The sequence below is a fragment of the Benincasa hispida genome, unplaced genomic scaffold (assembly GCF_009727055.1).
Source record: "Benincasa hispida cultivar B227 unplaced genomic scaffold, ASM972705v1 Contig179, whole genome shotgun sequence".
Taxonomy (NCBI): domain Eukaryota; kingdom Viridiplantae; phylum Streptophyta; class Magnoliopsida; order Cucurbitales; family Cucurbitaceae; genus Benincasa; species Benincasa hispida.
Window position 1 is genome coordinate 119 of NW_024064356.1, and position 72,089 is coordinate 72,207.

At 31.9% G+C, this 72,089-nt stretch overlaps 6 protein-coding genes across 9 annotated transcripts in view; 3 read left to right on the top strand and 3 right to left on the bottom strand.

Annotated features, from left to right (window-relative positions):
* Nucleotides 1-820: 820 nt before the first annotated feature.
* LOC120069002 lies at nucleotides 821-5,844 on the top strand. Its single transcript, XM_039020653.1, has 5 exons — nucleotides 821-1,284; nucleotides 1,866-1,996; nucleotides 3,897-4,022; nucleotides 4,182-4,309; nucleotides 5,202-5,844. The coding sequence occupies exons 1-5, from the start codon at nucleotides 1,071-1,073 to the stop codon at nucleotides 5,512-5,514; spliced, it is 912 nt and encodes a 303-aa protein (XP_038876581.1). The 5' UTR covers nucleotides 821-1,070; the 3' UTR covers nucleotides 5,515-5,844.
* A 3,495-nt stretch (nucleotides 5,845-9,339) lies between these two features.
* Nucleotides 9,340-17,716, bottom strand: LOC120068998 (protein CYCLOPS-like). 3 transcript variants are annotated; one of them, XM_039020643.1, is made up of 12 exons: nucleotides 17,372-17,716; nucleotides 16,339-16,802; nucleotides 15,389-15,441; nucleotides 14,305-14,427; nucleotides 14,083-14,131; nucleotides 13,952-14,004; nucleotides 12,603-13,276; nucleotides 12,325-12,368; nucleotides 12,171-12,216; nucleotides 11,247-11,295; nucleotides 10,793-10,921; nucleotides 9,340-9,654 (listed from the first exon to the last, which is right to left on the bottom strand). In XM_039020643.1, exons 2-12 carry the CDS (start codon nucleotides 16,522-16,524, stop codon nucleotides 9,531-9,533), a joined length of 1,530 nt encoding a protein of 509 aa, XP_038876571.1. In that variant the 5' UTR covers nucleotides 16,525-16,802; nucleotides 17,372-17,716; the 3' UTR covers nucleotides 9,340-9,530. The 3 variants fall into 3 exon arrangements, 2 of the variants coding, with proteins under 2 accessions (XP_038876571.1, XP_038876570.1); XM_039020642.1 differs by having other exon boundaries at nucleotides 16,339-16,933; XR_005479415.1 differs by having other exon boundaries at nucleotides 9,522-9,654; nucleotides 11,216-11,295; nucleotides 16,339-16,933.
* Nucleotides 17,717-23,642: 5,926 nt separating this feature from the next.
* Nucleotides 23,643-27,819, bottom strand: LOC120069025 (ATP-dependent Clp protease proteolytic subunit 4, chloroplastic). Its single transcript, XM_039020683.1, has 2 exons — nucleotides 27,302-27,819; nucleotides 23,643-24,499 (listed from the first exon to the last, which is right to left on the bottom strand). The coding sequence occupies exons 1-2, from the start codon at nucleotides 27,700-27,702 to the stop codon at nucleotides 24,016-24,018; spliced, it is 885 nt and encodes a 294-aa protein (XP_038876611.1). The 5' UTR covers nucleotides 27,703-27,819; the 3' UTR covers nucleotides 23,643-24,015.
* Nucleotides 27,820-41,347: 13,528 nt separating this feature from the next.
* LOC120068991 lies at nucleotides 41,348-44,841 on the top strand. The gene is made up of 3 exons (XM_039020633.1): nucleotides 41,348-41,618; nucleotides 42,496-42,939; nucleotides 44,150-44,841. Exons 2-3 carry the CDS (start codon nucleotides 42,743-42,745, stop codon nucleotides 44,613-44,615), a joined length of 663 nt encoding a protein of 220 aa, XP_038876561.1. The 5' UTR covers nucleotides 41,348-41,618; nucleotides 42,496-42,742; the 3' UTR covers nucleotides 44,616-44,841.
* Nucleotides 44,842-69,996: 25,155 nt separating this feature from the next.
* On the top strand, nucleotides 69,997-71,839 carry LOC120069004 (acyl-CoA-binding protein). Its single transcript, XM_039020657.1, has 4 exons — nucleotides 69,997-70,140; nucleotides 71,082-71,199; nucleotides 71,300-71,362; nucleotides 71,628-71,839. The coding sequence occupies exons 1-4, from the start codon at nucleotides 70,129-70,131 to the stop codon at nucleotides 71,702-71,704; spliced, it is 270 nt and encodes an 89-aa protein (XP_038876585.1). The 5' UTR covers nucleotides 69,997-70,128; the 3' UTR covers nucleotides 71,705-71,839.
* Nucleotides 71,840-71,964: 125 nt separating this feature from the next.
* LOC120069003 (urea-proton symporter DUR3) overlaps nucleotides 71,965-72,089 on the bottom strand; it is a 4,776-nt gene continuing 4,651 nt past the window's right edge. For both annotated transcript variants that reach the window (XM_039020655.1, XM_039020656.1), the window contains one exon: nucleotides 71,965-72,089. This exon is cut by the window's right edge and continues 470 nt beyond it. The gene's annotated coding sequence lies outside the window, so the exon portion shown is untranslated.

Below are 72,089 nucleotides of genomic sequence, written 5' to 3' on the forward strand. Positions count from 1 at the left end.
AGAATTATAATTAATCAAGGTCACATTTACCAAACCATAATAAAAATTGGTGCAATCGTAATGAAATTTCATTGATGGATAAATTGTAATAAGTTTGAATCGCAAATATATTTGGATTGCCTTTGATTTCGTTTACTTAAAATTATGAATTTTATTACATTTACTGTTATTGTTATATACGAAGGTCAAACATTAATGGTAATAGAAACGGTAATAGTAAATATGTCAAAATTCATAATTTTTCCTATATAATAGTCACAATAATGATAATTATAACAGTCATGGTAATGATTGACATAATTTCTACATGCATTAGATTGAGCACACTCCACTCGTCAATCAATTTGCGTTTTTTATTATAGATTTTAAAGTGGGCCCATGTGTCATACGAATACCGAACACGAGTAAACAATACCAAAAGTAATCAAACGAGACCTACTTTTCACATTGCTATTGATTTATTACCTTTTCACTAAGTTAGATGTGACCTAAGTTTAACTATTTTTCATCACTATTAAAAGTAATTTTAAATTTTTACTTCATAATTATTTAAAATTAGTGAAAAAATCAGGTTAAAAATATAAATGATAAAATCTAGGGTCAAGTTAAAACAAAACTTAAATTTTAAAAATAAAATTGTAATATTTTGAAATATCCCAACTAAATTGAAATCAAACTCAAAATAGTTTGAAAAAATATAATTGGAAATGAAACTAAAATTTCATTTTATTTATTAACCATCGAAAAATTTTCGCTATAAATATGAAAAGGCCACGTGGCCTGTCGCCATGGAATTATAAATCTTTTTAAAGTTCTAATACATTGTCCAAACATTCATAAAGTCCAAAAAAGAAAAAGAAGAAAAAAGAAAAAAGAAAACAAGAAAAGAAAAGAGTCGATCGTCTCCCCTCTCTTCTGCAAAATAAAATCTAATCTTTCACCTGGTCAAAGGGACTCCGATCACCGGATAGATGTTTCCGGTGGCCGGAGCTATCGTCTCTTCACAACTTAGAACTTTGTGCCGTACATCACAGAAATCGGAGTGATTAGCTTTCAATTTCAGTACTCTGATGGATTCTGAGGACGATGAGGTCTCTACCTCTGAGAGGACGACGAAGGGAGGTTTTCTAGCTTTAACTATGCGATGGTGTGCCGCGCTTTTGCTTCCAGTAGTTTCATTTTTTTTTGTGACTCTATCGTTGAGTTTAGTTGCAATTTTTGTCGCCAATTCGTCAATTACAAGTCCCATTTCTTTGCGCTCTCAGTGCAAGATTGTTTCCAGCAGTGAGTTTTTCTTTTGCATCTTCTATTTTAGTTTGTTTTCAAATCAATTTTGATAGTTTTGGTTTTGGAAGTGACGAGGACGTCCTGCTGAATACTGAGTCTGAGACTATCTGACATTGAAATAGTAGGTTCTATCATCTAGGTGTTTATAATCACAGAATGATTTGTAGACTGTTCTAAGGTTGGTCTATATATCTTCTCGTGAATCTCGTGACTATGGATATAACTATTATTTTATTTTGTAAACAATGAATCTCGTTATCGAGTTAGCGGATGGAGTAATATATGTACAAACTTATCTTAGAATTGACTCCGTTTTCTGGATAATCTAAAAACTAAGTCAGATATCAATGACCATATAACAGAAACGACGGTATTCTGAAAGTGCAACATTATCTTCTCGATTAGGGGAAGTATTAGAAATTGTTTAGAGTTTAGATATTTTGATTCATAATAAACTTGGGGTTTTAACTGCTGTCAGCTCTCATTTCATATTCATGGTATTTCGTTATTCTTTTAGTCTTCTATGAAAAGAGGCAGTTGGCTTCACCACCTATTCTGAGTGATTTTTCTTTTGGCAGGTGTGGACCTTAGGTCATCTAAGGTTTGTGAACTTGGGCTACTGAATTATAAAGCCAAGAATGTTTTCTATCCCTATGAAAGAAATAAGTTTAGATGTCGTTATGATTACTACTGGGCGTCAGTGTTCAAGGTTAAAATGATTTATTCTCAGCTATATCTCTTTGGCATTTTTGCTTCAATACACAACTTAATACTTATCTTCTGGCAATAACCTTGTGCTATTATGAATTTGTTTATGAGACATCATACAATGACGTAAATTTCTAACCATGTTGAAGATTTGTGTTTCTTCTTTTCATGCCCACGACTCATCAATGAATTCTGATTTTTTTTTTTGATATATAGATTGCTAATTGATACCTTATTCTTTAATTATAGGGTTGCATTTGCTTTACATGTCATTTTACAATATTTATTGAGCAATATTATGGATTTAGTTCCTTTAGAAGTCTTTGAACATTTTTGGGAAGCAATGAATTATGGACACAACATGGGACTTAGATATGACACAACAATGACATGATTATGTCCCATTTTTAAGAAACTAGGACATGGACACCGCAAAGATACATCCAATAAATATAATTTTAAAAAATTATACACTTTACACATTATTGCTTTAATGATACTCAACTATGAAAGGCGTTTGCTTCTAGTAAAAACCTTTTTATTCAAGGGGGGGAGGATGATATTTATCCAAATTGTACTCAATGGGATGGGATACCGACTTACTTTCTGATTGTGTTAAACATTGTCTCTGTTTTCAACTTTGAGAAAACTATGAGCAATTTTCTATTGGAAAGAGTTGAATGAGGGAGGGGATGCTCGTCCAATTAGGTGGGAGGTAGTCTCATGGTTGATTGATCAAGATGGGTTGGGTCTAAGTAATCTGAGACTTTTTTACAAGGTTCTGCTAGCTAAATGGTTGTAATGATCGTTGTAATGATCCCATGTGGAATCAAACTTTCTGTGGCATGAGGTCAGTGCGATTAAGTATGGTCCTTGTCCTGTTTTAAGGCATTTTCAAAAAATTCTTGAGTCTCTTTCTTCAAGGAAGACTCGAGTTCACTTTTCTAGGAAAATTGTTGGGTGGCTAATGAATTGGTGTATTGCTTCTTCTTAATATGCCTATACTCTTAATATTTGGTGGAGGCTTGATACTTTTGGGATCAATACGATCATTTTATTTTTTACTTGATTAGGCCTACATCTGTTGTTTTTCTGTCAAAACCTAACTCAGAACGCAAAAGCGTTGGTTGAATGCAGTTAGTGCACCTTTTTTTTGGAGTTTTGGGTAGAAAGAAGGACTCTCCAAGGTGTCATAGGCGGTAAATTTGGGATATTATTGTCGTTGTTTCTTCTTCTTGAGCACTCTTTCCAAATGCTTGAGCACTCTTCTTCTTTTTTTTTTTTTTTTTTTAAACTTATGGGTTCCTTGGGTCTTCCATTTGTAGGTTCAGTAATTCAATCAATTCTTTGTTCCTTGCAAATTAAAAGAAAAGGAAATACAAAACCTCTGAATGTCTGATAGTGACCAACAAGCGTTTTTTTATTACTAATTCAATTCTCCATGCATATCCTCCACGCTCAAATCGTGTTATATGATAGTTAAAGTATACCAATGAAAAGTCTGAAGTAAGATCAGAAAGGAGACATCAGCGAGATGATCAGAATGGAGTTCCTAAAATTGCAAGTTTGATGTAAGCAAGATTAAGCCAGTGTTAGTCCTTGCATTCTTCTTTAGGAACCATGTGATCCAAAGTTGTTGACATGATGAGTGTTGAATGCTTGTATGTTGCTTCTCTCAGTTTTTGTCGCACCTAGTATCAAACACCTCTAAATTTGGTACTATATTACTGTTTATCCTGATTTGGTACTATTATAATTTTTTTCAATAATTTTTTTAATGTATTTGTCCCTGCCCTTCTTAGAATTCAAGAACACAGGTGTACAACCTATAGAATAGATCTTTTTTAAGTAAGCCCGTCCCCTACTCTTCTTTATTTATTCTTCTTCTTTCACAATTTTAGGTTGAAATGAAGGATCATTTTTCTGGCAAGTCTCGGGTTGCTTTGGCAGAGGCTCCAAATGAGGCTCTTCCTCATAAATGCAGGCCTAATTTTGGTGCTGCATGGTTGGCTAAATATAAATTCAAGGTGCACTAGCAATGGATCTCACCCATGATTGATTTTACTGCATAGATTGAAGTCCTTAGATTATTCTGTTTACAAAGGACGCAGATAAGGTATTCACCATCTTAACCAGTTTCTGTTTTATTTACTTCTAAGATACTTCTTATGTCGTTCTTTGACTAGGTGAATGAAACATATGACTGCTGGTACTCATCTGGCATTTCCAAAGTGAGCTTAGACTATGATGGCTTTTCCAGTTGTCAAGCTCAAGAACCTACAAAAATTGAGATGATTAAAAGATACTACTTCCTGTAAGTTCTTTTACCAACATTTTCCAGTCCGAATTATGTTACTTCTTGTGGCTTGGAAAAAAGGAATAACTTGTTAATTTTTGCAGATAGTAATGACTTCTTATATATATATATATATATATATATATTGTCTCTTTTCATCTTGGATATTAGGACGAGTTTGGGCTTGTTGGATCTTTCTAGTTGACTTGCTAGATTAACCACGATCACATCTCTATTAACATTTGGAAGAATATGCACCATTGAACTGAAGAACTCATGGTTTATCGCATCTCTTACCGTAGTTTTCACCCTTCATATAACGATTGACATCTAGTGTTAATAATCCTTTTCTTCCATGTCGAAATCTTGATACATTTAGAAACTCGGTAAAATGTGAAATTCTTGCTCCTATCCGGGGTGTTACATAATCTAACTGCTGATGATGTTTTCTTTTGGTATAATCAGCCGGAAGATTTAGCAATATATTAACTTACACTTATGTTTCTGTATCACGTACAATGACTTAGAGTTCCTAAGAAAAAGTTCCAGATGGTTTAGTAGCATGATGGGAATGAAATTGGGCTAGAAGCGGGAATATTATTAAGGGTACATTAGTATTTAACTAAGGAGTTGTTTGTGGAGACTAATTATAAATAGAGTGAGTGGGGAGGAATGGAGGCAGGCAATTGTTTTGTCGGATTAGGACCTAAGTTAGTATACTCGGAGGGAGGACTCCAAATACCTCAACTACTTGATTCCCTTATCTTTTATATTTGAACACATTTGTATTCTCTTGGTCTAGTAATGAAATACCAATAACTATAAAGTATATCATGTTTGAATCTAACTGGGATTTGCGGTGACATTCATTTATCTAAAAAGAAATGATTGTCTTTCTATTGGTTTACAGGTGCACAAAAATATTGCTATCTTGGTATTCTAACAAGGAAAGAGCTATATTTTGGAGGTGGGATATGTTGGCTGGACTCGTGACTGGTTTCTTGACTTCGTTGATCACCATTACTGTCTTAAGGATTCTACAGCCACTGATTCCTTGGATGCTAAGGTATTTCACAGTAAGATTTTTTAACCACCTGAATCGTGCTTGTTTTCTGGTAGCATACTTCTCCTTTGTAGGTTGGTTAATTATCCAATATGGAAAAAGGCTTAGCCTTCCTGAGATTTTCAATATTCTAAAAAGTAGACTGTGGTCCTCAAATTGATCAAATGAAAGTTTGGATCGTGGAGTGTCAAAATTTGAGACAACAGAAAGTAAATGTAGCCTTTTTCCAGTGGATCGATACGATACCGGGTAACTGGTTGGTTAGAAATTACCAAATTACGGCTGTTTGTAGAAATATGTATGATGTCCTTATTGATGAGATAACGTTGTAACTTCTTATATGTGAAAATTTGATACAAGAAGAAGAATATGGATTTACCTTACACACGATTACAGAAACTATTCTCAAGTTTTCTGGACTGGGTTTGCTATTATTTCATGAGTTCAAGGTAACAATCTCTTTCCAAAATGGAAAGTATGGATAACGGTTTTTACTAGGAGAGCAATAACTTTGTTTGAGGACCTAGTTCCTATTATATAATCATGTATGCCATAGGGATTTGTTTGTTTGGTTCATGGGCTGGTGTTCACTTTACATTAAATATAAATGCAAGGAATGAAGGTGGAAAGAAACTGCATTATTTATTTTATTTATTATATATATATTTTTTTATATTTATTCATTGGAAAGATTCCAATTAAACACATTTATACTCGATTTGAACTAATTAGCATAACTTTGTGAAAAGTAATCGAGTCTAAACACAAAAGTCCTCCAGATATTTTGTGAATCTCATGTGTGCGTCTTTCGTAAAGCCTCGGGACTTTTTCATTATTTTTAAAATATAGTTATAATTAGGAGTTTTCATTTTTCTTATTAAATAAAAACATAAAATTTACTAAGTGTAAATGCAAAAAATTTCTTGGTACTTAGGGGTCTTTATCTTTATATTTCACTTTCAACTATGCTCTCTTCTTTATCTAGCACTTTTATATATAGTGCGTCTCACGAAAAACAACCTGTACCTTGTACTTAAGCTCCAGAAGACTATTGCACTTTATCGTGCCTCGAGTTTTAAAAAACATTGATCCCAACGTAAAAGTGAGAGATTTAAATCTCTAAATGAAAAAAAAAAGGTCAAATCAATTGAACTTTACTAATTAACCAAAACCTTGGGTTGTCCACATGTGCACGTGCATTTGTAAGTAATGAGAGTAAGAAGTTATGAAGTTTAGGGAGTTTTGAACTTTTGGGATACACAGCGTTGGGAGTTGATAAGATATAAAATTAATGTTTTTTTAGTAATGAGACCCATCAACTCCTTGGACCAAATAAAGAATAGAGTTCACAAATCCTACTTTCCAACTCTTACATTTAAACTCCTTAAGTCAAACACACACTAAATGTTTCAAAATTACCATTGGTACAAAAATCTTTTGCAAACATAAATTATGTTATATGTTTTCAGGTTCACTGAATTCAACAAATATGTGTTCGATACACAATCCAAATTCTATTTCTGAAAATTGTTTTCGAATTTTACGATTTGAACAACGTAAATTTTGAAAGTAACATTTTTATGTTTTCATTGTATTTAGATTTTGAATTTTAAATTTTAAAATGTAGAATCGTATTAAGATAAAAATATATAGAAATACAATGTCACGTTATGAACTCAATTCATTTTTTAAAAGCTAAAATATATATTAAGTAATTAATTTTTAAATTATATAGGCCTCATTTGGTAATTATTTTGTTCTTGATTTTTGTTTTTGAAAATTAAGTCTATGAACACTACTTTTACGTCCAAATTTCTTTCTTCGTTATCTACTTTTCATCAATGGTTTAAAAAACCAAGCCAAATTTTGAGAACTAACAAAGTGGCTTTCAAAAAGTTGTTTTTAAGAAAAATGCAAATCACTATAAGAAATGTAGATGGTATAGAAACAAAAAAAACCAATATCAAACAAAGTCATAATATTACAAATTAATAATTGTACAATTTTTTTCAGTACTAAAAAAGAATTGTTGTCAATTAATATTTAGTGAGTAATTATAAGTACTAGTTTTATAATTAATAAATATAGTATCAAACACATCTTAAACAATTGTTTAAATTAAAATCAAATTTATGAATATGCTACCAAACATATATATGAAAACATAAATATAACTCTATTTTTATTGAATCTATTGACTTCAAATTTATGTTTTCATATTCCTAATAACTCGTAGAAATACAAATTATTTTGCCTTCTTATGCAAACAATCATATTTTGCAATATGTGTTTATAAAACCAATAATCCTTGAAAAGTATAAAATTTGTGACTTTTAGATGCATGATTCAAATGAAATGAAGAAGAAACCAATAAAAGAAATAAGTTACAGCCATGAGATGAGATGAAATACAACAAATAGAATACAATAAACGCGTGAGCAGTGGAAGTCAACTCAACCTAACAAGTTGGTAGTTAATATGAGACGTTCGTAGCAAAGTCAATGGATCTCTGATGCGAAGCAGACGGCAACAGGGTATGGAATTTAATGTGAGGTGTTAGCATAATCATTAGAGAGAGACTAGGAACCTTCCTTTCGACACCTATAAATAGCCCTTTGAAGATGGAAGAAAACACAGATTTTTCTACCATCGAAAGAGGTCGGAACTTTGTCAAACTTCCACTCTAAATCCACCATAACCACCACTTCTTCGAACTTTTCTTTGAAGAATTCTAGGTGAAAAGCTTGGAGTTCTTCTCTGAAAAAGGAGAGAGAGACCTTCACACCATTGCAACCTAAGTGAAGCAGCCACCACTTGAGGCCAAAGGGAGCAAGATATTGTGTCGGGCTTGACATTATCAATTCTAGTTTTCCTTACATTCTTTTCACCATCTTTATTTGTATTAAGTTTTTAGGGATTGAAAAACACTTCCATCTTAATATGAATGCACTTTCTTCCCTATTCTTTCCACCTTATCTCTTTTCATAAACATGAGAAGTTAATTCTTAATGGGTTGAGAAAGATAAACTAACATTTTTTACTAAATTATGCATAAGTAGACATTCATCTTGTTTAATGCATGCAAAATGAGCACTAAGATCAAATCAAGAGATTGGTCTAAGTAGGAAATTGAGATCAAATTGAAAGATTGGTCTAAATAGTTAATAATCACCTACTTGAGAAAGTATGAGATTATGGAACTCATTAAACAAGAATAGAGGTAACTTTAGAGACAAAGTTAACCAATTGCAATCAAAACTCATCCATCTTAGAAATAGGACACTGTGGCTCAAAACATTGAGAGGTGAAATTTATTATTTGGTGAGTTTATCGCATGAACGCATGACTTATGCACTGTTTAAGAAAATGTTAGTGAACCTTTCTTTAATCCTATTTAAACATTGATATTTATCCATTCTCAATGCATATTGCTTCATTTAGTACATGTAATTGTCATCATATCCATATCATCATCCATTCCACCATTAGTGTAAGTACTCTATTAATTAGTAAACATCACTTTCATCGCACACTTTCATCAACAACCTATTGCATCAAGATCAAACAATTAGTTCATCATCATTTAGTCGTATGTCCCTATGATCGACCTCATATCTCATTGAGAATGCTCTAATTAGGCTTCCATTTGAGTTTTGTTAGAGAAAACATTGCATTTAGAGCAACACATTCATCTGATTTAGGAATTAGGGCACAACACAACATTCATCGCATCTTTTAGAAACGCAACAATTCCCTACCAAACAAGTCCTTTTTTTAACCAATGATTTATGACATCTGCTCAACTGTTCAACGACTTTGGGAGTCGAACAATCCAATATAAGCCAAAACCACTGACTCAGAACACAATTCATAAATTATGAGCTTTACAATATGCTAGCCGATTGAAAAAAAATACACTCACCTGCCTGTACTTATCTTTGGTCATACAATGTTTTGGACAATCAAATATGTCTCAACACTCAAGTATCAAATAACCAATTTACTATGTTTGTGAAGTTTTTGAGAGTTACAAGTACAAGGAGTTGTTATGTCCCAAAACTACTAATGCAATTAATTGTTAGACCCTTCCTGAAGTTTTGCTTATAGTTAAGCGTAGCCTTAACATAATTTGATTAACATAAGGGTCTCAATCCCATAAAGTGTCGATATGAATTCTTACATTCTTCCAGATTCTGAAAGAATCCTCTCAATCTCTTCAAGTAGGCGTTCTTTTTCATCTGCCAAATCCTCATTCTGCTTCTGAAGATCCTCTATCTGCTTAGTCTGCTCAGAATCCTTCCTGTATTCAGTATCAAGAACTTGGTCCTTAAATCTTTATAATTCAGAAAAATCAAAAGCAAGAGATAAGATGAATGAAGTCAATTTCTTGAAAATGTTGTAGAAATCAGAATCACAGGAGAATTTCAACAGTTAGCTATTCCTTTCAGCAAACAGAATATCATCATGCTATATAAGCTTTTATAACAGTTGATACATCAGAACTCAAGTCTTCACCAAGTATAACCAAATTACTACATACTTCACGGAAAGAGTTGGTCTAGATTGAGTTTCTATGTGCTAAAAAACATTTTTTTTCCAAAAAAAATCATTCCAAACAAATTCAAGTGATGATATTACTCCATGCAAAATAAAAATTTTCAGATACATTTAAATATATATTCATTTGTAGTATGGTTCTGAGCTGTCTGTGGATGTAATTTATTACGGAAAAGTGTATCGTCCCAACTTTGACGTGTTATTGTCATAAAACATGAGATCCTTATCGGGCTTACAAAAGCTCGACAACATTATAAATGGAAAAATATATATATCTACTACAAAATTTTGATATTGTATTGATTAATGCTTCAATCTAATAATTGTATCAATTTAAGCCCTCAAAACTTTCATAAGGGAATTAATTTAGGTCCTCCTTTGGTAATTTATAACTATTTTCACTTGAGTTGAATTAAAATTAACTCAACCACCTAAATATAATCAATCTTCTCTCAATATCCTGAATAAGGAAAGAAAAATAGAGGAAGAAGAAAGGGAAAAAAAACAACTTATATTAACAAAAGCCGCTGCATATCATTTGATTCCAGCATTTCTCTATAATATTTCATTAATCTTTGCATTTAGAGGAGTCTTATACAGGTGTGAAAATTGTGTATTAGTGATTTTAAAATGGAACTTATCAAAAGGTCTAAATTGATTCACTAGTACAAGTTCTGAATTTTATTTAGAAAAAAAAAACAATTTCATTCATATAATGAAATGAATGAAATTTCAAGAATTTAACTCATACAATAATTAATTTGGAGTTTTGATTTACGGGATATAAATTGATTTTTTTTTCTTTTCAAATACAAAAGTAGAAGGGCTTAAATACCTCTAGTATTCTGTTGAAACCTAGTTAATATAATTGGTGTTGTTACCTATTCATAAAGGACAAATTGAGTTTTAATGATCGCACTTCCTTCTCAAGAGTCTCACACCGCTTCAGAACTGATTGCATATCTGACGGAATAGTTGGTGTCATATTTCTTTCCTTCGCCTCTGCCATTCTGCACTTCCAGTGTTTGAGAATGAGTTGAGTTAAGATTGGCACACAAATACGCAATAATAAAATAACCTATCACTTTCCCTAAATTGATGAGTACTAAACTAAATTTGCATCTAATCAATTTCGAGAATTGAACTTTGTCGTCATAAGCACAGCAAGTTTCTTGCTCTAGTCTCATGATAACACCCAAATCTAAGCATCATTTTGCCTAACTGCACTAACAATTTTCACACCCGTAGAAAACTAGCGACAGAGATTGAAATTCTATATTACAAAATAGGTAGAAAACGAATACCGTCCCCAATATGAAGAGATCTTTAACATACTTTCGTGATCGCTCCACCCGGCGTTTCTTTGTGGGATCCCCTTTGTCCACTGCCAGAATTTCAATGGTTATGGAAGGTATTTTGCTTACATTATTAATCAATTACAACCTTAGAACATTCAGTAAAATATTAAGCAACAATAAACTTAGAGAGAAATAAAGGTTAAGCATATTATCGTGAAGTAATCCATGTTTTCTACAAGTTGTTCCCAAGAAGGTGATTGTACTATGAACGTCTCTAGACATTACTAAACGGAAGACTACATCAGCCAGTAGATTATAATTAGTTTAGAATGTTACATTAGGACTCATTTGTAATCTTGTGCTGTGTTTGGCTGGAAAAAAATAGGATGTTTAGAGGGGGTGACCGTCTTGGACTCTTGGGACATTCTTTGGAAAAATATTAGGTTTAATACTTCCTGGTGAGCGGTGATCTATGGTCTTTTGTAATTATCAGTTAGGTGTTTTTTTTTTGGTCTGAAGTCTTTTTGTAGGTTGAGGCTCTTCTTGTGCTGTTATTCTGTATATCCAAGTATATCTTTTCATGCTTCTTAATCAAAGTTTGATTTTTTTAGAAAAGACAAGAAAAGAAAAAAGAAACTCCTTTGCCCATTATCTGAGGGGGCCTTTTTAAATATAAAAAAAATATATATTTAAAATTATTTACACTTTATAGAAAAATGTTCCAAAAGTGCTAGACTTTTGGAACTTTTTGTTATGAAGTATAAATATTTTTGGGATTTTTCTATTTATAAGAATTTTCCTTATCTTGAGGCCTATGATTGGAAATGCATAGGTTTATCCTTGTGCAAGGCTAGTCTTCTATGTATCATTCCAATTTTATTGGATTTCCAGTTTATTGGATGTCCCAGAGGATCAGAAATCAAAGGTATATTTCATTGTAGTTTAAAACATAAGTAATTACCTGAAGCAGCTGATGTTACGGACCCATAACGAACTAGACTCCCCCTCTGCAATAAATGACAAAATAGACAGCAAACGAAGCTTATTATGACTAAAAACTTGTAACAAAAATAGCTTAATTTGTAAAGTTTTAACCTGGTTGAAAGAGAGCGCACCTTTCTATCATCTTTTAGGTTGTCTATTATTCTCTCTCTGAAATCTGCAGTTCCATAGAATGAACTTGACTTGAAAATAAAAATAAAAAATAAAAACTCATTTCCTTGAGCAAGGAAAAATAGCTTTGCCAATCAAGAACCTTCCTAACCATTGGCATGAGCTAGGGAAAATCTAAAATTATCACCAGACATGCATCCATGTACAAGGCCAACGAGGTTAGAATAGAAATCGCCAACAACAGAAAAACACAACCTATATCATTGTACAGATTGGCTACCTTTAGATCGAGATCCATTTTCTAAACCTCGACTGCCTGCAACTTGTTTCCTTGAGCTCTCACCGTTGCTATGAGTTTGAGTTGAATTGCTAGGACCATCACATGGTTCAAATCCAGATGAAACTACTGCTGCTGCTGCAGAAGATTCACTTTGAGAAGGTTCTTGAGAAACTCTGCCTGACTGGATGGGATTTACAGGATTTACAAAAGCTTCAAAACCAAGATCTACTGATCTATTATCCTTGACTTGAACAGAAGAGAATTCATGAAGACAGTTTGGTATTTGATGTATATAATTGTCACTACTTCTATTGAAACTAGGGTTGCCAATAGTTTCTTGAGCACAAAAATGTGCGTTTGAACTATCCTCCAGCGCCTCTTTATCAATCTGGTTATTTAGCTTCTTCCGTTCTAATGTGCCCTTTAGCATATTCACAACAGAAGAAATTTTATCTACATCATACATGTTAGATGCATTGAATATTGATGACGATGAATTGGATGGGGATACAAATGTTGCAGGCTGGTTTGGAATCTCACAAGTAGAAAGGTCATTGAAGCTCAGCGAATTTGTAATATCTAGTTTCATGGCATTGACTCCATGCCCAGACAAGTCATACATGGACTCCATACCAAATAAGGTTTGATTGTTTTGCATTGCAGCATACCTCCTCCTAGACACCATTAAAAAATAAGGCAATGAAAAACAGACAAGTATAAGAGCTCACCCACATAATTGAAACTTAAAAACACGTTTATTTCATCATGAGCTTGCAATGACAAAATGTCCGGCACGACAAATTTTTATTCAAAAAATGGGTTCACATGAATGGAACATTCCCATTTCCATTGTGAAATCGTTGAATTTGAAAAGACTCAGGCAAATATCCTTTGGTCCACTGGTGTGTATGCCCTTCTTTGGAGATTATGATTTGAAAAAAGAAAAGAAAAAGAAATGCAAGAACTTTCATGATCAAGAAACTAATCGGGACAATTTTTTGGGGATTTAGTCGGTTTTGCTTCTACTTGGTCTTCATCTTCATTTTTTTTAGCCTAACTCAAATCTACACCAATTAGACTTCTTTTTTGTTACCAGTTGATGTGTGGGGCTATCTCATCTCTCCTTTCTCATATTCTCTCTCTTGAAAGTTATGTTTCTTAACCAAAAAAATAAATAAATTTACAATTTCAATTTGGATTTGGAAATCAAGTTCCGGTAATTTCTGTTAAGGGAAAAAACTTGAAATAATCTAAAAAAATTTATTCTCGAGTGCTTTAAAGATGACATATATATCTAAAAAAAACGTTCAATATCATCATGGTGAAAGATTAGTCCATACTGTGATTACCTTAGCTCAGATGATCGACTTCTTGTCATGGGTTGAGAACTATGGAACCATGCCTGCAAAAAAAAAAATACTGAGATATTAAAAGATTGTGATTTTTTATAACTTATGTTTTGAAGAGAAGATAAACAAACCTTAGCAAGATATAGGTTACTACCTTGCACTTCACTTTCCACAACATTCCTGGAAGAAGTTCAAAAAGTCAAAACATATAAATCATCCAACAGACAAAGGAGGGAGGCTGAAATATTTCATGGGAATTCATTTGTACCTCGACTAATTTGAGGTACAAACAAACTCCCATGAAATATTACCAATAGCACAAGAGCTGTGGTTCAGAAAATTGAAAAGCAAACCTGAACGCTTGTTGATGAACTCCTGGGACTTCATCAACCGTGGATGCACCTTCATTGCTTATTCTCTTCTGATGCTTTCCCACATACTGAGGACTAGACAGATCAACAATCTCAGATGAAATCCTGCAAATATAATAAAAATAATAATAAAAGAGATGGAAGTACTGATAAGATTTATTGAAGTTTATAGTTTGGGCAAAGATAATGGAAGATGATGAGAGCCACATCTCCAAGCAAGGACGCTCTTTTAAAACTTGAATGGTGCAACTTAATTATCATCATAATTGATAGACAATTACACTTGAAAAATGAAACATACCTTGATAACACAACCCCTTTCTCTAAGACAATAAACTATTGACATGTGCGTATACCCACTATGATCTTGGTGGAAATTTTTTAAAAAAATCGATCTTATAATGATTTTACCAAAAGGAAATATAAAAATTTACACACAACAATGTTAATTTGTACTATTTGGAACTCCCATTTTCTTTTCTGATTTTATATTTAGAACTTATACTTTAGTGAGTCTATCACATTTGATCCCAAAAAAAGTTCCATGTGCCAGAGTCTATTGAACTCCATACTTTTACGTCGACTAAGTAATAAGTTTGCACAGTACTGTGCCTGGGAAATCCAATCGTATCTATCAATTGATCCATAAAGGGGTTCATGAAGATCATTATGCAGATCAGCCCGGACCATAAAGAGAAAATAAGTTCTACTCATTGTCCAAAACAAACAGATGCTTCTGTTTTGACCTTATTTGCAACTATCAGTACCAAACATCCAATTAAAACTAATTACTATTTTTAAAAAAAAAAAAAAAAACATAACTTTTCATTGATAAAATGAAAAGACACTAATGTTCAAAGATATAATAATCTTCAAGATGATAGAGAAAATGCGAAAAAACAAAAGGAGAAAAAATATTGAGATACGAGGATAAAACAAATAAAACTAATAACTGCTGCTGATATTTGATTGGGCAATTGAGAACCGATCATGATCAAGACAAGGCATCTAACATATTCACCCTCATAAGCCTTTTGTTGTAGCTGTACTAATTTAACATACCAACCTTCTTGATGCCTGTCGAGTGCGATAAGGGGGGCCTGATAAGTTGTTGACATTCTGAAAAAAGAAATGTATCAACAAAAATATTCATACAAGTTCCCGGGATACGTGATGTAAGTTACAGTCAAGAAAAAGATCAATCAAGCATAATGAAAAGATATAGAAATGTTAGTGTGTTATACTAACAAAGTTGAATGGTTAATGTTAATGTTTCTTACTCAACGGTGGCAGATATTGTACCAGCTTATCAATATAATCCAAATAAATTTAACTGAATTGTCTGGAGACAGACAGCTACACTTCTTTGATTGAAGAAAAAAAAATATTACAACATAAGTATCATGTCTCCATAAATACTGATCTGTCCAGATTTCTTCTAACATCAGACTTATTTCCATTAGGCTAGGAAGCATGAACATGAAGTTGCATCAAGAGTCAATTATCCAACAGCTCATTTTGGTTTTTCTGACACATGAAATATCACAAATATGATCTTGAAAATCAAGAGTTGGGTCATTCATGAATTATGCCCACCAGAATATCTGATATTATCAATTTATCATTTGCTGATTTGTCTCTTTTCAACGAGGTTTCTTTTCTTTGCAAATTTGTTTAAAAGTGTGAACAGGGCAAACTACAACTGAGAGCCCTTCCATTATGAAATTTTTTCCAGAGGAAATATTATAATTGGAAGTACTAGACCATAGTTTAATAGGAAAAGACACTGCATTAAGATGACTACATACAAAAAATTCCATCCAGGGGGATGACCCAAACTTTTATCATTTCCATGCCATTCGTTGGACCCAGTAAAACTTAATAAACAGTAACTATAATATCAACAATTCTCAAGCAGATTAAATTTCTTGAAATGATAATTCTTGAACATATTAAGCTTTATCTTTACTTTCAACCACAAGTAAACAAAGACAAAAAGGTAATAGAGCTGCTTGCCTCTCCATTTGTTAGCCAGCTTTTGAAAAGTTCCTCACTATCTGTACGGAAGCTCTGAGAAAGATTTTTAAATCCCATCATCTCCATGGTTGGTGTTGACATTCCGATCGAGTTTTCCACCCATGATTTAAGAAATAGCTCCTCACTTGCGTTTCTATATAATTCTGATACACTCCTTCCTTCCATCTTTATGATAATATATTTACTCCAATGTTTGAATCTTTTTGAGACAGAAAGAAGCCTAAGTTCTACATATAAAAAAAGGGCTTAAAAAGGATCATTTGCGGAGGCTACCCTTTGAAATTTCATAAATTTGGGGTAGGGTATTCAGTTTGCTCTTCTGAGAACCCCAAAACTTTTCTTGAAGAGCACATATCGTAAGAAATAATCATCCTTTCCAAGATGCTTCAACTCTTTCTACCCAGAAGAATAATTGGAAACCCTTCAAGCCAGACTCTAATATCCTAAGAAGAATATCAGCACTTGAGACTACAAGTCGAATATCACAAACACAAAAAGGAGCAATTATTCAACCAAAAATTATGATTGAACATGTCTCCACAATAGTGACAAGGAGTTGAGAACTTCCCCAAGCCTGCCAAACCACAAAGATTGACTTCATATGAATCGAGAGTTGACAACCAAACTCCACAATACCGTCCAAGCAATATCACAACCAGCTAGGCCGGTAAGAACTAACAACAGACGTAATCAAAATGTGTGCATTTGGGGATGCTGAAAAAGCATATATTATTGCTCATTCAAATTTCTCCAGCAAATAGTAGGCACATAGATATGATTTAAAAAGATTTGAGGCGTCAATTAATATTAGGTTTTGTTGAAGATTCCAATGTCATTATTTGTCATTTTACATATATTATAAGACGCAATTTCTTCCCTATTGGGCGTAGTTGTAGTTGAAAAGCAATACCCACAATATTTAATCCCTCAATCAAACAAGCAGAAGCGGACTTATTCCATCAATACAATAATATAAGCAGAAAAGTATACTGAAGAAATTGAGAATACTCACGAGATAGAGCCAGATCGTGATGACGACATGAAAATGACCAATATCAAGGGTTTGTATATTCAAATATGAAGCTGTTGAAATGGCGCTTTCATGATAAAGCGTTTGTTTTAGAAGAAGGCAGTTCGAGGGCCAGAAAGAAGCCGATGCCTTCGATCAATGAGCGAATTACGCGGTTTCTCGTTCAGATTCTTCACATTGTCCTTCGATTGAGGTCTTGGATTTTCCATTGTTAATGAATTCTTTAAACAAATCTTCAACATCGCCTTTTGCTCCTCTGGATGAAGGAATTCTTGGTCTTCGTCTCCTCTCGAGTAAACAGTTGATGAGTTGAAGCATGGCGGCAAGTGAAGCTTTTGAATAAAAAAGAAAACAATAATGGATAATTTCTAGGGGGTTTTTAAAATATAGAAAAATTGAGAAAACTATTTATGCAAATAGCAAAATTTAATCATTTTTTTATAAAGACACGTAGACTATCAACTAATAGAAGTTTATCATTTATATTATGTGATAGACGTCAATAGAATTTATCAATGTTTGTCAGTATTTTTTTTTTAATTTATGTAAATAGTTTGACATTTTTTTTTAACATTTTTCTAATTTTTTCTAATAGCAATAACTAGAACTTTTAGATTAAGAATTAAGCATATAACAAGAATTTAAATAATGGTAAATTTATGAGTCACAGGTTCATCGCTAACGTCTATTAGACTCCAAAAATTAGATCGAAATTTTGCTATATCGGTAAAAAAAAAAAAAATAATAAATTATATTGTGTTGTATATACTAATATTTTGGGTCTATTTTATATATCTACAACTTCCTTTAATTTCTAATAGTACTCCTAACTTTAAAAAAAAAATCATTTTTAGTTCGTTGGTTGACTTTTAATTGTAAAGACTCTTATATAAACAATAATTTAGTTCGTAGATTTTAATGGTAAAGACTTATATAAACAATAATTTAGTTCGTAGATTTTAATTTGAAAAATACTACTAAGATAAAATTTCTTACATATATATAATTATATATTGATCAGCTAATTAAAGTTAAGTTTGTTTATAATCATGAAGATTAAGTCTAATGAAAATTGATGATGGAGTTTGAGGAGATTTGTTTTACTAAGAGTTGTTGCAAATTTTGGGATTAAATCGTTGAAGGACAAAATTATTACACGTTTGAAAGTAGACGATTAAATCAAAGTTTAGAGACTAAATCATTACTCCTATGAAAGTTTAGGGACAAAAATTAATTTACTTGAATTTTTAAGTTTCTAAATTTTAAAGGTGTCTAATAGATTATTTAGGCTTCGGCTAGTAACTATTTGATTTTTTAAATATTAAGCATATTTCCTCGCAATACATTATAATGTTTTGCATATTTTAAGTAGAAGAGTTGAATTCTTAGCCAAATTTCAAAAAACAAAAATACGTTCTCAATTTGTTTTAGTTAAAAATTTAGCTTGATTTTTAAAAACTTAAATAAAAAATAGATAACAAAGCAAAAAATTAGAGATTGAAGAAATATTTACTATTTATAGACTTAATTCTCATGTAAAAAAATGTAATATATGAATATATTTCAAAATTTATAATAAAAATGTAAATAAATGACAATTTTTTTTTAAAAAAAAAATATCAATAATAAACTAGTCGTGATGATTAAATTTAGTAAAAATACAAAGTCTAAAATTAGATAATTAAAATTTAAAAAAAAAATAAAATTGAACTAATTTTAAAATAGAAAACCAGAATGATATTTTAATGCGAATTTATATAAATCTAATAGTCAATATCAACAAATTTTTGATTAGGCCGTCGCCTCTCTTTCATCCTTATTATATATAAAATCATAAAGATTGACGTGATTGATTGACTAACTCCCTCTCACATCAAAATATATTAATTTGGAAAAGGTAAAATTTGTCATTTAATTTGAGATGATACGTTGGATTACGTTGGGATTATTGGGGTTCACTTGAATACATTTATCACATAGTATAAAAATTGAAAATTTGATCAATTGGATGGTTTGAAAACAATAAACTAGATTGTCAGAAAATAATAATAATAAATTAGAAAAAATGATATTGATAATTTTTATTCAGGAAATAATAACATTAAAGCTAATTCAGAAAAGAAAAAACAATGATATTGATAATTTTTATGAAATTTGAGAATGTTATTCCATATAAACTTTTAAATTGGTCAACTTTATTTATTGTAAAATTTATTTTATTTAAATTAATGAATTTAGGAAGAATTTTACATTTTTTGAGATTAAAATTACTGGTTGATATATGAAATGAACGAAGGATTAAAATTGCAATACTTATATAAGATAAGTCGAAATTGATTGAAATCTAAAGTAGTTCAATCTCATCACAAACAAAGCTAAAGAATGGAATAACGAAATACAAGTTCAAGGAGTATGAGTAATTGAGAATGAGGAGAGCGGTTGAAGAAAGGCTCGTGCTTCATAAATCGCCTCTAATTTCATTTCAGAAAGAAAAAGAGCCCGTGATAGCCTTCACCAAGAATGGAAGAATCAGACTCAACTACAAAATTCTGAATTCTAAGACTAGTTGTTGAGGATAAAATATGAGAAATAGCAACCTAAAGATTTAAAAAAATATATATTTTTTATTTATGGATTTTGAGTTTAGCTTGGTTCATAGATTTTAAAATGTTACACTTTTACTTTTGACCTTTGAATTTAATTTTTCATTAGTCCATATATTTCAAAAAGTCATCTAGGCCCAACACTTCGACGGAATACACAAACTTAACACCCATTTGCCCAAACTTTAAAATATAATACAAAAGAATAACAAACAATATCAACCAATTAAAAGGAGAGAATTTTGAGTTAGTCACACACAAAAGTACGAGAGATGTTGCTCTTGGTTTGTAAAAGATTGAATTGCTTTTATGTATACAACGAGTGAGTTGAATTAAGTTTTGGTATAATTTGTTTCATTCATGGAAGTTAGAGTGGGGATGGGTGATAGGAGTGCAACAAAAAACTGAAAAACCAAATCAATCCAAACTGATCCAATGATTTGGTTTGGTCTTTTAGTATGGAATTAGACATCTTGATTTGTATTTGGAGAACGCCAAAAAGTATCGGTTCGAATCGATTTTTTATTTGAAAAACCAATCAAAACGAAACCGATCCAATGGTATATATACCTTTACAAATAAACTATCTTTTAGTATTTTAATTCTTATGGTGAATGTATATTTGTTGTTTAGGAAAAAAGAAACAATTATTATGGATCTGGTATGTTTTTTATTTAGAAAAGTGTCAAGAAAAAAAGGCCAAATTTCAATTTATGAAAAAAGAAATAGACCCAATTTTAATTTTAAGTTAGCAAAAAGGACCAATTCAAAACAAATGGTAATAAAAAAAATGGAATAAAAAAGGAAAATGAAAACCAAACTGATAATAAACATATCAAAATAAAACTAATTCAATGGTTTTTTTTTTATTGGACATTGGTTTAGATCTTTCTTTGCAAAACTGATTGGTTTGATTTGATTCTTAGTTGACTTCAGAACCGACAAAATCGAACTGACTATCAATCTGAGTGGATGTGGGTTTAATATATATAAATATATATACACATTAAGTTTGAGGTAATTATTATGTTTGTGAGTGTTCATGAAGTTTGTATAAATTAAATATTGTGTTTAAGATTAGTTTATGTTAATGGAGTTTGAATAGGTTAAAGTTAGATGAGTTGAAAGTTATGTTTGAAATTAGTTTTAAAGAAAGTTTTTGGTAAGTTTAATCTTATTTATCGATAATTTTAATAATAATAGTGGTAATTACTCCACTTAACAAAATTTTAGGTAATTTTGATATTTGGAGGTACTTTTGGAGTAACAAGCTAATATTTATAATGTCAAGTGTCAACGATGTACGACTTATAGAAATATTTTGTAATTTTATTTATATTTCTCTAGCTACTATATGCCAACCTTCTCTACTCTTACGGAAACAAGAATGTTATGAACAAATTTAGTTGATTTGAATGTTAGGTAAAATATTTTGTTTGACTCGATTATTATTTTTAGTCAAAATTCAGGTTACAAAAATAAGTTTTTTTTTAAAAAAAATAAAAATAAAAATAAAAATAATACATTAAAAAAAGGAAATAAATAATCTCTCAATGACAATACAAATATCGTCAAGACATATTGCCTTAAAAGTCTGTTGACGATAATTACAACCGTCAATAAAAAGCTTCTATTCTGACATATCTTTGGCTTTGCGTTAGCCGTCGAGAGATAACCCCTAGAATAAAGGCATGTATTACATGAATTTTACTGTCGATGAGCATGATACAACCTCAAGATAGTATTTCTCCCAACTTTGTAGAACGTCAAGAAAAATGGAGTTTTCCGGACGATAACATTTTTTACGTCGGAGATGCTCTCCATGTGTGTTTTTTCCAACGAGAATGTCGACGCATTTGGAATTGTCAGGAGAGTCCATTCTTGATGTATATTCAGCCAATTGCCCACGGTTTTAGGCAATGAAAAAGTATCTTTTTCTTATAGTGTATAGTTTCCAAATTTCAAAATTGAACAATAAAATTTCAAAATGCTCAATTTTGATTTCTTCTTTGTCAAATCTCTTAAAAATTGTTATTTTAAATTATACGTGATCGTTTGTGAAGTAGGAGTTGCGAGATAAGAGTTGTGAACTTCATTTTTTGTTTCGTTCTAGGAGTTGGCGGGTCCTATTATTAAAAGAATATTAATTTTATATCTTATCAACTCTTTACACACCATAACTCTTTATTTTTCACTACTCCACCTTTAAGGACTTTTTAAAAAAAAAATTAATTCACTGTGAAAGTTTTAGAAAATATTTTTAATCAACTAAAAACATGTTTCACCTTTCAAAAATTATCACAACCCTACCCAAAATATTAGATATATTCGGTTCAATTTGACGCTCAATTTAGAGACAGAATAAGGTTGAGGAATTACCTGAGACTCTGAATTGAATTGAAGAACCAAAAATAAAATAGCAAAGAGAGGGGAAATATAATTCAAGCCAAAAGGTTTGGGTTTTGAAACTAATGTTAAATAGAATAAACCGCTTTTGAATGATATTCAACGAGCCTCACCTGAATATAGTTCAACTAGTTAAGATAAATATCCTCAATTAAAAAGCCAATTGTTCAGATCCACTAAATGCTTGATGTTGTGTTGAACTAAAAAAAAAGAAACATATCTTTTTTATCTTAGGTTTTAGGTCTAATTTCTATTTAGTCCTAGGTTTCAAAATATTATACATTTAATTCTTAAGTTTTGAGTTTGGTTTTAATTTAGTCTTAGATTTCAAAATATTACACATTTTATTCTTAAGTTTTGAATTTAGTTTTAATTTAGATTCTAGGTTTCAAAATGCTACCATTTTACCCTTGATATTTAAATTTTGTTTCATGATTCCTATGTCTCAAGATTTACACTTTTAACATCAATTTTTCACTAAATACTCATATTAGTTAATTTTTGTTGATAAATTGAACATCGTTAAAAGAATTATAGTTAATTAAATTTAACTATTTTTATTACTTTTAAAATTAAATTTAAAATTTCATTTCTAATTATTTTTAATTAATTAATAGAAATTGATGTCAATGATTGAAAGTAACTATATATGAAAATCTAGGGTTAAAAATGTAAATCTTCAAATCCAATGACCAAATTGAAACAAAACTCAAATCTCTGAAGTAAAATTGTAACATTTTGAAACTCGAGAATTAAATTAAAACAAAATTCAAAACTTAAGAACTAAATGTGTAATATTTTAAAACCTATGGACCAAATAGAAACTAGAGCCAAAACCTAGAGACCAACAAAATATTATTCTCTAAACAAAAATTAAAAAACACTTTAGTCTCTAAACATTTATGGAAATATCAATTTATTCCCTATATTTTAATTTCTAACGATTTAGTCCTTGTATTTTCAATTCTATAATAACTTAATCCATAAACCTCTATAAAGAATGATTTAGCATTGTACTTTACAATTTTATATCGATTTAGCCGTAAAATATATTAATATGATTTAATAAAATTTCTTACTTGTGTAAATTAATAAACTGTCAAAAATCAAATTCGTTCGTATTGAAATTTAACACTTAACTCTGATATTTTAGAAAAATGATAAAGACCGGATATTACAAATTGTAAGGATTAAATTGTTACTTATTAAAGTTCAAAGACTAAATCATTACAAATTTGAAAGGATAAAGATTAAATTGTTACCAACTTGTATTGTTACTTCTAGGAAAGTTCGGGGGGAAAAAAAAATAAAGACCTATGGGAGAAAGAGATGATCAAAGGTATGAAATACACACCGCGAATACACAACCAATTTTTCCTTCCTCAGAATGCTCATTTGAAAATGTCAGAGACAAAAAAGAGTCCAAATACCCAATACCTTTTAACCTCTGGTAAGTAGAGACAGCTTGCCAAAAGTTGATACTCTAAAGCTGTTTAGCTCATCAAGTTCCAGCATTTCTGGTTTCCACCTACCATGACTTTGCTTACACATAAGATCCCTATATGTAAAATCATATAAATCAAAAGCCTAGAGAAAGGTTTGCCGAAACACCCGAAACTAATATATCTCGTCGTCAGGGACATCTGGGTTCAAGAATTTTGTGGGATCTTTACTAATTTCTTCATAGTTTAAACTTGCTTTCACTCTTTCTGGCACTGGCATGAGAGGTATAATGCTGTCTTTGTCGATCACTCCATCAATCAATCCATATTCTACAGCTTCTATGGGCGACATATAACGATCCCTGTCAATATCTTTTTGGACCTTTTCAAATGGATGACCAGTGAATTCGGAGATGATTCTTGTAACGTTGTTCTTGTTATGCATGATTTCGCGTGCTTGAATTTCCACATCTATTGCTTGCCCACTTGCCCCTCCAAGAGGTTGATGAACCATAATACGCGCATTAGGCATTGCGAGACGCTTTCCTTTAGTGCCACCACCGAGGATTATGGAAGCTGTTGAGGCTGCAATGCCTAGTGCAATAGTGGAGACATCGGCCCTAACGAGTTGTACCACGTCGTAGATAGCCATGGTAGCACTAATGAAAACAACGTAGAAAGAAATCAGTCAAGGTTAATGTACTGCAACCAAACACCAAATATTAACTAAGAAGACCATCCACTTTCAAAATGATGATGAATATGATGCAAACATAGATAAGATCAGGTGTCGCTCATCGAAAGCCGAATATCCTCCTAACCTAAATTCTCAAGACCGAAGAGGGAAAAACATAAATATACATATTTACATATTTAAAAGGCCTAGTAATCGATACTTCCAGCTTCAAATAAACAATGACAAGAGAATTCATATACCCATGAGTCATGAATATGGCACTCCCACTTCTAAAATTTCAAGTCCTGGTACTCTGAAAACAAATAAAACAATGTAAGCTAAGTCTGCCTTTTGCCCCTGGCCTGATCTAGCTAAATATATGGGTTCTTCGGAAAGGCTTTCTTTATAAGATGGGAAATGGGCTTAGAATCTAGGAAGATAACTGGTTTGATTTCACCTTTGAGTCAGATATTTCATAATATCTAATCCATTGCTAGTACAAAAGGAGAGGTAATAGTGATTGCTTGAGACACCCAAACTTGGGGAACATTGGACTGGGAAGGAATCTGTTTGATAGACAATTGGAAGACAGGGTTTGGATTATGGGATAGTTGGAAGGTGTGTTTCTTAATCAACATGAGGATAATAGATGCAGAACTTAAAAACATAACATTTCCTGACATATGAACTGAGTTAAGCAAAGTACTTAATTTCTTCTGCTGACACCTCTCAAGTCTCACGAGAATCCTTAAGTTACATATCAATGTACATTTTGAAAAATGATGGTTTGGTAGTGAATGATAGATTAACCATTAGAAAGTGGTAGCGCATCAAAGATGCAAAGAGAAGATAATGAAAAGGTTATCCATAAACAACGGAAGTCTAAATTAAATTACTCTAGAAGATTTCCTAGTGTACATGAAGGCCATGCAAACCACAGAAACAAGAATAAAACATAAATCAATTAACAATCAGGTAAGATATGATATTCTCACAGTTGGCTAATCTTCCCATTCATGTAGTAAAGTAGAGTACACAAATACACTCATCTCTAACCATAGACACAATGCACCCATTACATTTCTCCATTGAAGTTTTAAAAGAAATATTCAGTTCTGATTCCAATGCATAAAATTAGTTGTAAATGATTGGTTGCATATTATATATATAGATTACATGGTTTCAAGATATATCTGTATTGTGTAGGACCAAGTGTTATACACATCCAGCACAATGCGCAAAGTAAAACTTGACACCAATTAATATGTAGATGTTTTGAAAATGTACATTCTGAATTCAGTGGGTTGAGAATTAGAGACACTTAAACTCTCCTACTTCTAAATTCTATTTCACAACCCCTAGCACGCTATTCAGAATATACGACAAAGGAAAAGGGAGAGACTGATAATAGATGCACTACTACCGTACTTTAGTAATGAGGGAGAACCTTTGGTATCTTCAACTTCTACCACATCTATGCTTTATCACCTGCCATTGAGGTCATAGGGCACGGACAAGAAGGTCTGGATGTTTAATTGTTGAAAAGAATTTTGATTTGGCCAACATGCATACTTGCTTGGAGGAGTATTACACCTTTCCCAAAGGAGTACTGATTTTGGGAAATTGGTCCCTATAGAAAATGGGGCTTTTCGTTGGCTAAATTTGCGGCTGATAGATTATCATACAAGTCAACAAAGAATAACCTTTGGTCCTTCATTCCGAGGGTGGGAATTTGGAAGATCTGGAATGAAAGGAACTCAAGAATTTTTCAAGACAAATAAGCTCCCTACTCGAAGTCCTATAAGCCTCTCTTTTTTTGGTGCTTTATAAGAGTAAAAATATGGATACTTTTAATATATACAGCTTAAATTCTTTCATATCCAACTGAAGAAATCTTTCGTAATCTTTTTTAATGAGTTTCTTTCTGTATCATCTCATTTCATCAATGAAATTGTTTCTTGTCTAGAACAAATAAAATGAGGTTTTCACAAGTAAATCTTTTGTGCTACATATTCCTGGTCCAGGATTTCTTCATTAGATAAGAACGGCAAACAGAAGGAGATAAAGCCATGGTTTGATTCTTCTTTTTAATTGAATCACAAGTGTTTAGGCTCTTGTAAGCCATAGTCCAAATGAAGAACTCTGTCTTTTCCTCTCGAAACCGAAGATAAAAAGGGTTCATCCAACCCACCTTCTCTATTATTCAGCTGGAGATTGGAAGATTTGCAAGTGGATACAAGCCAAATGTTTCAAACTTCCAACAAAATTTATCTTTACTAAGATAGTAAGATCTAGCTAATGCTTTCCATCTTTCGAATAAAGGTCAACCATTCTTATGGCTCTCTATCAAACCAAAGGGGTTTCTTCTGAGCTGAAAATCCCAAGTTCAGACTGCCCCACTCGAGAAAATTTTTTAGCATTTTGAAATACAGAAAATGTTTGGAAAATAAAGCTAAGACGGTAAGGATGAAGCAAGGTGTCTGTCCTGCTCCCAAGTCCTAACTTCCAACCATTGCCATTCTTTAAAAGGGTACTGATCAAAGAAATCTCTTGTTTTATCAATGTCAACTTTAGAACAAGAATCGTCACGGGAATGAATGCACCAACTAGTAGGCTAACTGTTCGCAATGCAGGTGAAGAAAACTCTACAGAAAATTACGCATAAATCGCATATTCATAGAAATCAAATTACCTAAATCGTTTGGAAAGAATAAAACTGAGCCCTAATCACATATTCCATAGCTACACCAACTACATTATGCACAGAAAATCAGCTCGTGAATACCTGAGAGAGCCACCAGCGGAATTAATGAAGAGTCTAATATCTTTAGTAGAGTCCTGAGCATCCAAGAGCAAGAGCTGACTGATAATAGCATCGGCCACAAAGTCATCGATGCTGTTCCCCAAGAAGACAATCCTCTCCCTCAGAAGCAACCCCATGGCGTCAGTCTCAGCGCCTCTACGGGCAGCATCCGGCGTCTGTGGAGCCGTCATAAGGACGGAGCACGGCGGAGCTGGGGTTCTGGAGGGTTTTGGAGCGGTTGTTTTGAGGACTGATGAAGCCGAAGGAAAAGAGAGAGTGGATTTGAGCTTTGGGAGGAAATTTGATGGTTTTCCATGAGAAGTGGGAAGGCCGATAGAGGAAGCGTGAGGAAGAAGAGTAGAACAGCGTGAAAGAAGCTCCATGGATATACAGCACTGCTCTGCTTCAGCTCTGAAACCAGGAAGAAGCGAAGGGACGATTACTTTGGGGATTTGGTTGGGTGAGAAATACAGATTGCAAAAATTATGGGAAATTTGGAAATTTCAATAATCCACCCATGCGTTTATCAAAATAGCACTAATGCCCCAAATTTTTTAAGTACAATAGTGCGTCAAACAGGCAAGAGATGTGGAAATTCTGTATGGATGTCCCTATTTAGGGGCTACTTAAAATTTGGCTTCACTCTAGAAAATACTTGAAATTTGATCTTTTACTTACGTCGGTCACGTGTGAAGTACTGTTTTAACCTCAAAACGTGCGTGAGACCAAACGCAACCCAAATTTCTCACTCTTTCCTTTTGTTCCTTCATCTTGTTCCCCAATTCATATTGCTCTCCTTCATTTTTTCCTTCTTTTGAATTCTTCCTCACGCTTCTTCCTAGCCAAATTTGTAGTTTTTTTCTTTTAGTTTTTTCATTCATTTGAATTCTCACTCTCGTTTCTTGGTCTCACTCTCGCTTTTTTCTCTCGTTCTAATTTACGCTCCAACTTACATCTTTGATTCGAGAAGAAGAAGACGTCGACATAAACAGAATAAATCACTGGAAAAGGAGGGCAACTAAAGAAAATGAGGGTGGGAAGGAAATCTTGCCGGAAAAACGAAAAAGAAAAAAGAAAAGAAAAGAAAGGGAGTGACATAAACATAAATCGCCGAAAAAGAAAAAAGGGAAATTGCTGAAAAACAAAGGGTGTCATAAATAGAAGAAATCACCACAAAAGAAAAAAATAAAAAAGAAGAAAGAAGAAAGACAAAAAAAAAATTTAAAAAAAAATGCAAAAGAGAAGGAAGAAGAAAGAAGAGAAAAGGTTGAAGTGGTAAATTTACAGGATGATAACATCAGCTGGTCAAAAATCGAGCAAATTGAAAAATGATACCAAATTTTGAGATGGCCCCTATCGGTGCCAATTTTCCTAAAGATGCCCATACCCACAAGGGCCCATCCCATAAGAGACAGAGAATCAAATGGAAAAAGTAGAGGGGGAAATTTATCCTCGTTGACTAACTGGGGACGAAGATGAAGATTACATTCCCTGTCCTGATTTTCCACCAACCCCACTGTTGGGTTTTATGTCCTAAAACTCGTGGTATATAAACATAAAACTTATTATGATAATTCAATAAAGGTGTTATTGAATAGATCTATTGCTTGAATAGAAATCCAATAAACCTAAAAGTCCATTGACTATTGGATGAGTACTTGAACTTTGTGTGGAGACATAAAGGTGGATCAGATTCGAGTAAATAATCAAAATGATCTATAGTATATGGATAAGGTTGAATACCTTATTCTGGTAACACCATTGGATGTGGCATGCTCTGTAGTTGTTACAATGAGTTGTAAAGTGTTACAAACGAAGTGATCCTAATTCATTCATGTTAGACATGAGAAGTGGGGGTGTCCTTGTGCAAAAGAGTTTGTACAAGATCGGACCATGAAATGAGTCATTCTTACTTTATAAAGTTGTTTACTATTTAAGACTGACCGTTTCAAAGCGAAGACCTAGGTAACTTGACCTTAATCCTGAGCTAACTATGAACTCCTGTTTATTCGGGATTGCCCTTATATTTGCATAGGTGAGGGTTGACTCGACAGCGTCGGCTCAATAAGACTGTCATTTCAGGGGTAAGACTAGATAGATAGTTGAGGACACAGGATACAAGAGGGAATTCACTTCTGCCCGCTTTAGGGATAGTAGAGAGGTTATTCCCTTAAGTGCTGATTGTGGAGCTTGAACAAGGGATCCCACCCTCTCATTTGGCATGAGAGGGACTCGGTTTTGGATTGGATCACAGAATAATTGTTCATTAGGGGATCAGTGGGGACTTAAGAAACAATAGGTAATTTCTTGGATAAAGTAAAGATTTGACCCAACCGTTATTACGAACAACCTGTGAAGGGTTAACTTACTAATCATGGTTATATCGAATGGACATAATATATCTACAGTGAGGGGAGTTCAACTATGGACTTTAGTGGAGTGACTCATTAGTTAATGAATGGGGGTTAGATTGGTCTAATGAGTTTAGCCGATTAATCTCGGATCGTTGGAGTCCATGATCTGTAGGTCCATGAGGTCCCCCTACTAGCTCGAAAATGGGTTAGCTCTAAAGTAGCTAGCGTGATAAGTTAATTTGAAACGTTCAAATTAGTATCAAATGGAATTAGAGAAAATATATATTTAAATATATGAAGATGAATTTGTGTAAAAATTAATTTAATATCGGATATTAAATTAATTAGAATTGTTTAAATTGTTTAAATAAGTATTTATGAATTTTATTAGAAAATTAATTTATGAAATTAATTTGTAAAATTAATAAATTTTGATTTTAGAAATAAAATATGATTTTAAAATCAATTTTGAATTTTTGGAAATTGAAAAATTACACAAACTTGAAAAATGGTTTTTCAAGTTCATCTTCAACTTTCTCACTAGGAACCCACCATGAGCTGAGTGATGAATCGATTGAATTTTTGCTGAAAAATTCAGATGAAGAAGGTGTTCTTTAATGGGTTGGTTTAGTGAGCTTTCTCCATACTACCTTTGATTCCAGCTTATTTTGAGTCTCACAACTCAATCTAAAGCACCAAGAGGATAGTAGGGAAGATCTTGTGGTGGTCTACACAAGGATTTGGAGGATTTTGCAGCTGGAAATAGAGATTTCAATGGTTTGGCCAATGTATGCTCATAAAACCCATTAAACTCTGTTTTAGCATGTTTCTTTTATGTCAAAATTAATCAATTAGAATGCTTATGGATCCTGAACTCTTCCATTGCGTGATGATGTAGATCCAACAAGTGGTATCAGAGCATCTTATAAGCATTCAATTTAGATTAATTTTAGTTTGGTGGGTGTTTTATATAAAAATATGAAATTGTTGTACTAATATGATTTTCTAAGTTTTGGCCTTTAATTTCACTTTGATTTCTTGTTTAAATTTGTAATTGGCTCTCGTTTAATGAGTTTTAATGTCTTCTCAAGAGTCTGCAATTTTTTTGGAGTCATTAGAGTTGAAATTAAGCTGTAATTCGAAGAAACAAGCGAAAGGGTCGAGTTGCATATTCTAGATGATCAACCTCTGTTCATATTGTCGTTGAGCTCTAGTAGCTAAGCGATGGCACTACACGATCATGTAGCTTCGGGAGGGAGCTAAGCGATGCGGTGAAAAGCTATGCGATGGCGCTGAGCGATCACTTATCACGATCGTTTACCTTTGATCGGGAGCTAAACAATGCATTAAGTTGCTATGTAATGGCATTAAACGATCGTTTACCTCCATGTGGTATCTAAACGATGCATTCAAATGCTAAGCGATAGCATAAAGTGATCGTTTACTTATGCGTGGCAACTAAGTGATACGTTGAAATGCTAAGCGATAGCATTGAGCGATCGTTTACCTTTGAGCGGCAGCTGGGCGATGCGTCGATTGCTATGCGATAGCACTAGGCGATCACTTACCTCGGGCGCGCGATAAACGATCAAGACGCGGTGCTAAACGATGGGAGCTAAACGATCATGTAGTAGATTGTCCATGCTAAAACGATGGAGCTATGTGATATTGTTTGACACTAAGCGATCGTGTATCGTCCTCCAACGCTAGACGATGACACTATACGATAGAAGGCGAACACTACACGATCGTGTAGCTTTGTTAAACGATAGGCGTTGGTTGCTAAACGATCAAGCAAACACTAAACAATCAAGCCAAATGCATGACGATGGTCGTCAATGCTAAACGATCAGACTTAGTGAGATTTTGGGCGAGAGCAAGAGAAGCTGGTTCGGCCGGTTCTCTTGAGGTATGGTACGGTTCAGCTTCAAATGGTTTGTGGTTGGTCCGGTTCAGATGGTTCGGGTTCGTTCAAGCGGTGTTGAAGCTGTTTTTGTAATGGTTAGGCTTTTGCTTGCTTGTTTTTATCAAAATTAAAACCATATCAGTCCGTGTTTAATTATTTATGCATTGGATGTATGTTATAATAAAATAATAATAATAATAATCTTATATGTGCATGTAGTATGCCATTTAGATTTAAAATCCCACCGTAGGAAGCATGCAACATGCATTGAAAGTATGTTATAATTTATTATAATATATAGTATGCATGTTAGGGTTTCTTGTATTTAATATAAATGTTATATTAGATATTGAATGTCTGTACGTTGTGGATGTTTAGCATGTCTAAAGTTTTATAAACTGTTATAAAATTGGGTTAGACATTTAAAATCCATAACGAATAATAGCTGCATGCTCACGTAGGTTAACCACTTGTTTTAATTAGTTAAAATAGGTCGTTAAACTTGTAAAACTAGGGTTACAAACTTAACCGATATATAATCTTGTCGAAGATTGGGAGTATTTAAGTTGACGGTCTACGGAACACCTCCTACATGGTGATTATGGTTGAATAATTGAGCGATGGTAACCAATTTTATGAGTGGTAACCAGTTTTATGAGTATTTGTGAGCGATGTGAGGTAATAAAAGCGTTTATCACCTAGACATCGTAGGTTTAAGTCCATTTATAAGAGTTATACATGGATAAACCACAATAGACTTAGTGTTATTTTTATTAGCCGGAAAAGAACCTAAGTACAAGGTTACCCAAACATTTGAACACTTCAGTGGTAGTGAATAACTTCTATATGATAGAGTTATTAGAAAACTTTAGCGGGAGATTAATAACATACGCGGTATATTATTCTTAGCTTTCGCATCCCTAAGAGTTCACAGTATGGATTTAAGGTGTATTTCGTGTTACCCTGGGAGTGACCTCCCTTAAAAGAGTATTTTTAGCTTAAATTTAAACTATGGTGAATAAGGGAAAGTTGTTCAAACAGAAATCCAGTGTACAATTTCAACTGCCACGTCTCCACATAGTTCACACCGTGAGATTCATATGACGCTTCGTGTCACCCTGGAAGTGACTTTCCTACGGAGAGTAGATGTATGCGTCAATACCAAGGTGAATGGAGGAAGTAGTTCATAGTAAGTGGGTGAAGGAAATGTGTCAACAGATCCTACGGTCTCCTCCATTAGTCTGAACCGTGAGATTCTTATGTTGCGTCTGCTGGTTAGCTTTAAGCGGCCCTTTGTTAGTCGTTTAACAACAACTATCCCTACGGAGGGTTATAACATAGGATTTGGTACAACCCAGGCTTCCCTAAAATGAATAGGGTTTTATAGTTCCATCTTGGGTATTGTTTTCTATTTTGGAGTGATACTCATACCATTCTATAAGATCCAAAAATGGCAGGTCTACACTTACAGAATTATTAAGTGTTAATAATGTCTGACCAAAAGTGGTACCTAAATGACAATCGGAATATGAGATTTTGGAGGTAGTATTTAGTCAATAAAGTCTTGATGTAGTATCGTTGCAAAAGAATAATCTTAGATAAATGATTAAAATTGCTAAAACTTGATTGGATTTAAATTTCATAATAACAAGTTCATTAATACAAGTATTGGCGTTAGATAAATTCATTGGGGGATAATTATGTGAATTGGAAATCAAATTTGAACACGATACTTGTGATAAACGATTTGCGGTTTGTCTTAACTGAGGATTGTCCTCTCATTCCCAGCTCTAACACAAACTGAAATGTTCGGGATGTATGTGATAGATGGGTCAAGGCTAATGATATAGTCTGTGCTTATATCCTCGCCAGCTTATTTGATGTGTTTACAAAAAAAGTATGGGGATATGAGTACTACCAAAGAGATTATGAAATCTCTGCGAGGGATGTCATTAAACCCAAAGAGATTATGAAATCTCTGCGAGGGATGTCATTAAACATGTTTACAACAGTCGCATTAAAGTGAGGACAAATATTCGTGAACATGTCCTGGACATGATGGTCCACTTTAATGTGGTAGAAGTAAACGGTATTGTTATGAACGAGAGAAGTCAAGTTGGTTTTATTCTATAATCTCTTATGAAGAGTTTTCTGCAATTTTGAATGCATCAATGAATAAAATTTGACTACTCTGCTGAATGAGCTACAGGCTTACCAGACAATGTTGAGAACAAAGAGTCTAGTGTCAGAAGGAAATGTTACTACTGTCGAGAAGTGAGGAATATCCTCTAAGCTTGAAGTTGCCTCATCTTCGAAGAGTAAGAGTATTCTTGTGAAGAAGGGCAAAGGGCAAAGGGAAGAAGATACCTACTGGAAAGAAAGGCAAAGATAACGCCGCAAAGAAAAATGTTTCCACTATAGCGAAGAAGGACACTGGAGAAGACACTACCCTTAGTATCTTGCGAGAAGAGAGCAGAGAAAGGTAACCGGGCTAACTTGACCCTGGGACCATTTGCTCAGTTCATCCAGTGGGAGAAGTTGCTACTTGTTTTTAACTATTAAAATCTTGTAAAGAACAAATTGTATATATTTTTGGGATAAATGAAATGTTAATTTTAAAAAATTATATTTGTTCAAGCAACCTCTATTAAGAATCAAATTGTTAAAGCCCATTTGTAAATATTCAGATATTTAAATGGCTAAGATCAAAGTATAGAAAGTTTAAAGATTTATAGATCTGACTATTAATAAAGAGTTGTTGAGACGGGTCAGATGCATCTTGCTCAAAGAGTTAAGTACCTTAATGTCGTGGGAAGAAAGTGTGCTTCCTGGCCATTATTGATATTAAGATACCATCCCCATATAGTTTTATTCACAAGTCTATTGTATACTAACAATGTTTACAATAATTCTCTCGGCTAAAGTGTTCGAGAATTACCTAGTAGGACTAGGAATACTAGATAACCTAGAGCAAGTGGGAGAAATATCGGATATAGAGATACCGAATGGTAAAAGATGGGTATGAGATGCCCTAATTTATTGTATTTCTCTATAAAACTCAGAAACTCAATCTTGTATATCAGAAATATAAGTTACCACTAGAGTTTTAGTCCAAATGGGAGTTTGTTGGGTTTTATGTCATAAAACTCGTGGTATGTAAACACTGGAACTTATTTTGATAATTCAATAAAGGTGTTATTGAATAGATTTATTACTTGAATAAAAATATAGTAAACCTAAAAGTCTCTTGAATATTGGATGAGTACTTGAACTTTATGTGGAGACATAAATGTGGATCAGATTCGAATAAATAGTCAAAATGATTTATAGTATATGGATAAGATTGGGTACCTTATTCTGGTAACACTATTGGATGCGGTCTGCTCTGTAGTTGTTACAAGGAGTTATTAAATACTACAAATGAAGTGATCTTAATTTGTTCATGTTAGACATGAGGAGTGGAGGTGTCTTTGTGCAACAAATTTTGTACAAGATCGGACCACGAAATGAGTCACTCTTACTTTATAACATTGTTTACTGTTTAAAACTGACTGTTTTAAAGCGATGACTAGGTAACTTGACCTTAATCTTGAGCTAACTATGAAATCCTGTTTATTCGGGATTGCCCATAGATTTACATAGGTGAGGGTTGGTTCAACAGCGCCGGCTCAATAAGACTGACATTTCAGGGGTAAGACTGGATAGATAGTTGGGGACATAGAATGCAAGAGGGAATTCACTCCTACCCGTTTTAGGAATAGTAGAAAGGTTGTTCCCTTAAGTGCTGATTCTAGGGCTTGAACAAGGGATCCCGCCCTCTCATGTGGCATGAGAAGGACTCGATTTTGGATTGGATCATAGAACAATTGTTCATTAGGGGATCAGTGGGGACTTAAAGAACAAAAGGTAATTTCGGGTGTAAAACAGAGATTTGACTCAGCCATTATTATGAACAACCTGTGAAGGGTTAACTTATTAATCATGGTTATATCGAATGGTCATAATATATCTACAGTGAGGGGAGTTCAACTATGGGCTTTAGTGGAGTGACCCATTAGTTAACGAATAGGGGTTAGATCGGTCTAATGAGTTTATGATCATTGGAGCTCATGATCTGTAGGTTCATGAGATCCCCTACTAGCTCATAAATGGATTAGCTCTAGAGTAGCGTGATAAGTTAATTTGAAACGTTCAAATTAGAATCAAATGAAAATGGAGAAAATATATTTAAATATGATTTAAATATATGAAGATGAATTTGTGTAAAAATTAATTTGATATTTGATATTCAATTAATTATAATTGTTTAAATAATTATTTGTTAATTTTATTAGAAAATTAATTTATGAAATTTATTGGTAAAATTAATAAATTTTGATTTTAGAAATAAAATATGATTTTAAAATCATTGGATTTTTGGAAATTGAAAAATTACACGAACTTGAAAAATGGTTTTTCAAGTTTATCTTCAACTTGCTCACTAGAAACCCACCATCTCTTCCTTGATTTACTCCAAGCACGAGTTGCATTCCATGTAACACATCTCTTTGCATGATATTCTGCAATATATTGAAGAGATTGGAGTGAAGAATTAAATGATGAACCGATTGAATTTTTGCTAAAAAATTCGGATGAAGAAGGTGTTCTTCAATGGGTTGGTTCAGTGAGCTTTCTCCATATTCCCTTTAATTCCAGCTTATTTTGAGTCTTACAACTCAATCTAGAGCACCAAGGGGATAGTAGGGAAGATCTTGTGGTGGTTGATTTGGAGATTTCAGCTGGAAATAGAGATTTCAACGGTTCGACTAAGGTATATTCATGAAACCCATTAAACTCTGTTTTAGCATGTTTCTTTTATGCCAAAATTAATCTATTAGAATGCTTATGGATCCTGAACTCTTCCGTTGCGTGATGGGGTCGATTCAACACCCACCTCAATGAAAAAAAAACTATATATATTATTATATCTTTACATATAAAATATTATTGTTTTATCAATAAATTTTATAGTATTTTTAAAATAAAAAAAATATTGAAGATGATTCATTTAATATATAAAATTGTATCAATGTTGAGAATAAAAATACAAGTTTGAAAATGAATAAATTTAAAAAATACAAACGGAAAATTTTCTCACCTCGGAGAATCTCCGTGGAAAATTTCGTAGGGATGAGATTGAAATAAGGGTAGGGAAGCCTTCCCCGTCCCCGTCCCTACCCTGCCTTGTGGACATCTCTACAAACATCTCTCTCAAAACAAGTCATACTAATTATTGTTGAACTAAATTCACTTTGGTTATTTTAAATAATTTATACAAACATCGATGTTCCATTCTCCGGATAAGTTTTATGTTTTTTTTCCTCTCTTCTTCGTTATACTCGAAATCATTTTTTTTAATTATTGAAATCTATATTTTATTTTTCATTATGCTTCGAATCATTTTTTTCCTATATAACAATTGATTTTAACCTTTTCGAATATATGTAAGAGATATCTTGGATATAAACTCGAAACCAATAGAATCTATCAAATACAATAAAAATTTTGGATTAGGAACATAACATAACTTCTTAAAGTTTAAGAACCATATAATGAAATAAATTTAGAAGTACATGCACTAAATTTTTAACATTATATGAAATTCTGGCTTGGTCACTGACTAGCCACCACCCACCATCAATACTAGTTTCTATAAGAATTCATAACACTACTATTCAAAAATGATTATTTTTAACGTAAAAAATTTTCATCTTATAAAACTAACCTATTTTTTTAAAACTACATTTTCTAATCTCTTTCTTACATTTTGTGATTTTGGGTGTAGGATTCCACATGGTGAAAATATATCTTATTTTATTTTATGTGATTTTGTGTTTTTCATTTTATTTTTTTCTATACAACTTTTCAAACTCAACTTCAATTTGTAAAATAAAATCTTACATGAAATTTTCCTTAAGAATTTAAAAATGGGGAGAAATTCACTAAATTCCAATTTTTACAAAAGTTTTGTGAGATTTCTTTTTTTCATCTCAAAACTAAAAATGGTAAATGAAAATTTAAAAACTGAAAAAAAAAAAAAAAAAACCATATCATCTTGCAGAAATTCCCGAAAATTTAAGTGTAAATATAATTAACTTAAACTAACAGAAAAATTTGGAATTGGCAAGAAAAATTAAATTAAAACATTGGGAATTGGATTTTGTTATTAATTTTTTTTAACGTAGAATTGGTCTAAGTGAAATTTAACTGATTAATTAAAAAATATATATATGATTTACACTTTTTTTTTTAAAGCACACACAACAACAACATTTATTGCCAAATTCAATTTTTCGGTAAACTTACCATAAAGGAAATGTAATTTTTTTTTTAAATATTAATTGTTATTTTATAAAACACACATTTATTACTTATTAGGAAGAAAATGTAAATTTTTAATACTAATTATAATTAACATTAGAATTTTAAAAAAATTGTCCATTTTTTCGATAAGTATAAAATGGACAGAAAACATATACATAAGTTTTTTTTTTTTTTTTTAAAAAAATAATAATAAGTATATTAATATATTTTTTTTAAAAAAAAAATCCTTCTTTTTTACATCCTTGCTTTCCCAATCCCATCTCAAATGGACTGGTAAAATCGCATGAATAGTCCATACCAAATTTATGAAATTATAAGATGAAAAACTAACTTTTCTATAAACCAATGAACCAAATTTGGAAATTAACATTTTAAATAATTTATATGTACTTACTGTTGATGTGAATATTTGTTATAGGATTGTGTGTTTTGATTTCATCGTTGATTTCTCACAGTCGGTTTCTTCATCGTCGATTTCATCATCATCAATTTGTTCATTGCTAACTTCTCATATTAGCTACAAATCAAATCCTCCCACAAAAGCACGACAATACTCTGATTTTGTGGGCCCACATCGTGTTTAAAATCATATTTTATTTAATCCTTAAAAAATATCATCGTTATTGATTATTAAAAAATATTGAAAACGACTCGCACAAAAGCGCAACAATACTTAAAAGCCGTCTAACAATGCCCATTGATGCCGACGACACTCCGACTTTGAACCTAAATCTTTACAACATTATTATTGAATAGTGCAGAGCCTTATGCCTACAAACACTTCATTAAGAGGGGGAAAAAACATAAAATAAGGTGATTTTAGCCTAATACCAAACAATTCTAATGAACAATAGATGAACAAAATAACAATTTCATATTAAACTTACTAATATAGTAGACATTTGATTTTCATGTTAAAATTATCAATACAATCAACCTAAAGTCCAAAGGTCGATCCAAGTCTAGCCCAAGCCCAACCAAATTCAACGGTTGATCGGCCTGACCCAATATAGTCTTTTCATAAATTGGATTGGACATGAATCTATCTTTTTAAAATTGGGTTGGCACACAATGTATTTGGATTGGCTCGTCAGGCTGGCCCAAAAGCTTAATACAATGTAACAAAATATATATATATATATATATGATAGGGACAAGACTCTCAAACTATCTCCGCAATGATATGATATTGTCTAGTTCGGACATAAATCGTATGGTATGATATTGTCCACTTTGAAGGTGAGTGGGAGTTGGAAAGTAAAAATCATTAAAGAAAAATTGAAAAAGTTGAAGAACGACGAAGGATCCATGCTCTGTAAATAAGTCACCTCAAGATAAATTTTAAATTTACAAAAAAAATTAATAATGTAATATATTTGAAGGGCCAATTTGAGTACTATCGAAAGGGCCAATTTGAGCCAAATCCAATATTGGCCTATTGAGCAAGGTCCTGAACTATGGGCCTATGTTTAAGAGGTGAGGTTGGGCTAGCCCAAGTATGGCCCAATCAATGTTTAAGATCCATAGGGCTTAGGCTTGAGCCAAACTTGGACCTTTGATTCTTTGGACTAGGCCGGTCTAGCCCGACCCAATCCAATGATGAGGTTGACAATATATAAAACAATTTGTAAAAAGCTTTTCAAGTAAACACACGTATTTACACAACCCACAAATGAAAAATCTCTTTGCGGAAATTTGCAAGGAAAATGTCTACTTGTTGATTGGTATTGTCATCTAACCGAACGAAATTGTACAAAATAGCATTAATGCCCCATTTTTTTTAAAGTATAACTACTTTAGATAAGGATCACGACAAAGAATTTCATACCAATTATCATTGAACTAAATAATTTATTTCCTAAATAATTTATTCAGATGTTGAGTTTTAGTCTCTACTATCTCTTGGTAGAGAAATCTTGATTCTCTTAGAGATTTAACTTTAAGATGAATCTATTTGTCTACTTATTTTGCTTGTTAAATTATACAAAATATCCCTAAATTTTATATTTTGCGTAAAAAAAATATCCTTAAAAGTTTTAAAAAATACTCATAAACTTCTAAAATGCCCAAAATGAGTTAACAAATATCCTTATCATTAGTTTTAGATAGAAACAGTTAGTTCTTTGCGTAAAAAAATATATCTGAACTTTCAAAAATTTTAAAAATACCCTTAAACTTTAAAAAAAAAATATCCGCACTCTCCGTTAATACCATCATACTTCACTATTTTTCATAATTTTCTCCAATTCCCTTTTCAGTACCTGTTTGTTAATAGAATATATATTTTTTCTTTTCATTTGATTATTTATCGTTTTGGTATATTTTAAGAGAATATTTTGATTTTGAAATTTGGTGAGATTTTGTTAGATTTTATATTTTAAATTACAATTTTGGTTGCTAAGAAAATTTGTGTAAGTCAAAAATCAAATAATTAAGAGAAAATTGAGGGTATCTATATGAGAAAAGAAATTAGGATATTTACATAATTTGTTTTGAAATTCGTTCGTTTTGAACTTAAAACTTCAACAAATTGATTACCATTGTATGAGCTTTTTTAACCTTTTTTTTAATAAAAAATTTAAAGTTATTTTTTGCATCAGTGTATTAATGATTTATGTTCATAGACTAATGGTGGAGGAATATATATATTTAAAGTTAAGATATTTTTGAAACATTTGAAAAATCATGGTGTTTTAGAACAAAACTTTAATGATTTCTATCCAAAAATAAAGGTAAAGTATGTTTGAACTCTTTAAAAAAGTTTGAGGGTATTTTTTTTAAACATTTGAAAATTTAAGGGTATTTTTGTAAGAAAACCAAGTTAGAGTTACTTTTTTTTTTAATAATAATAAGAATAAGAATAAATGTTTGGTTTAAATCAAATTTTTATTCCATAAACTTTGAATATTGCTTATTTTGGTCCCTAAACTTTAAAAATTGTACGTTTTAGTCCCTTAACTTTTAAGGTGTTTATTTTGGTCAATCTATTAAAATTATGTTATTTCTTCAACATTTTGAATTAAAAATGTCTTTTAAATTTTCTTGCTTTACCTTCTTATTCAAAATTAAAACTAGTTTTTTTAGTATAGTTAACTTATTTGGTAATCTAGTCATAAAAAAATACAAGTTACCTCAACATTTTATTAAAAGGTTAACAAAATCTTAATATATTAGGAATCAAAATAAATATTTTTTAAAAATAGACTAAAACAAATATTTTTAAAAATTTAGAAATCGAAGTAAAACAATATTCAAAATTTAAAAACTAAAACCAACATTTTTTAAAGTTTAAGATACTAAAAAATAATATTTAAAATTTAGAAATTAAAACGAATATTTTTTAAAATTAAGAGACCAAAATAGAACATTTATCATACAAAATAAGATTTAAATCTTAAGTTTTTCTTGCTTCCTAAACCCTATTTCCCGTCTTGCCACTCCATTCCGTTCTATTACCAGCCACTGCACTCCACCTCCGCCGCTCGCCGTTCACCTCTCACTCTCAGCCGCCGCTGTTTCAGCCTCCCGACGAAATCTCCGACGCTCCCTCCCTTTCACACTCTCTTGCCTCTCCGAGCAATCAGAGTTACTTGTCTTCGTCTTTTTTTTTTTTTTTTTTTTCCTTCATCAAATATTTGAAATCCTTCCATATTCAGGGATTCCGAAGAGGGCTAAGGTACCATATCTGAAATTCCAATTGCTCCTGCACTTTCTCAATACATACTTCCTCTAATCTGAATTTCAGATTATTGTTTCTGGCTTTCATTACTTTCTTATTGTGATTCGTTGGAACGGAAATGGATCCTTGGTTTTTATTCATTTCTGTTTTGATTGTTTTCTGTTGAATTTGATCTGTTTTTCTGGATTTGAGTATGATTTGCACTTTGGATCATTTGGCCGAATCTGATGTTGTTACTATAGCTAGCCGGGGATTAAGGTGTAGATAGTGATAAGTGGTAACTGAGTGAATCAATGTTGTGAATCTATTATGCATCTATTGGTCTTTTGTGATTTCGCTCAATCTTTTTGGGAAAGAATGCTACATTACTTCAACTATCAAATGGTCTTTCCTAAAGACCCTCTCACCTTATTGAATTCCTTGTTTATTGGCCATCCATTCAAAGCTAAAAGGAAGATATTTAGGACTTTCATCATCAAAGCTTTCCTTTGACTCATTTGGAACGAGCGAAACAATAGGATCTTTGAAGAAAAAGTATCAAATTTCTCACAATTCTTTGATCATCACTTGTACACAGCTCTCACTTTGTGTAAATTAACCCCACACTTTTGTGATTACAATCTTACGTCTCTTATTATGCAATGGACTACGATTATGTAACCATCCACGACCTTTACGTCTTTTTGTAATTTCATATATGAAATTATTCTGAATGTTTCCTATAAAAAAAAATAGTAACTGAGTGAATGGCATCATTTTCCGATTTCCGACTGATTCGACCGGATATTTCTCATATTTTCCCTTTCAGCTGATGGATTTTTCTTTCCTTTCCGCAGTTTTTTTTTTCCCTGATGATTTTTGTGTTGCTTCCTAGGTATATACAGACGCATGGACTGAAACAAAACAAATAGCTGATGAGAACTTTATTCCTTCTCAAATCCTGCTGCTCAAAATACAGCCCGCAACCTATACATAGTGGAATTTCATCGAGCTTGATTTTCTTTCTGTAGAAGCTTGTTGGCAGTAATTCAAGGTCGTTTTTGCAGATTGTTTTACTTCTGTTCCTATTTTTTAGGAGTATATTTGGATTACGGTTGATTATACGAGAGAGAGAGTCCATAATGGCCTTTAGAGGAAAGGAAATGATGAAGAAGATACTGAAGAAAGTTGGAGAGAAAAATTTGGCGCCTGGAGTGAAGGATTCATTGAAGAAATGTATTCCAGACAGCAAAATAGTGATGAATAGAGCAAACCGTGGTATTTATGCTGGCCGTCACATCCGATTCGGCAACCGTGTCAGTGAAGACGGTGGCAACAAGTATGAACCTCTTTTATTTCCTTTACTTTCTTAAAAATCTTTTGTCGAGATTCTCTCTGAATATGAATGCATTTTACTGATTTGCCAAATTCTTTGGTGCTAGACCATTAGTGTCTTTGCCAATATGAGTTAAGGCATCTACATCTACTCCTTCTTTCTTTGGGGTGTTGCATATTCAAATTTCCACACCCTCATTGTACCCCAAAAGAGAGAGAGCTCATTTTTCTTTTTGGAAAAGAAACAATTTCATTGATGGTATGAAATTACAAAAAAGGTAGGTGTCATGAGATGGATTACAAAAGATCTCTCCAATTGGAGAGGAGGGAGGAATAGCTATGGGGATGGAAGAGGGGAAACAGTTGCACTAAAAAGCTACCAAGTTAACTATAGCTTAAAAACATCTGTGATAGAGTAGTTCTTATCTTGGAAGATCCGATTGTTTTTTTCTTGTCAAGTTATCCATCAAAAGGCTTTTACAAAATCTCCCTTTTAATTTCTTTATTTTTCTTTTAGTCCCTTTAATTGGAGGTCTTTTGTAAATCTCCCTAATGGGATTCTATCTTTTGTAATTTCATACCGTTGATGAAATTATTTCTTATTGAAAACAAAAAGGCATGGCAAGTGAAGGCGGCAAGGAAATTTGGCAGAAAATTCTTCCTTTTACCATTGGTATTTTCTTTTAGAGGTTTGAAGAAGCTATTGGTATTGCTGTATTGGTAGCGGAGCTTTCAGCATTCGTTTGCAAGTTCTCATCGTCCTTAGATTAGTTCTCTGTTTTTTATTTGGTTGTATTTTCTATCTGTTGATTTTTTCCCTCTTTTTCTCTTCCTTTGAGAGTTTATTTCCCTTCCTGAGAATGAGAAGTCGTTTCTGATAACAAAAACTCGTGTTTCCTTCTGAGTTCTGCGTGCAAACTATATATTGGTTTTTGTTGAATCTTTGTAGCCTTTTATTTACATGTCTATATTTACATGTCTAGGGTATGCCTCTCTCTCTTGTATTCTGAAATTTGAGGCACAATATTATTAATTTCATGTTCTTCCTTTGTATTATTGGCTTTATGTCATATAAAGGTTGGGTGCCTTTTTTTTTTTTAATTCTTTTGCTTACAAACCTTCATATTGGCATATGATCTTATACCGTTTTAATATTGTCATGAAATCATTTTTCAATTTTGGATCATTTAGCCTTTATATGCTGGTGACTATAGGTCAAGGAGGAGTTGGAAACCAAACGTCCAAGAGAAGCGACTTTTCAGTTATATTCTAGACCGCCATATTCGAGTTAAAGTCACCACTCATGCCCTTAGATGCATCGACAAGGCTGGTGGAATTGACGAGTATCTGCTGAAAACTCCATACCACAAAATGGACACTGAAATTGGGCTGTTTTGGAAGACAAAGATCGAGAAGATGTATGAAGAACTTGGGCAGATGGAGGTCGTTTTCTTCTCGCCAGAGGACGAAGCTAAATTTGAACAGGGCTTTAGAGAACTGAAATTAACTGAAAGGGCAGCGCGAAAGGAGGCAAGAAGACAGATGTATGGCAGTTCGACCAAACACGATCAGATCAAAGAGGGCCAAGAAGACCGCCATGGATCTAGTGAGGAAGCTGCAAGTTCTGAAGGAGGTTCCCATGGCGATGATGGTCATCAGCAGAAGGTTGCCAACGCTTAATTATTTATAGATGACTTTTTTCTCAACTTGGGAGCTTAAGCCTCGACTTTTTCTCATCTCTTTCCAAGGATTTGTTTCCTCATTTTTCACTATAACCTTTTGTAGCTTATTTGTATTTTGTTTAATGTAAACAGTTAGAAATGAGAATTGTTTTCGGAAATTAAGATGTGAAATCTTAAAACTAAGTATTGTTCAATAAGATTTGAGATTTGAAGTTTGTGGCAAATTTTTTTAGGAGACAAACAATAAACCAATTCAAGAACTACATCAGAAGAAAGAAAAGATTCAAACCACACCAGGTAAAGAGGAAAATGCAGAGCAGAAGCTTACTTTTCCAACATCTTGGACGTCAAAGAGTGGGCTAGAATATTGTTCCAACGACGAACATGGATAAAAGAGACATTGATCTTGTGCATAATTCTTAGTCTCGTGGATAAAAAGGGATACTTCAGACAACCAAGTTTACCGTATATTATTTTTTGATTCTTAGGTCTCAAGATCGAATATTATTTTTGGTCTTTTCATTAATGTTCCTCTAATGTTGGTGCAACAATTTTTTAAATAGAAACATTTAAAACTTAAGTATAATAATACAAATGGTGTCGTTAACGAATGTATCAAAATTGAGCAATTTCTAAACGAAGGTAACTTATATAGGAGCTACGATAAATTTAGGTTTTGTTTAATACTAATGGTGTCGTTAACGAATGTATCAAAATTGAGGAATTTCTAAACGAAGGTAATTTATATAGGAGCTACGATAAATTTCGGTTTTGTTTGATAATCATTTGGTTTTTATTTTTTTATTTTTGAAAATTAAATCTATAGATACTACTTCTACCGCCAAATTTCTTCTTTTGTTGTCCACTTTTTATCATTAGTTTAAAAAACCAAGTCAACATCTGAAAACAAAAAAAGTAGCTTTTAAAAACTTGTTTTATTTTTGAAAATTTGTTACGAATTCAATCATTGTACTTAAAAAGATGCAAATCATTGTAAAAAAATGGGGAGGAAATAGACCTAAATTTCAAAACTAAAAACAAAAAATGAAATGGTTACCAAATAGGATTTTAATTATCTGAATTATCATTTTAATGATTTTTATATTGATATTTAGATTATAACTTAAATATAATTATTTGAAAATTTATATGATTGAATGACAATTAATTTTATTTACTCTTAATTATGTGGTAAATGTTTATTTTTAAAAAAATTGTTATAAGAAATCAAATCCCTTAAAATTTGAGAATAGATAGTGATAAAATAAATTAATATGGAAGGATAAATTTGAGATTTGTGAATAGATAAAATCTAAAAGCTGAATGTTAGAACAAATTATAACTTAATATAATTATTTGAAAATTTATATGATTGAATGACAATTAATTTTATTTACTCTTGATTATTTGGTAAATGTTTTTTTTAAACAATTGCTATAAGGAATCAAAACCATTAAAATTTGAGAATAGATGTGATAAAATAAATTAATATGGAATGATAAATTTGAGATTGATAAAAAGTTAAAATCTAAAAGCTTACCTCTAAGAATTTTTGCATGTTAGAATAAATTAAAAAGAGTATATTTGAGAGTGATTTTGAAATTATTAAAATAATTCTAAAAACTACTTTAGTCACTCAAAATCAATTTAATATTTTACTTTACACTTTTCAATACAATTTTTATAATGGTTTTGAATCATTATAAACATTTTTCTTAATGATTTTAAAAATGATAAAAGTATTTTTTTTTACTATATTAGAATCACTTCAAAAAAATGTTCTTAATAGTTTGGTTTGCCGAACAGGTTAGATTGGTTAATATTTTCCTATAATTGTTTTTTGTGGTTGCAATCCCAATCCCAAATAAGACTTTTTTGTAATTTCAAACGAGACCCTACACTTTAGAGCGTAGGAACTAATTAAGTAGTTTATTTAAAAAAAAAAAAAAAAGTTTAATTCAACAATAATTGATATAATTTTCCTTCTTAAAAGTTGAAGATTCATTGTTTTTTTTTTTTTTAATCTTCTCCCTCTTTTCTCTTTCACTTTCGAGTCGAAGATTGAGTAAATTATATGAGTATTGAATAGTCTATAATATCCATCTTATACAAACACCATCCAATTATCTCAGCACATAATTCCTGTCTAACAACTTAACCAAAATATTGATTTTGATTTTCTCTGAGAACATTAAAATATTTGTTAAAGACAACCATTAAAATATATTTTTACTTTTCTTTGATGTAACTATAAACTATTAAATTGTTTTTTTTTAAGATCTATTAAATATTCGACAATTATCAACTTTATATTCTAATGATTTATAGAATCAAAATTGATTCATTTATAAGAGTTTAAAAGTTTAATTAATATTTTGCACCAAATATTTTAGTAAAGATGGTGAGTCTAGATTGACCTCCCTACAAAATATTAGTCAGTATTTTTCCTTAAATTGTGGTTATTTAGACAACCATTAAAATTTATGTACTTTTTCTTTTTTTTTAGGGAAATCATTAAATTATACGTCATTTAGATGTCCCATTAAATAATATATATATAAGGAAACCGATAAAATGTTTGTTACTTAGACAACAAGCTTTTTATTTTATTTATTTTATTTTTTTGGGTCACGTCTTACAAAAGAAACACGTTATAATTAAATTATCATAGCGCCCGCATTTCATATTTGGTTGACTACTAGGAAATTCCATTGTAATTTCAAAATTTAAAGTTGCTATTTCTTGGAATTAAATTTCTAATATTCTAATTCTATCTTTTCCCTATATTTTAATCATTTTAGCTTTATGATTTTTAAGGTACTTATTTTAGTTACTTCATTTTTTTAAAAAAATATATCATTTAGTTTCGCAATTTTCTAAATATCGACTTTGCTCTAATTTTTCCACCTAAAAAAAAAAAAGCCTATTTAAGTGATATATTACTTTGGTTAGGATGTTTAATTTAAATTCGACATATTTAGTTTATATTTGGAAAAAACAAAAAATGATCGATTCGATTAAATTTTTATTAAAATGACCCGTCAAATCACAAACATTTTGAACATTTTCAAACTTCAATAACGTTAGACATAAATTTGTAAATTTGAAGGCATATTATATTTAACTTTAAAAATTAATAAACTAAACTTGTAATTTAACTCAATATATATAATTTTAATTAGGTTAAACTACAAATTTAGTCCATAAATTTTAAGATTTCTATTTATTTAGTCTTGAATCTCATAAGTGTTTAACATGTTTCTAAACATTAAATTTAGTGTTAAATAGATCCCTTAACTTTCAATTTTGTATTTTTGTGTCTAATAAATCTTCCACAATTTCATTTTTTTAATTAATTGATATATTAGATATAATTTTGAATTTTGTTTTATGGAACCCAAAAATTTCAAATTTGTGTTTGGTAGATTCGTAAATTTTAAAAAATTTCAAAAGTTTAGGAACTAAATAAACATCAACTTCAATATTTAAATCTCGTTTAATAACTTTTGATTTTTTAATATTTTAAAAAATCGAAATCAAAAGTTTTGAAAACTAAAAAAAATAGTTTCTATTTTTTTCCTTCTGAAATTTCACTAAAATACCCAATGTTGTTTTAAATAAATGTAATAAATATAATTGAAAAATTATGGAAAAAAAAGAGAGGCTAAAATTGAAAAGATTAGGAAAGAGAACCTTATATACTAAGGCCACGTTTACCAAAATGTAATGAAAATTGGTGTAATTGTAATGGAATTTCATTGATTTGTAATGATTTTGAATAACAAATGTAATCGTATTACTTTTGATTGTGTTTATTTAAAATTATGAAAATTGTCAAATTTATTGTTATCACTATCGCCACCTCTAAGGGTTAAGCGACAACAATAAGCATAAAGATATTGAAATTGATAATTTTTCAACTAGAATTGTAAGAACAATGATAACGGTAACAATACGAAGTGGTCTAAATTTGAAATTTATCCTTTTTTTTTACCGTGTTTGGTAATTTTTCTCGAATTGAAAAGGGAAGGAAAGGAATAAATGAAAGGGCATATTTGTCATTTGCAAAAGAGAATAATTAAACCTATATTTAATCTAATTCAACGAAAAATACGAGAATAATATAGTGAAATTATTGATTTAACGCATAAACTGTCTAAGAAATCTCTTACACCTTTTTCCCACTTATATAATTTTGATTAATACAGACGTGTCATAATTTAAATGCATAAAAACTTCAATATTCGAATTTCCACAATGGAATCAAATCGAATGGACCTTCCTATAAATTGATCCATCTCTCCCCTTTTCGCAGTTCGTGCTTTCATTTCACAGTTCGAAGAAAATGACAGAGAAGATATCGCCAATGGCCTCCCTCCTGAAGAAGACATTGACGAAACTCACGGCAGTTGTTCGTCTCTGTCTCGTTTGCCGGAACAGTTCCCGGCGTCTGAGATCATCCGATTCCGATGATGATCGGAAGGTAGGGCTACGGATTGTCCTGGAAGATCAGAGGAGAATCACTGAGAATTCTTCGGTTAGAAAGCTTGAGCGTGTTTCGAGTTCAAGACACGCAAGCTATGAAGACGATGTTGATCAGCGAGCGGAGATTTTTATTCAGAATTTTCGCCGTTATTTGAGGTTAGAAAGACAAATTTCTTTGCAATTGAGGCATTATAGAGTTAATAGCTCTGAAACAGAGTATGAACAGAGATAGCCGCCGTCGATTTCATGAAATATATATAAAAATAAAATTTGAAATTGAAGTGAATTTGTTTTGTGTTGTTTAGAACTGTAATGAAGTTAGAATGATTCAGTTGAAGAGAAGATGAGATCTATTTCCAATTTCTGGAAAATTAATTTGTTTTGTGTAATTGTCTTCTCCTGGAAGTTTCTTATCAATTGTTCATCGCATTAATTTTCCAGATTTATAATTGTTATTGTGTGGAAGATTATTCGTCTCTTCATATTACTTGAATTAATGTCAAATTTTTGTTGGATTGAACTGTTTATTTGATTTAAATCGTTATTATTGGCAGCAGTCTCTTCATTTCAGCAGCTTCTCGCTTAAAACTTAAAATATGTAGTGTACCTTTTTTTATCACTAAATTGGGTTTCCGTTTTATTAGTTTAACTTTATGAATAATAAATACAGCAATTTATTTTATTTGTTTTAAGATAAACTTGGACGTAAATATATAATATAATGATTATATACATATTAACAGAAATTATTTTAAATAACAAAATTACTGAAAATATTTTTAAATATAACAAAATGACAAAATGTCAAAGTAGAAACTTTTTGCCCTTTTATTGTATTTATAAATAAGTTGACCATTTTATTATATATGAAAAGACTCCTACTTTTAATTTTCCAATTTTAGTTTATATACTTTCATAAATTTTAAGTTTCATCATCGAAGAGATGGAAGGTAATAGGAATAAAGGGAAAGAGAAGAAAATGTGTTAAATATTTTTTATTTGTAAGATTTATTAAAAAAAATGTATCATTTAGCTTTCGTTATGGATTAGTGACAAATGTTACGAAGGGACTAAGAGTTCTACTAAAAGAAAAGCTTAAGGATCAAATTAATTGTTGAGTTTGAAAATTCATTGAACCAAATGCAACATACCCAAAAAAGAAAAACATAAAATAATTCAAACTAAATATAGATAATAGACTCATAAATTAGCTAATGATTATTTGTGCTACATAAGTGAATTTTCAATTTTGTATATTTAGAAAATATCCGATTTGGTATCTAAAGTCAAATAGAAGTCATTGTTTTATTTGATATTTTTTCTTAAAAAACACAAACCAATAGGACACAAAAGTAAGAGTTTGTCCCCTTAACAAAAATTCAATTTATGCTTAATATATTCGTTTATTTAAAGAATGTGGAATATGTAAAAGTTTTATTTTTCTAAGATCAAACACATATTAGATACAAACATATATAAAAATTAAAGGATAATTTTTAATTGAATCAATATATTTTTTTTTAAATTTAAATTAAATACCATTTTTGTTCATGTACTTTGAGTTATATTTTATTTTAGTCTAAAAAAATTTATAAATCTTAAAAAAACTAATAAGGTCATTCAAAATACATTTTAAAGCATTTCCAATATTATACAATATCCAAGTTTTTTCCCCCTAAAATTATATTCAATATCCAAACTTTTTTTCTCCTAAAATTATATTCCTAGACAAATATAAATAAATAAATAAATAAAATGAGAGTTTGAGATGAGAGGTTAAAAAATCTATTTTGGAAGAGTTAATAAGATAGTTGTGTCATATTAAAGAGGAAACGGATTTTTTTTTAAAAAAATTGAAATGGGTGAAAAACATTGTCAATGTGTTGAGAGGTTGTCCACACGTCTGTTGTACGTGAAATTTTAGTTTTTACAAAAGACAGAAATGAATAAGAACAAAAAAGCTGCCCTATTTTTTCAAATAGTTTTTATCCCACCTTTTTTTTTTTAAAAAAAAAATATATATTTTTGCAAACTGTCCCATTTTTATACTTAATCACACTTTTATCACTAATTAAAGTTTACAAGCCTATCGGTTAAAAACTTCTATTATGATTTGGAGTATATCAATGATAAGAGTCTATTGTTGAAACACATGATTGTCTTCTATTACTACAGTACTAAAAAAAGTTCAATCTCCAATAATTAAATCAATGATTGAAAGTACGTCAGTTAATGACTGTAAGCTCTTTTAGTATATATAAAAGAACATATAATGAAATATTAAAATTATGGTTATAAATAGGATAGGATAAGTTGGTTATTATATTTATTTATAATATATTAATTATATGATAATTAATTATTCTTTTTCTTTAATAACCGACTTGAGTAGGAGGTTACGCACGGTTATGGTAACTGTTAGATAAAAAGGAAAATGGTTTTCCAAAATCAAGGGTTGATTCATTGTATCGTTTCACAAAAGAAAAGACTATCGAGTAAAATAGTTTTACTAAATGATAACATCTCACAGCCTAAATGATCAAGTATCAAGTTTACTATACGATAGTTACTCGTTACTACACGATCGAGTATCAGATCTATACGATAGGCTTATTCCTTCTTCTATCGTATACTTGATCGTTTACTCAATTGTTTACTTCCTCCATTCCTTTATCCAAAGTCACACAGAGCCCACAACTTATGGATTCTCACACCGAGAATACCAAGGTAACTCTTGTGGTGGTGTTCTTGTTCCGTTCGAGGGTCAAAGATCGAGTTGAACTCAATTGTGATCGAGGTTCGTCTAGTTGTACGTTGAGATCAAGTTCTAATAATTGCGGTTCGAGTTCGTGCTATTGAACGAGTTGCTGAACGATCGAGGGATACATGATACCTCAAGAAAGGGTTTTTCAAAGATTTGCATACTCTATCCCTTGTTTGTTCAATTAAAGAAGCATGCTGTAATTTACTTGTTTATACATAATCTCTTCCGTTAGACTGTAATTGTTTGTGTTCTTTCTCAATGAAATTTGGAACGATCCACTTCCGCTCACTGGATCTCTATTTAGAGTTCCTTCAATGCAGTAGAGACTGCAGTGTATATTTTGTACTGCATTCCATCCAAGAGTGTTACCAGAACACCTTTGGAGTTATGGAATAGTCGTAAAGCTAGTTTACATCATTTAAAAATCTGAGGTTGTCCAGCACATGTGCTTGAGGCTAATCCTAAGAAACTGGAATCTCATTCAAAATTGTGCTTATTTGTAGGCTACCCCAAAGGAACGAGAGGTGGTTACTTCTTCGACCCAAAAGAAAACAAAGTGTTTGTATCAACAAAGGCTACTTTTTTTTAAGACCACATAAGGGAGCACAAGGCTCGCAGTAAAATTGTGTTGAATGAACTTTCCAAAGAAACTATCGAACCTTCAACAAGAATTATTGAAGAAACCAATACCTCAACAAGAGTTGTTGAAGTTGGATCATCTAGTAGGTCAAATCCACCTCAAGTGTTAAGGGAACCTCGATGCAGTGGGAGGGTTATGAACCCACCTATCCGTTACATGGGTTTAATTGAAATCCTTGCTATGATAGCTGACAGAGATGTTGAGGATCCATTATCTTACAAGAAGGCAATGGAGGATGTTGACAAAGATGAGTGGATCAAAGCTATGGATCTCGAAATGGAGTCAATGTACTTCAATTCAGTATGGGATCTTGTAGATCAACTTGATGGGGTAAAACCTATAGGTTGCAAATGGATCTACAAGAGAAAACAGGGTGCTATTAGGAAAGAGAAAACCTTTAAGACTAGACTAATGGTAAAGGGTTATACCCAAGTTGAGGGAGTCGACTATGAGAAGACTTTCTCACTTGTTGCCATGTTGAAGTCTATCAGAATCCTCATGTCCATTGCCTTATATTATGACTATGAGATTTGGCAAATGGAAGTTAATACTACTTTTTTGAATGGCAATCTTGAGGAGACCATCTACATGGAGCAGCTTGGAGGATTCATAACCCAAGGTCAAGAGCAAAAGGTTTGCAGGCTTAATCGATCCATTTATGGACTAAAGCAGACTTCTTGATCTTGGAACATAAAGTTTGATACTACGATAAAATCTTATTGATTTGATCAAAATGTTGATGAACCTTGTGTATACAAGAGGATCATCAACAGTTCAGTAGCTTTCCTAGTGTTATATGTAGACGATATTCTACTCACTGGGAATGATGTAGGTCTACCAATTGAAGTTAAGAATTGGCTAGCGACTCAATTCCAAATGAAAGATTCGGGAAAGGCTCAGTTTGTTCTAGGAATTCAGATCTTTAGAGATTGAAAGAACAAAATGCTAGCTCTGTCTCAAGCATCGTACATTGACAAAATGCTTGTCAAGTATTCAATGCAAAACTCCAAGAGAGGCTTATTACCTTTCAGGCATGGAGTTATATTGTCTAAGGAATAGTGTCCTAAGAGACCTCACACTACTACAAAATCTACATTACTTGACACTTGTAGTTTTTAATTACTTGACGTTTCTTTGGAAAAAAACGTCAAGTAATGGCTTGTTAGAAAAGAAAATGTCAAGTAAAAGGGTTAAAAAGACGGAGATTGACGGAATGTTTCAGATATTTTCACGCGAACCATAACTTGACACGTTTTTCGTGTCAAGTATAATAAGCCCTTACTTGACACGAATAAAATGTCAAGAATAATTGACTTATTATTTTAAAGAAGTAAAAGGGTTAAATGCCTTAGAGAAACCCTAAAAATTATCTCAAATACCCGTCTCCAAAATCCCATTCCCGATCTCTCTTTTACCCCCGATCTCTCCCTCCCTCGTCCAATCTCTCTTTTCCTTCATGCGAGGCAGCTCCGTCGACCGTCTCTTTCTCATTGCTATCATCCAATCGACTTCCCTTCTCAGTTCGATCCAGGAGATCTCGTCGTCGTCAGCCACTCATGTGCAGTGATATTGCAATCCCTCTTCCCCTCGAGTTTTTCCACCAGATCTGCAATCGTTTGCTACTAGTTTCGACGCCAGACAAATCGGTCTAGCTAGATTCGTTCGTCGTCGTTGAGGTCCAGCTTTGTAACAGATATATTCAAGCGCGAGCTTCATTTTATCTCGCCAGATCTGTACTCCATCTCGCTGGAATCTTGTATTTTTGGGTAAGGTTTTGGTAAGCTTGGTGAGTTTTGATTACTTTAATGGGTTTCTTGGAAACTTTTGAATACCCATACGTTTTTTTACCCAAATTGATTGATGCTCTTTGTGATTCGGCTTTAGATTCAAGATTGGAGAACATTAATATGCTGTCCAACAGGTTGATATCGATTTCGGTAAGATTTTGGGTAAGTATATGAGGTATATCTTGTTTCCTGTTGGATATTGGGTTTGTTCCATTATTGCCCACAATATTTTGGTCGGTATTGATGGTTCTGCTTGAAGATTTTTTAACATTAGTTTTGACATTGACTTAGTAATACCTGTCACTTTTTTGGTGTTAGATTGAAGTGTTGGAAGGAGTTGAGTTACTGTCCAATAGGTTTGAGACCAATCTTAGCAAGGTTTTGGTAAGTTTGGAGGTTAGTATTAACAGTTCTTTGTTACCCATTGAAGTATTGATCTAATAATTGAGTTATTTTCAATTTTTGATATTCAATTCAAAGATTTCAAGGGGTTGGAGCCACTGTCCAGCAAAGTTACGTTAACGATGTTTGGAAGTTTTGATAAGTATTGAGGTTTTGAAAATCTTTTGGAATTGTTATATAGTTGCTCGAATTTGAGTTTGTAACCATTATTATTGAACTTTTCGTAGGTTGGATTACTTAGTTGTGTTTTGAAGTGACATTCGAATCAAGCCACACTTTGGGTAATCTATTTGAATTTAATTGGTTATTTTGGTGAATGAAATTAGGTCCTAGGGGTTGAATTTATATTTGGATTTATGATTATAGGTTATAATTCTGGACTTTTACGGGAGAAACTTATTTTTTTTTATTTGTAATTTATGCATTTATAATTTTGCTATCATATTTTTTTTTTAAAAAAAAAATTGTAACTAGAGTGGCTAGCCTTGGATTCAAATTATTTGTAAATGAAAACTTGCACGTTTTCTCTTATTTGATTCTAACGATGTATTTCTAATCTGGTGATCTGGATTTTGTTGAAGAGTGTGTGGCGAGACACACTTGATTGTTGATTTTAAACAAATATTTTGGGAGTGTATTTTTATTTTTCAGGTGTGGTTTATCAAAATTTCAGAGGAAACTTTGCCAAAATTTTTATAAAATTTGATTTTAAAAAATTCTATGTCTAACGATTTTTACTATGAAAGATTACTTGCCACTTAGTTTTGAAAAATATTTTTAGAGTACGACAATGGATTTCATAGTTTAGTTGATTTGATTTTAAGTGTTTGAATTATATTCTCAACTCTTGGAAACTCATTTGTTATTATGATTTGGTAAAAGTTCTATGTATTTGATTAAGTTTTAGCAAGATTAACACATTTCATATTATGTTGAACTTAGACTTGTTGTGCTACTACTTAGTTGTGGGAATGAGTGTTGCATGCATAGAAATTTTTTATTGCTTGTAGATAAGATTGGGCTTCCAATATTCTCTTATACTCATTGATTCCTATATTAGTTTTCTATTAAAGGTGCACTATGATTGCCTTTATAGAGGGATTACAACTGTGTCAAGTCACTTTTGCTTGAAAGTTATGAAAGTTGTGAAAGTTGGGGGAAAGTTAACTGCATTCTTCTATTTTAAATTTTGGCGTATGCTTGATTTGTTGGTAATCTTCTTCCTCTTTATTATATTTTCTCAAATCTCTCCCATATTCCTTCGTTTTGCAGCGAAAGGTAATTGTGTTGGGATTGGTGTCCTAATTCTCCCGGAGTCTCGTAGTTTGTAAACTGTACACATTGTTATGAATAAAATAAGAGTTATTTTATTTGGCATTTACTCATATCCAATAAACAAAGCTCCATGGTTATTGTATGTAAACTTAAGTATGTATATGAGATATACAAGTGGATCATGCTTTAAGTGATAATCTAAAAAGGTCTGTAGTAAAGGATTAAGGAGGGATACCTGATCTTGGGTGGGGGTGTCCTATACAAAGATTTTGTATAAGACAGGACCACGAGATGACTAGTCTCTGTATATAATGTCGTTGATACTTGAGACTTACATCTCACCTAAATGACCATAGGTGACATGACCTCAATCCTGAGTATTTTGGAAACTTCTGCCTTTGAAGGCGGTCGTTTGATTAGTATGGGTGGGAGTGGCCAGATTACCAACTCAACATGCCTACCTTTTTGGGGATTTTTTTGATTTGGAAGTTGAGAACTCAATTACACAAGATGGAATTCACTCATTCCTCGAAGCAGGAGTAAGTAGATAGATTGCTCCCTTAAGGATTGATTCTAGGTCTTGAACATAGTGGCCAGAACTTCTCTTTGGAAGAGATAACTTAGTCATAGTAGGACTTTGACTTATGTTCATTAGAGGGATCAGTGGTACTTAAGGAGTTAGATGTAGCTATAGGGGCATAACGGTTATTAGCCTATTTGTACTTACGAGCGATCTGTGAAGGGTTATCACACTGTTGATTGGTTGATATGGACACATAATATATCTGTAGTAAGGAGAGTTCAACTGTCGGTTTTTAGTAGAGTGCCTGGCCGTTAACGGATGGTGGATCCTGTGACTAAAAAGGTTAGTCAGTTATTCACATATCGTTGAAGCTTCGAGCTACAGGTCCATAAGGTTCCCTTGGTAGCTCAATGGATTTAAGTTGAGAATCAGTTCTTGGTGTTGATTTGAAATGTTCAAATTGACAAGAGGAAATTCGATTATATATGATATGATCGGTGTGATGTATGAGATACATCAAGTGGAAGTTTAATGTAAATGTGATTTATATTAAGTACCATGAAATAGAAAAAGAACTATGGTTTATATGTTTCATGAGATGAAATATTAAAACTATAGGTTATAAATATAATATGGTAAGTTGGTTATCATATATATTTATAATAATATTAATTATTTGATAATTATATCTTTTTCTCTAATAACCAATTGAGTGGGAGGTTATTGGTAGTTTCATGGTAACCGTGAGATAAAAGAAAAAATGTTTTCCTAAATTTAGAATGATTAAGATTTGAGATTTTCTATTATCGAAAAGAAAACTCACGGAATCGCTGTCAAGTGAATGAGATTCACTAAACGATAGCTGAAGAGAGACTAAACGATCGTGAAATGACACTACACGATAGTTCACTCAGCTGGCCATTAGCTAAAGGATCGCGGAGCATTTGTTAAACGATTGGGCATTCATCTATATGATAGACTTCTATCATCTCCCACTTACTCAATTGTTTATACGATTGTTATTCCTCCGATCTCGTCCTCTAACCAAGTCCACATAGAGCCCACACTTCTGAATTCTCACACTGAGAATACCAAGGTAGCCATTGTGGTGGTGTCGTACTCAACTCGACATAGTTTGAGGTTTTTGGAGGCCGTTCGCGGTGTTCGTGTGGTGGTCGCTGTGATCGTGCTGTGTTGTGGTCGTTGTATTCGAGCGCTCGTGTGTTGTAGGCTTGGAGATTAAACGAGCGTTTGTGATCAAGGGTGTGTGAAGATGAGTCTTCAAAGGTATGATAATCTTTCCCTTGATCTTATCTAAAGCATGTTTGGTATTGTGCATGGCCGGTTAGTTTTTGTTTCTTGATTGTAATTGTTTATGTTCAATTATGAATGGAATTTAGAATGATCATTCTGCTGCTCATGGAAAGCTTATATCCAATTTCCTTCAAATTGTTCCTCCTGAGGCTGGATATGGTCAAAAGAGAATGAATGAAATCCTAGTAAGTCTCTAACTTTAAGTTGCAGATATTTTTGAAGTTTCGAGTATGATATTTTTTTCCGTTGCATAAAGTAAGCCAATCATGTACATTTTTCCTTGTGCATAACTTTTTGTCATTGTTGTACCTTAACACTTATTTCTATATTTTGAAATTTGATGTTATCGCCATTTATTCTATTTTGCAGGTTGACTTACTTAAACATGGCTTGCTTGACTCTTAGTTCTCAATCTTTAGACTTCAAAGCTCAATGTCTAGATTAAATAATGTACTTTGTCGAGAGGTTACTTATTAAATAATTTGTCACTTTTGTGTTAGTTGAAAGTTGAGTTTTTTATACAAAATCAATAGTTGAGATTTTATTTTGTGTATGTACATGTGAAAGAGAAATATTATTGTAATTTGAACATATAAAATTTTTAGTGAATATATTGAGTTGATAGATCTTAAATGTATAATGCTTATTTAGTTGATATAATTGTATTGTTGGAATACAAGACAGAAAATGAGAATATAAATTGGGGAATTTAATTTAAAAAAAAAAAAGACATACACTTGACAAATAAAAAACGTTAAGAGTTATCATATATGATACGTAATCAATGTCAAGAATCAATAAACTTGACATACCGCCAATATCAAGTATATTATCTTTCTTGACACTGAAATTATATCAAGAAATATTTATCTTGACGTTTTTTCATAATCAAGTTATCACATTATACTTGACATTAGAAAAACGTCACATAATCCAATTTTTGTAATAGTGTCAAGAGGTTGAGGAAATGAGATGGATCCTCTACGCATCAGTTGTTGGCAGTCTGATGTATGAGATGTTATGTATTAGACCTAACATCTGCTATACAGTGGGGATAGTCAGTAGATATCAGTCTAATCTAGGATATGATCATTGGACTGCTGTTAAGAACATCCTCAAGTATCTACGGAGAACAAGGGACCACATGTTCATATATGGTTCTAAGGATTTGATCCTTACTAGATACACGGACTTTGATTTGCAGACTGATAAGGATTTGCATTTTATATTTTAGTTTGACTTTTACACTGTACACCCCACTAGCTTTAGGTCAAGTGGGAGATTGTTGGGATTGGTGCCCTAAATCTCGTAAGATTCTATAATTTGTAATTGTAATGTACAAACATTTTATTTATGTAATAAAATATTTGATGTTTTATTTCAAAATTAGTTGCATTAACCACAAACCAATAAACTAATATCCAAGGTTATCTTGTAGCTTAAACATATATGTAGAGACATACGGGTGGATCAAGTTTAAGTGATAATCTAAATGGTCTGTAGTAGATGGATAAGGCTGGATACCTTATCCTAGTGATATTACGAGTATGGCTTGCTTTGTAGATGTTACAATTGTTATAAAATGCTACAAATGATCTAATCCTGATCATTCATGTGGAGACATGTGAACGAGGATATTCTATACAAAGGAGTTTGTATAAGACCGGACAACAAAATGTTTAGTCTCATTATATAACACCGTTCATAATAGACTTACATTTCACCAGGATGATCATAGGTAGCATGACCTGAATCCTGAGTGAGTTGTGAACTCCTATCTATATAGGTGGTCCTTTGATTTGTATGGGTGAGAACCTATATTAAAACTATAGGTTTTACGTGAGAACCTACACGATTGAAGCTTTTACTATACGTTAGAAAATTCACGGAATCGTTTTGTGACTTTTTCAATCTTCTTCCTCCTTCAAACTCAAAGAAACCCTCCAAACCAAAATAGTCAGAGCTCATCACTCCTGGACTCTTACCCTGAGTATACCGAAGGCTCCCTGTGGTAGTGTCTGTTTTGGTTCGTGAAGTTTTTGAAGAAAGTCTTCAAGGGTTGCTGTGTTCAAGTTCATAACTGTTCGAGGGATTTATAAGAAGAAAAGTTCTTCAAAGGTAGTATCTCTTGAACTCTATTTCTTTATGAAGAGCATGTTATAATTTGTCTATGAATGCATATATTGTACGTTTAATGTAAATTTAATTCTCAATCAAAATAGAATTTGGACGAGCCGCTTCTGCTCGAGGATCTCTGTAAAACGAGTTCCTTCTTGGTTTTTGGAACTTGGTTGTGGTTTGTATGGATTTTATCCTTGTATGTGTTCGAGGAAATTTGTGATCATGCCAATGTCAATTTTCTTGATAAGATTTACCTATGACTTTGGAACTTAATTGAATATTTCGATATTCTGGTGTTAGATTTTATTTAAAGTGATTTCATAAATGTTTTCAAACAAAAACCCTATGTTAATATTAAAATGTCATTCATTGGGCTTCTCAGCTCATGTTTTTCAAAAGTTTTGTTCTCCTCCAGGTAGCGAAAAAGAAGAGTTTTGGGTGCCACACAAGGACGAGGCTGCGACACCTCAGGATTGGTCTTCTTTTTATAAATTCAATTATGAGGGTTTGGGTAGTTTGAAGTTAGGTTGGAGTTGTAAAACACTTTGTATGAACATCTAAGTTGTATAAACTTTGAGTCTGTTGTAACTAAAGGAACTCTTATTCAAGAGTACCTACAAGCGGAAGCGGATTTTTCCAATTCATTGTAACAGAATTTCCACATATACATTCAAACATACTAATATGCATTCATAACACTAAATTACTGGGCATGCTCAAAGGAACAATAAATAAGAGATCAATAGGTCATACCAGTTGAAGACTTTTCTTCACAGCAAATCTCGCTTTCGCTAGAACGGCAAGCTATCGTTCAGCAAATCCAAATCGTCTACCTCGAACAGTCTCCACACGAACAGAAGGAAACGAGGTTGACACCACCACTCAGAGCCCTCAGTATTCTCGGAGTGAGAATCCAAAGGGTGGGCTTTGTTCGGATTTGGTAGAGGGAAGGAGAAAGGGAGATCGTATACAACGATTAAGCAAGTGGGAGAAAGGCTCGTCTATCGTATAGACAAAATGCTTGATCGTTTAGGTGAAGTATACAGTCGTGTAGGAAAAGGTAAGCGACCATCTAAACGATTGTGTAGGAAAAACTAAACGATCGTCAAATATCGGGTGCTAAACGATCGCTTAGGAAAAGGTAAACGATCGTTTAGTAAATAACACGCGTGGGTGTAAGCGTTAAGTGATCGCTCAGCATTATCATATAGATAAGCGATTGATCAGTACTATCGTACATGTACTGATTTTACTAAGCGATGATACACTTCAATACTATGTCCGCGCATCAATGCTTAATACACCGTGGGCTATTTAAGCGTCTCAAAGCGATTCTTCAGCTTACTCATCCATTATGAAAACAGAAGAGACGCCGACCTATTATTCCTTAACCGTCCAATTAATAGACAATGAATATAATCACATCATATTCATAACCTATGGATTAATATAATATATTAATCATAGTATTTTTCCTCCACTAGATATAAATCATATTTATATCTAATTTTCTCCAAATTAATGTATTTCATACATAATGATATAATTAACTAGTTCAATTATATCATATATAATCAAACTCCCTATTGTCAATTTGAACATTTCAAACTGACCCAAAAATTGATTCTCAACTTATATCCAAGCTACCAAGGGGACCTTATGGACCTATGGATCGAAGCTCCAACGGTATGTGAATAACTGACTAAAGTCTTTAGCCACGATATCCACCATCCGTTAACTGCCAAGCATTCCACTAAAGATCGATAGTTGAACTCTTCTTACCATAGATATATTTCTATGTCCATTGGATATAATCAATCATCAGTACGATGACCCTTCACAGATGCTCGTAAATACAACTGGCCAATTTACCATTTGACCCCTATAGTTACATATTATTCCTTAAGTACCACTGATCCCTCTAATGAATAATACAACACAGTCCTACTATGTGTGAACACCTCTTTGGCTATAAGAAGGTGTGTGGTGCCACATCGTTCAAACCCCGGGATCAGCCCTTAAGAGAGCAATCTATCTACTTTTCCCTGCTTTGGGGAAGGAGTGAACTCCGTCTTGTGAAGCTGAGTTCCTAGCTTCCAAATCAGACGAATCCCCAAAGTGGTAGGTTTGAGTCGACACTCTGACCACTCGCACCCATAGAAATCAAAGAACCGCCCTCAATGGCAGGAGTTCCCAACTCACTCAGGATTGAGGTCATGTTACCTATGGTCATCCTAGTAAAATGAAGTCTCTGTCATGAACGGAGTTATATGACGATACGTTAACACTTCAAGGTCAGGTCTTATACAAACTCTTTGTATAGGATGCCCCTGCTTGCATGTCCCCTACACGAATGATCAGGGTCAGACCATCTGTGACAAGTCACAACACTTGTAACTATTCCACAAAGCGGGCCACGTTCGTAGTGTTACCAGGATAAGGTTTCCCTCCTATATCCATATACTACAGACCATTTTTGTTGTCACTTAAGACATGATCCACTTATATGTCATTACATACATGCTTAAGTTACATAAAAACAACCAGAGATATTAAGTTTATTGGTTTGTGGTAAAATAAAAACATCTAAATGTGCAAGTCAAGAAGTGAAGTAAATGTCATATATATTATACATCACAAGCGTTCGTACAAAATTGTTTACAAACTATAGAACACAAGACTTTAGGGCATAAACCCCAACAATAACAAAATAAGTAATTTTAAAGTTAAGTTATTTCCTTGGTTTTATAAGTTGTGGGCAAAATAAGTCAAAACGGGCAGTAAATATCACAAAAGAGTAGTATTTACTGTCTTCACGCCTCCTTTTAGGTGAAAGAGGTAAACCTGGGAGAGGGTATGACAGGTCAAGTCTCCAAAATGGTAGACTTATTGAGTCAGCGACTCGAGCCACTTTTGTCCATAAAATGAAAGGAAGAGCCCTCATAGGCAGGAGTTTATAACTCGTTCATAATTGAGATCGAGTTACATATGATAATCCTGTGAAATATTAATCTCTTCAGTCATTGATGTTACAAAGAGAGATTAATTATTTCGCGATCTAGTCATATACAAACTGTTTATATAAGATACGCCCACTCGCATGTCTCCATATGGACGATTTGGATCACATCACTTGTAATGATTACAAAGGGGTCGTATCTATTGTGTTAATAGGATAAGACACCCAACATTATCCATATACTATAGACCCTTTAGGTAATTACTTGAACATGATCTGCTTGTATGTCAATTACATATTATTTAATAATTAACTACAAGACTTTAGGACACAAATCACCTCATCTTTGCTATAAACTACGCTTTTACCTCTTAAAGTTGTATGAGACTAAATGATTAATAGCAATATTTGAATATATCTCAAGATGTAGATATCTCTATGCATCTCATTCTCATTGTACACACAAAAAAATAATTACAATATTTAAAGAAATTTTCACATGACAAACTATAATTTGATAATTTGATGGGATGTACAAAGATTGGAAGCCGACAAGGGTAGATCCATTACGGGTTGGGAGCATTTGTCCCCTCAAATGGTGACATTATACATTTATGTGTATTGTTTTTTTTAAAAAAAAAAATTAAATATTAAAAACTTATATGTTTATATTAAATATAATTATTTCCCTTGTAATACATATGTTAACATGTTGCTCTAATGGCATGGGGTTCTTTACACCCCAGTAGAACAAGGACTAAGTCTTCAATTTTGAAACTTTTATATTTAATAGATCTATAGATGGCTACAAAATTAAATTTAATATATAATATTATATGTAATTTTTAACATTTTTAAATATGTAAAAGACGTGTGAGATGCAAAATTGATACTTTAAGAACCTATTGAATTCAAAATTCAAAACTCATACTTATTAGACATTTCAAAACTCAGGAATTCTATATAAACACAAAACTAAAAGTTCATGGGCTAAACTTTTAACCTTATATACATTCGTGTCCTCCTCACTTGAAGTTTTGGATCGTCGTTGAAGACTGATATAACTTTGAATATATATATATATATAATGAAAAGAGAACATACGACATTAATACTAGAAATTTTAGCAAATAGCAAGTGATGTCGGAGTAATTTCCTTTCAAAGTGTGAAGTACACACAAAATATCAGGGGGTAAGGATGAAAAAGAAGAATAATTCAAACTATATTTTTAATTGGAGATATTCTAATGTAATGTAATTTTTAAATAACATCAAGCTCAACCCACTGAAATATGTGTGAAAAGAAAATACGAGAAATAGTATATTTGAATTAATATTAGCATGTTTTCTCTAAGAATTTCCAAGTTTTTCTATAATTTTAATTCATGCATACGTGTCATAATTTAATTGGATAGAAACTCCAAAATCTATATTTTACACAATCGAATGAACGTCGTAGAAATTGAGCTTCTCCCCTTTTCCCTCCTTCATGTTTTTTGTAATTTCCTTTTCATTTCACAGAGAAGAAATCGCCAATGGCATCCTGCTTGAAGAAGACGCTGACGAAACTCACTGCATTTTTCCGCCGCTGCCTCGTTCGCCGGCGACGTTTTCTACGGCTGAGATCATTCTTTCCCGACGATCGGATGGTTGGGATACGGATTGTCTTGGACGATCAGAGGAAAATCGCTGAGAAACTCGAACGTGCTCCGAATTCAAGCTATGGAAGGTGTGAAGAGGATGTGGATCAGCGAGCGGAGATTTTTATCGAGAATTTTCGCCGTCAATTGAGGTTAGAGAGACAAATTTCTTTGCAATTGAAGTATTATAGAGTTAATAGCTATGAAACAGAGTATGAGGAGACATCGTAGGCGCCGCTACCGATTTCGCCGTCGATTTGATGTTGAGTACTTCAATGAAGTTAGGATGATTGGACTGAAGAGATGAAGAGTTTTCTTGTTTTTGGAAAATTGATTTGTTGTGCGTTTTTGTTTCTCGTGGAAGTTTCTTATCAATTGTTCATCATTTCAATTTCCGAGATTTGTAATTGTTATTGTGTAGAATATTATCCGTCTGCATATCATTTGTATTATTGTCAAATTATTGATGTATTGAAAATTGTTTGTTTGATTTGGATATGTTATTGGCAACAATCTCTTAATTAAATTTATTACCACGGTGTCTCTCTACCATCAATTGAGTTTCGACTTCCCTCCGTTTGATATGGCAACGTATCTTCAGACCTTTACCCTTCAAATTCTTAAAAAAATAATAATAATTACAATGACTAACATTTTTAGGATAATAATCAAGTGTCGTTTTTTAAAAAAATTGTAAATATAGCAAAGTCGATTAATGATATACTTTTATTGTTAATAGACTCTTACTACAATATGATCTATCTATAGATCATCTAAATTTTATCATATTTATAATTTTTTTTATATTAAATTATATTTGTGGATATATTTACAACGGTCTCTCAACAAATATAGATAATTTTCTTCATTTGAAAAATCGAATTGACGAAGAATGGGAAAATAAAATGAAAAAGGAAAAGGAAAAGAAAAATCATCCGAACGGCGGCGGAAGGTGCGGCGATGGGTGGTGTCTAGAGGTACACTGGTACTGACAGTCACAAGAGGAAGAAGATTGAAGGCAAGGGAGAAAGAAGAAGAGGGAAAAAATATTAAAATATTGAAAAATACCTTTTTATCTCTAGATTTTAGGTCTACTACTCATTTGGTCTTTAAATTTTAAATAGTGTACAAATATCTTTTAAATTTTGAATTTAGTTTCAAATTGGTCAATTACAATTGAATTTTATTTCAATTTAGTCATTTTAAAATTTACAATCTTAACATTATATTTCCATTAAATACTCATTTTTTTTTTATCTTAGTGTTAGTGTCGGTTAATTAATTTAAAATAACTAAAAGAATTATAATTAATTATTTTATATAATTATTTTACATAGTCATATTTACGTTGATTTAGCATACAACTTATTCGACCTTGGAGTTTTCAAAACCTTTCGTAGATGCTCATTGTGTTGTGCTTCTGCCTTGGAGTAAGCCAAAATATCATCAATAAAAATTATCACAAAAGAGTCTAAGAATTCCTTGAACACCCTATTCATCGAGTCCATAAATACTATATGAGCACTAGTCAAACCAAACAACATTATTACATGCATAATTATGTAAAATAGTTTTCATCACTATTAAAATTAAATTTAAAACTTCACTTCATGATTATTTTATATAGTCACATTTATGTTAATAACTAAAGATGAGTTTTTAGTGAAAAATTGAGGTTAAAAGTATAAAATCGTTAAATTGATTGACAAAATTGAAACAAAATTCAAAATTCAAAGGTAAGGTATAACAATTTGATACTTATGGACTATGTTAAAATCAAACTCAAAACTTATGAACTAAGGTCAGGTCTACCAATCTCGAATGAAAATTGGTGTAATCATAATATATCACAATCGCAAATATAATTAGATTACTTTTTATCACATTCACTTGAAATTATGAAATTTGATACATTTATTGTTAACATCACCATTACCTTTACCCCTGAAGGTCAAACGGTAACGATAATAGTAAATGTGTCAAAGTTCATAAATTTTTCTTCAAATCAATAACAATAATGGTAATCATTACGATAATGATAATGATACGATGTAATTTTCAGACACAATTGAATTGAATATCCTCTGCTTGTCAGATTGATTTATGTTTTTTTATGAAGTGGATTCCAGAGTTAGTACAACTGTACAACATGAGTAAACAACACCAAAAGCAATCAAATGAGTTTCACTTTTCACATTACCATTGATTTATTATGCTTCCACTGGAGTAAATGTGGCCTAAATGTATAACATTGTAAAATCTAGAAACCAAATAGAAACTAGACTCAACCCCATAAATCAATGTTTTTTTTTTTTTGCTAATATATATTTTCAATTAGTAATAAAAATTAAGTGGAAATGGGCTTGATCGTCCAAGTAGGCCCATGAATATTAAACTACACAACTCTATCAGGCCCATCCTTGAAGTTGCAAAAGCCCACACGACTTGATCGAAAAGGTCCCATGGGTCGTGAACTCATGTCATGGTTTAATAACCATTCATCCTTAAATAGGTAATACTTTTATAGCTAATTTACAAATATATCAAAGTTTATCGACGATAGACTCAATCGTTCATGGAATGCCTCGACGATATGATCTTAGATTTTGGAAACTGAATCTAAATTTTGCTATATATAAAAATTATTTTGTACTTTTCTATATCTACTAATATTTTAAGCATAATTTTTATATTTACAATTGTTTCAATATGTGAAAATAACTAAAATAAATTGGGGTCCATCAATTGTTTAAGAGTTGGGAAAATAACATGTTAATTTGAAAATTGTTCTAAAAAAATCATGAAATTAAGTAAAACTAAAATAAATATATGTAAACATAACTATAATAGATGTAAAAAAAAAAAAAATACATATTTTTTTAGGGGTGGTTAGAAAACACGATAACCCAAAAAATCGATCAACCCAACCCAATTCGTGCGGTTTTGGTTGGGTTATCAATTCATTTGAGTTGAGTTGGGTTCAAATAAATGAAAATTTTATGGGTTGAGTTGATTATGTATTCACTTAATATAACCCGACCAACTCGAATTTATTATTAATTTTAAAATATATTTTTTATTACTTATAATACAATTATTTATATATACATTGATTTTAATTTTATTTAATTCTAATATTTTTTGAATAATTTATTTTTCAACAACTCTTAAAAATAGTTTCTTTGCACTTTAGAAAAATTTCACTATATAAATTGAAATTGAGTTGTTAATCTTAGTTCAATATATGAAAACAATTAAATTAGATTTTTACATATTTACGTTTTACTTCTTTTAAAAACAAAATTTTAAATAAATGATCCGATTAACCGAAACCAACCCAACTCAAATATTTCATGGTCGGGTTCAGTTGAGTTCATTTTTTAATAAGGGTCATTTGCGTTGAAAAAATTTACAACCCCAACAATTGGATTGGGTCTTTCAACCCAACTCAACCCAACCCATAAACACCTTTAATTTTTTTAAATATCAAAATAAATTCAGTTTAGTTCAAATTATTTTTGGTGAACCACAAACCAACTCAACCTATAAAGTTTTAACTTATTTGAACCCTAAGCCAACTCAACCTAACTCGAATGAAATATTAACCTAACCCAAATCGTATTAGTTGAGTTAGATTGATCAAAATTTTTTGGATTGTCAAGTTTTTTGAACAACTCTAGACTCTAACTTTCACATCGGTCACCTTCAATGACGAGATCAGATCAAAGGAGCGATCAACGTCCCCATGCGAGTTTCCCACCCAAACAAATTTATTTTTAATTTTTATAGGAAAATGCTCATACAAACTAATTGGACAAAAAAATAAGAGTATAGTTCAATTAATATAATGATATATTGAGACCAAAATGTAGGTAGCTTGAATTTCTAATCCCTAGGGTGGTTTAACCAACAATTTATTTATTAAGGTTGTGGACATGACACGTGGCAAAATCATAAAGTTCAGTTGGATGTGCAAAGGCTTAGAGATCATCGAAATATAATAAATAAAGAATGGACCCCACAAAGGGTTGCGTATTTATCCCGCGCCCATCCGTAGCTAATCGGGAGGAATACGAATATCCCAACTCCTATGGACCCCACTGGATTCGAGTCCTTCGTCCACTCGGCGATTTTCTTTCTTTATTTATTTTTAATTAACATTTTGGAACGATAACTATTTAACTTGAATATATAACATTTTCATTTTTAATTTTATGGTTTTTAAATTATGTTTTCTTTTGTCCCAAAATTTATATTATGGTTTTAAAAATAAAGAAAAGTTTTCTAAAAATTGCTTTTCTTTTAGTTTTAAATAAAAAAAAAGAGAAAAAAACAAAAAAACTTTAAAAGAATGAAAATGAAAAAAAGTAGAGAAAATAAAGGAATGGAGAAAAACAAAAAGGCATAAAAAAATTAGAAAAAGGAAAATGAATAAAAAAAAGTAAAATGAAGTTACGTATTCAATTTTTCCATAAGAATGAACTACACAAATTGAAAAAATAAAATGAAATGAAACGCCGTTGTAGAAAATTAAATGTCCTTGCATTAGGTTAATTTCGTATATGTAGATTGCTAACATTGAAGCATTTCGTTTCTTTCTTTTTTCTTTTTCTTTTTTTTTTTTTTTGTGAAAAAAAAATTCACAAAAGACTAAAATTATTAAGGACAAAAAATTTGTCCTCCTTTTGCAAATAGTTTTTAAATCCACCCGTTTTTTTTTAATATTTTACGAACAACCCAATTTTTATAAATCTCTTTTAAAATTATATGGATGAAAATAAAAAATAATATTTAAATTTTTTTTAGGGAAAATATTTTTTTCTCTAAATTTTGGGTCTAAGTTTTATTTGTTTTCTAGGTTTAAAAATCTTACGCATTTAGTTCTTAAGTTTTGAGTCTCATTTCAATTTAGTCCTTAAGTTTTAAAATGTTACAATTTTACCTTTGACATTTGAGTTTTGCTTCAATTGGTTCCTATGTTTCAAGATTCATACTTTCAAGCTCGATTATTCACTAAATGCTTATTCTATGTCTTTAATGTTAATTTATTTTAATAAATTAAGAATCATTAAAGAAAATATAATTAATTAAGTTTCAATATTTTTTTATCACTCTTAAAATTAAACGTAAAATTTTACTTCATAATTATTTTTAATTAATTAATAGAAATTAACCTCCATTGTTGGAAGTGAGTATTTAATGAAATATTAAGGTTAAAAATATACAATCTTGAAACTTAGAGATCATATTGAAACAAAAATCAAATCTCAAGAATAAAATTATAACATTTTAGAATTTAGAAGCTAAATTAAAATAAAATTCAAAACTCAAGGATCAAATGTCATCTTAAAACTAGGGAACAAAATTACTAATAGAAACTAAATCCAAAATGTATGATTTTTTTTTTTAAAATAATGTTTTAAAAAATAGCTTATTTATTTGTTTATTATTTTCTTTTGAAGATAACTCGGCGATTTTTTCCGTTCTATTCCGCTCACTTCCATCAGCCGTGTACTTATAAAGTCCATTCTCGTCGTTCTTCTCATTTAGCATTTAGCAACCGTAATCGAGCTTGAAACATAGCAACAGAGAAGAATCACCATGGGTTTGAAGGTATATTTCTCTTTCATTTATCTTCTGAAATCTCAATTTCTTTAGGCTATTAGTTTCCAATCTCTCCTTCCCTCTCTTTCCGCCATTTTCTTGTTCGATCAGCACTTGAATTCTTCGTTTAGAGCGCCTGATTCGATGCCGAACGATACTGCTTCTTGGATTTTTCTTGTGATGATCTTTGCATTGAATTGAGCAATTTCTTCATAGTCGCGCATTGCTTGTATGTTAGATTGTTAGCCTTCCTTGGTATGTCTTTTGTTGGACTTATCTTTTCGGATCTGTTTTGGTGAGTCTATCTGTGTTGTCATCAGAATGAACTACATCGACATCTGGTAGTTTCCAGATCGACAGCCGTGAAAATCTATGGAATTTTGCTATTGCTCCTTGCCTACTTTTAAGGATTATAGTATACAGCTTCCTTCTCTGCATGTTCAATGTTTTTCCTGGCCTGATTTGCATGGATGTACTGCGACGACGACGCCAAAATTAGGTCAGATTGAAACTTAGATCTGTGGTTGGAAATAGCATCGTGATCTTTGCTTTGCCATCTCCGCCATTCCTCCTTTTTTCGGAAAAAGTGGAATGACAAGGCAGAAGTGGTTTTCCAACGAAAAAGTGGTTTTCCAACGAGAATATACCATTTAATGACTTTCATTAATGGTTGAATCAGATCAAGGATAACGGAGACTGTAGATAATTAATTTTGCAGTTATTAGAATGCTGACTCGATTTTATTCCTGTTTCTTTTTGTTTTTTTTTTTTCCAAATTGATTGCTGATTGCTTGAACTTGTGCTCATGGATTATTACCCTATAACGAGACTGTATATGTTAGGGCATGCGATAGGTGCTGAAAATTGTAAGAACATGATATAATTGCTCTGTTCTACGGAATTAAAAGTTTGTAGTTTGTATCACAACTTGATGAGGCTGAGTTCTGCAGGAGGAGTTTGAGGAGTATGCTGAGAAAGCAAAGACCTTGCCAGAGAACACAAGCAATGAAAACAAACTCATTCTCTATGGACTATACAAGCAGGCGACTGTTGGACCCGTGAACACTAGTAAGTTCTTTCTTTCACTGAGTGGAATTTCTTATTTATAGTTGGAATGTGATCAAATTCTCTTATTTAACCGTTTATTCAATTTATGATTGATTTCTAGGCCGACCTGGAGTGTTCAACCAGAGGGACAGAGCCAAATGGGATGCCTGGAAGGCTGTTGAAGGTAATTTTTCTGAATGTTCAAGCACCTGTCAGATTATTTTTGTTGGTGGTTCTTTAAGGGAAAACCTTCCCGTCAGTGTTTCTGTATTTGAGAATAGATATTAATGAATTCAACTCTATGAAATGGATCTTTTCTATTTTTGCGATAACATTGAAATATGTTTGCTCTTTACTGCAATTAACTCTATTAAGATTAAAGATTCACCCTAATCTAAAACGCACCAGAATGAGCTTAAATGAAGAGAATCAATTGTTTTTTTTTGCAGCTAAATCCAAGGATGATGCAATGAGCGACTACATTACCAAGGTGAAACAGTTGCAAGAGGCAGCTGCTAGTAGCTGATGAGTTTCTTGATTATCTGTATGGACAATGATGTTGAAATAATCCTTGTTTAAGTTCAGTACTTTAATCGTATTTATCTAAATTGTGTAACAATGAACTATGTGCAAGTATTATTACTGTCATATTTTGCAAATACATCTTCTCAACCTTCTAACCAAACTATGATACTAGGCATGACTTTTAAGTGTTTGAAAAAGAAAAACATTTTTTGAGCACTTAAAAAGTCATTCCAAACAGATCGGAAGAACTAACTAGGATGATCGAATCATTTTTGTTTATTCATAACAACAAATTCAGATTTACACGAAGGTATTAGGTAGCCTCCTGCTATGTTGCATTTATGGCTGACAGTTTACAAAGCCAAGGATCAAACGAAGCTCCTACT

Coding starts and splice junctions, on each gene's coding strand:
- LOC120069002 (XM_039020653.1), top strand. CDS start 1,071: ATGGATTCTGAGGACGATGAGGTCTCTACCTCTGAGAGGACGACGAAG. Junction 4,023..4,181: donor TGGCTAAATATAAATTCAAG/GTGCACTAGCAA, acceptor TTCTTTGACTAG/GTGAATGAAACATATGACTG. Junction 4,310..5,201: donor ATTAAAAGATACTACTTCCT/GTAAGTTCTTTT, acceptor ATTGGTTTACAG/GTGCACAAAAATATTGCTAT.
- LOC120068998 (XM_039020643.1), bottom strand. CDS start 16,524: ATGGAAGGAAGGAGTGTATCAGAATTATATAGAAACGCAAGTGAGGAG. Junction 13,277..13,951: donor AGTCGATCATCTGAGCTAAG/GTAATCACAGTA, acceptor AATGGTGTCTAG/GAGGAGGTATGCTGCAATGC. Junction 12,217..12,324: donor ACCTAAAAGATGATAGAAAG/GTGCGCTCTCTT, acceptor CATTTATTGCAG/AGGGGGAGTCTAGTTCGTTA.
- LOC120069025 (XM_039020683.1), bottom strand. CDS start 27,702: ATGGAGCTTCTTTCACGCTGTTCTACTCTTCTTCCTCACGCTTCCTCT. Junction 24,500..27,301: donor TCCGCTGGTGGCTCTCTCAG/GTATTCACGAGC, acceptor TGTTTTCATTAG/TGCTACCATGGCTATCTACG.
- LOC120068991 (XM_039020633.1), top strand. CDS start 42,743: ATGGCCTTTAGAGGAAAGGAAATGATGAAGAAGATACTGAAGAAAGTT. Junction 42,940..44,149: donor AGTGAAGACGGTGGCAACAA/GTATGAACCTCT, acceptor TGGTGACTATAG/GTCAAGGAGGAGTTGGAAAC.
- LOC120069004 (XM_039020657.1), top strand. Junction 71,200..71,299: donor TGTTGGACCCGTGAACACTA/GTAAGTTCTTTC, acceptor ATTGATTTCTAG/GCCGACCTGGAGTGTTCAAC. Junction 71,363..71,627: donor TGCCTGGAAGGCTGTTGAAG/GTAATTTTTCTG, acceptor TTTTTTTTGCAG/CTAAATCCAAGGATGATGCA.